This window comes from Akebia trifoliata, chromosome 16 (genome assembly GCF_017979445.1).
Source record: "Akebia trifoliata isolate Shusen 1 chromosome 16, ASM1797944v1, whole genome shotgun sequence".
In the NCBI taxonomy this organism is placed as follows: Eukaryota; Viridiplantae; Streptophyta; class Magnoliopsida; order Ranunculales; family Lardizabalaceae; genus Akebia; species Akebia trifoliata.
In genome coordinates, this window is record NC_141390.1 from 1,484,991 (window position 1) to 1,557,079 (window position 72,089).

The window sequence follows — 72,089 nt, forward strand, 5'->3', positions numbered from 1 at the left end:
GAGTAATGAACTAAGCTTTTTAGAAGTCCTACTCTACCTGCCCAGGGTGAAAGAGTAATGAACTAATTTTTTAGGAGTCATACTCTACCTGCCCAGGGTGAAAGAGTAATGAACTAATTTTTTTTTGGAAAGTTCTACTCTACTCTACCTACTCGGAGTGAAAGAGTAATGAACTAAATTTTTTTTGGGAAGTTCTACTCTTCCTACCCGGAGTGAAAGAGTAATGAACTAAGCTTTTTAGAAGTCCTACTCTACTTACCCAGGGTGAAAGAGTAATGAACTAATTTTTTTGGGAAGTTCTACTCTACCTACTCGGAGTGAAAGAGTAATGAACTAATTTTTTAGGAGTCCTACTCTACCTGCCCAGGGTGAAAGAGTAATGAACTAATTTTTTTTTGGAAAGTTCTACTCTACCTACTCGGAGTGAAAGAGTAATGAACCAAGCTTTTTGAGAGTCCTATTCTACCTGCCCAAGGTGAAAGAGTAATGAACTAATTATTTTGGGAAGTTCTACTCTACCTACTCGGAGTGAAAGAGTAATGAACTAATTGTTTTGGGAATCCTACTCTACCTGCCCAGGGTGAAAGAGTAATGAATTAATTATTTTGGGAAGTTCTACTTACCTACTCGGAGTGAAAGAGTAATGAACTAATTATTTTGGGAGTCCTACTCTACCTGCCCAGGGTGAAAGAGTAATGAACTAATTTTTTTTTGGAAGTTCTACTCTACCTACTCGGAGTGAAAGAGTAATGAACTAATTTTTTTTTGGAAGTTCTACTCTACCTACTCGAAGTGAAAGAGTAATGAACTAATTTTTCTGGGAAGTTCTACTCTACCTACTCGGAGTGAAAGAGTAATGAACTAATTTTTTTCTTTTTTAGGAAGTTCTATTCTACCTGCCTAGGGTGCAAGAATAATGAACTAAGCTTTGAGGGAACAAACGGGGGATTAACCTCGCATTTGACTTTTTTTTTTTAATAAAACGTTGGATTTTATGAAGGTCTGGTAAATATTTTAACTCTCTTTGAATCTGAGGAGTTTTCAAAATTGCTATCAAGAGGGTAACCTTTAATGCAAAGTTAACCTTATCCTTTGGGGTTGAAATTGACCAGGCATCAGAACAAAAATACCCCTAGTTTGACAAGGAACATTGCACTAGGGATAATTGAATATAATTTGAAAATAAATGCCCCTAGTGTAAGGGGGGAAACTGTACTCTTTAGAAAAAAGGAAGTGCCCTTGTTATGAAAGTTTGAAATCTTTTATTACCGCAAGCGCAATAAAGGTTTAACTTTTAATTTTGACTTTTTATATTGAAGATTTTGAGTTAGGCTCAAAGACATTGGAACAAAATATTTCTTTCTGAAATTCATCATAGAATTTGTTCTTTCTCCTCGTCGGTTCGCTTAGGGACATAAAACTCTTCAGATCAATCATAGACGAGATACTTGTATCCACTGAGTCTATATTTGGTTAAAATTGGGTATTGAAACTTGATCATTCGGACTTCTGATATTTCGGCTCGGGCTACCTTTTCAGCTTCTCAACTCAACGGAGATTTTCTTTTATTTTTTGATAGCTCTAAGTTTTGCCTAGATTGCCTATCCAGGTTTTCAATCTAGCGAGTATGCTCTAGCTTTTGCCTAGATCGCCTTTTTAGGTTTTCGATCTAGCAAGCTTACAATTTTTTCTTTTTTCCTTGCTTTGATTGTTGTCAAGGTCATCCTTTCAGATCTTCAACCTTGCGAGCTTACCTTAATTTTTGCCTAAGCCGCCCTTTTTGGGTTTTCAACTTAGCAGATTTTTTTCTTCTTCTTCCCTTCTGAACTTCTGGAGTTGCTGTCTGATCATGCTTTGCTATCTTCCTTGACTTCTCGCACGGTACTTAGGAGGACTTTCATGGGTAAGCTTAGGACTAGGTATAAAAAGAAAGGGATTTTGAGGCTCAAAAACCCAAATGCCCCTTGTGTGACATTTCCTTTTAAATTATTTTCTTTTTCCTTGAATTTTCTTCCCCACTTTGACAATTTTTTCTTTTGAATTTTTTTTTTTAGATTTTTTCTTTGTCGGGGAATCTATTTTTATTTTTTTGATATGGTCGGGCCTGAAGTAACTTCTCAGGTTGCCTACGTACCCCAGAATTTTGGGATTAGACCAAAACGTAGTTCGAAATTTTTCCCTCCCCTAGGTTAGGTGATCAGGCTAAGAAATAAAAGGCACAATTTTTCTCTTTTTGAACAGGCTGCAAAGGGATTGAGAAAGGAGATAAAAGAATTAGGTAATAGGAAAATTGATTCGACCAAAAAATGGCCTCATTAAATGTAGTACCATTTGATTTTGTCAAGGTTGGTTGGTTCTGGCAACTCGATTCCATCATGATCTTGAAGCCTGACAGCTTTTCCTGGTAATATTTCCTTGATGATGTATGGACCTCCCCAATTAGGTTTGAACTTCCCTCTAGGATCAAAAATAAGTACTCAATTCTCTTTGAAATCTGATGGTTAAATCCTTAACTTGTAAGTGGTGAACTTTAACCTTCGTGCGGGTGACTTTTCTCTTATAAGTTTACACGTGGTACAAAACTCTAAGTTGTTCTTCTTCAATCAATTTTAATTCTTCATACCGTTGGCGAACCCAATCTATTTCTAACAATTGACTTTCTTTGAAGACCTTGAGATATGGGATTTCCATTTCTACTGGTAAGATTGCTTTCATATCATACACTAGAAAATAGGGGGTGACTCCAGTGGAAGACTGTATTGAAGTAGATATGCCCCTAGTGTGAATGGTAACTTCTCTGACCAATCCTGGTGTGATTGACATATTTTTCTGATGATTATTTGAGACTCATATTAGCTGCTTGCTTCAACTGTTCCATTAATTTGAGGATGGTAGATGGATGATCTGTGATGCCGGATCTTGAACTTTGTACATAGAATAATGACCTAAGCTTTGAAGTACGAGCCATTATCAGGGATCAGTTCAAATGGTACCCCCATATCGACTGATAATATGTGATTTGCAACTCAAGATGTAGTGAGGATAGCACTGAAACATTTTATAACATCTCTATCGATATTTTCATCTCATCAAGCGAGTATCTATTCCGTGTTGAACAACACCCAAGCTTGCACCTAACACATCCTCATCAGATCACACGAACAAGTCTTTTGAAATTTCTGAGTAAATTCATTATCCCCTTGTGTTCCTTTAGGGATAAGATGATTTCTATTTGAATCTCTTTAGGAATTATTTTTTGTTTCGAGGTCAAAGACCTTTCTTTTCTCGATTAAAGGTTGAGCCCGACTCTTATCTTCTGGTTCAGAAACGAAATCTATCAAATTATTAGTTAATTCGTTAATGCGCGCGAGGTATTTAAAAATTTCCTTTATCCGATCAATTTCAGATGGGGCAACTGACACCTTTATAGGCTCGATGAACTAACTTGACTCAATAGGAAAGAGTAGACTCAATCTAAGGAAGACATGACCTTGCTGGAAAAAATGACTCGAGCTAACCCAAATGACTCATGAAAACTCAAGACAAGTACCCACACGAGTTTGATTAGAACTGAGGACTAAGATATTGCTTATAACTGATAGAATTGAAGCATTATGATCTTCAAAGAACAACTGAACGATGTTGAGAAATTTTGAGATCATTTCTGACTGTTGACTTGATATTAACGTTTACTCTAACTGACCGGATTTACAACCCTAACTAGACGATGGACGATTGAGCTTAGACACAATGATAACCCTATATGACCCCATCAAAGGTAGATTTAGTCAATTTTGGTATTAACCCCTTGATAACATTTTTAAAAATCCTGGGATTTTATTGAATATATCATTTGTAAATCATTTTTCCTTCATTCTCTTTTCTTCTAGAAAATATTTTTTTTTTTGAAAAATCTTGTTCTTATGGAAAACACTTTTTCTGGAAAATATATATATATTTTTTAGAGAACATTTCTTCTAGAAAATACTTTCATTTTGTAAACCATTTCTCTTCTTTAAAAATGGGTTGAAACCCGAATTTAGAAAAGAATTTGATTTCCATTTTGATCTAAATGGCCCGACCCATCATGATTATTGGATCGAGATGGACTGGGTCATTATAAATTATTGCAAAAAATGGATTCTTTATTGGGTCGGTGCACCCATTTTAATTTTCAAAAAGAAAATTTTTTATCCTTGAGGACAACCATACATTCTTGATCTCATCATTCACATCACTCACATACATTCATCAATCACATGCATTCATTCAATAAACAACCCGGGAACACCCACGATAAGTTCGAGTCGTGACCTACTGGGAAGGTTTTTAGACTCTAAGCTTACTATGTGCAATGCATTTTTATTTAGCCACCCTTGCCCAAGCACACCTATATACCTTTCGATACGTGGTGACTTGGTTTGATATACCGTATAGGTGATAATCTAAAACCTCAATTCACTTCTCTGAAGCCAAAAACAGCCAGTTTGATCTCCAGTTGAGAGGTGGCGCACAATGCTGAGCAAGGGCCCACTTAAATACCTCTCGTCTAGAATAGACGTAGTCTATCCCCCTCGTACGGTAGGGTACAGCGGGGCAAGATCTTGCTTAGGCACCGGTTTTGACTAAGAAGTGCAATTGATATACTTAGACTATCTTTTATACCTACGGGTACGAGTCAAGAGTTGTAGTTTTCATAAATGGTTTGGCATCCCACGAGGGGACCGACCACATACTAGTACTACGTTGGCAATCGGGACATGTGATAGGTCAAAGGCTCAGGTCGCTCCAGCCTGGGTGCATCAACATACTTCTCAGAATCACCTGATCGGATGGTATTGATGCCCCCAGTTTGATATACCCTAAGGTACGTGACTGGAGTTGTGGGTTTCATGAATGACGTCGCATCTCCGAAGAGACCGGGCCACGCACTAGTGCCACGTTGGCTAAATGGGACGTGTAAGTGAGTAAAACAGTAAACGTGCATGTGGTGTGTGCAAAACAGGGTGGGGTGTGCCCGGGACCTTTTTCAAACAAATGGGCCATGAATCCAATCAAACCAATCATACATTTAATCAAAATCAAAATCATTCAAACCATATGAATATTCAATTAAGATCACATTATTCCCATCACATAAGCACATTAACATTACAATCAACATCAATCATGTATTTCAAGCAAGATCATGGTAAATTAATCAATAAATATGGCATATGATAATGATCAAACAAACATTGCAATAGGCATAATTTTTATAATTTTTAAGGTCCAATCAATGATCACTTTTGGGTGATCCAAAATAAATCGAGATTCCAATAGGTGTTACATTGATGATAGAATGACAATGGTTGAGATGAGCTCACTCTCAAGAACATTAATTGTGCCAACATTAGATAAATTCAAATTTTCTGTGAATTAGGAAAATACAATCTGAACTTGCATCGATGATATCTAAGGCTCTTGATAACGAAATCGAGTGAACTCAAGTTCTAAATTAATCTACTCGATGAGATCTACATTTTATTAATAGGTGTCCAGACTTAGTTCTCACCAGAATGTTCTGTAAAAACGTTTTAACGTTGCTGTCCCAACTTTCATTCAGAAATAATTTCAGATTTACAGATTGAACTTGCATTGATGATATCTAAGGCTTCCGATAACGAAATTGAGTGAACTCAGATTCTAAATTAATCTACTCGACGAGATCTATGTTTTATTAAAGGCTCCCAGACTTAATTCTCACTAGAATATTCTCTAAAAAAGTTTTAACATTGCTGTCCCAACTTTCATTCAGAAATAATTCCAGATTTATAGATTGAACTTGCATCGATGATATCTAAGGCTTCCGATAACGAAATTGAGTGAACTCAGATTCTAAATTAATCTACTCGACGAGATCTATGTTTTATTAAGAGGCTCCCAGACTTAATTCTCACTAAAATATTTTCTAAAAACGTTTTAATATTTCTGTCCAACCTTCATCATTCCATCATTTTCAAAGGTCAATTGAATCTTTCATTATTTAGGGGTTATCAAAAAGTGATCCTTAATTGGAAAAAAAAAATGCAATACCCAAAATCATCTACAATCAAGATAAAAAATAAATAAAATAAATCCAACTAAATAATAAAAAAAATCTAGGTCATCTTGGCAATGCTCCCATACTTGGGGTTTTTCAAGTTTGATCCTCAATAGTCCCCAGTGGAGTCGCCACTGAAAGCGCCCTCGATCCGCGGGGTGCGCAGATCCGCTTTTGACTCTTGAGGTTTGGGAGTCGCCACCTAGTTATTGTGGTCTATTAACCAAACTGACTCTAACATGGATAAAAAGAACTAATCTACCACAAAAAATCTGAATTCGAGGATCATGTTACGGGGTTGGAAGGTGTTAGGCACCAACCCCGCCCGGCCAAAGCCGGTCTCTACTAACTTCCCAAATATATCACATTGCTAAAAAACCTAGATAAAAATAAAAAAATTACATACCTTTCCGATAGCAAGGATTTTGTTCCCTCAGATCTGACAAAAAGAGCTCCTTGTACTGTACTCCCTTACTTCGTTCTGTCTCCGGATTTGACTTCGGATCTCCTAGATCAAGGTATCTCCTTGTTTTTAGATCTGAACTCTTCAAATTTGTTGCAGATTTGGGAGTGTTTTTGGACGGATTTTAGGTGTTTTCTAGACTAAAATTGAAGGAGGGATGTTAGGTAAGGAGTTGGGGCTCCAAAACTAGGGTTTATGGGGGGCTAGGGGAGCTTTTAGACCTACTTCTCTTAGGGTTTATGATTTTATCCGAAAATAGGGTGTGAGCACCTCTATTTATAGAATTTTTTAAGGTTGATTTGGATAGAGTTAGTGTTTAATTAGAGATCTTTTAATTAGAGTTGTGTTTTAGTTAAAATTATTTTTTAAGTAGAATTGTGTTTTAATTAGAATTGTTTTAGGTTGAATTGTTTTTAAGTTAGAACTCTATTAGATAGAGTTATTATTTAATTAGAATTCTATTATGACTTTTGGTCTTATTTGATTGACTTTTAATGTTTTGACTTTAGTCTTAATTGATTGACTTTTAATATTTTGACTTCAGTCTTGCTTAATTGACTTTAATTTTGACTTTAGTCTCACTTGATTGACTTTAATACTTTGACTACAGTCTTGCTTGATTGACTTTAAATTTTGGAGAACCCCCTTCCATTATTTCTTTAATTCTTTGGACCCCCAAATGGAGGGGTCCTTAAAGAAATATCCCACGAACCCTCAACAATTTTACCCCAAAGTCCGATTGATCGATTTTTTAGGTTCAAAATTTTAAATTAATTTCATTAATATTTCACTTTAATTATTTAATATTTTATTTATTAATTTCGAATTTTTTAATTATGAAAATTGTGAAATTACCGTTTTGCCCCCGAAGAGGACTTTTCACGTTTTAAGTCGGTTTTTAATGTTCTAGGATGTTTTAGAATCGATTTTTCGTAAGGAATTCAATGAGAATGTTGGTTTGTGTCATTTATGAAAAATTTTATGTGAAATGATTGTGAACTTTATGAGGGGCATTTTCGTAATTTTGTTAAATTTTGTTAAAATTGGTGAAATGATTTATTTGGTTCCGATTTGTTATTTTATATGTTTGAGAGAGTTTTCCTAAGCGTAACGTAGGCTCTAGGGTTGTTTTGAGGTTAGGGGTATTTTGGTAATTTGGTAATTTTTTAGTGATTTTTATCGTGAAGTTTCTTTTTGGTCTGCAAGATGATGATTTCTATGTTTCTAGGGTCGTATTTTCCTAGCGTAGCGTGGTTTCTAAGGTTTTGTCAATTCGAGATACCTCATCCGGATTTCTGAAACACATCTGGTAACAAAATAAAGCAATGGAATACACATCCATCATTGGGAATCATTGCAATTGGATTGACGAGTTGATTAATCAGGCGAGTGCAAAAATGGGGTGTCTACACTTATCTCCTATATGAGATCCAAAATACGTTTGTTTGAATCTCAAGGTTTTATCCAAAAGTTTTACGAATTTAAAACCTGAGTTTTTATTTCTTTTGAATCTCAAGAGTTTTTCAAAAAACTGTTATCAAGAGGGTAACCTTATGTTTGGGGTTCTCATTATCTTTTAGGATTAACATTGCTCAAAAACAAAATGCCACTAGTTTGACAATGAATGTGGCATTGAAGATAATTGAACACACCATGCAAAAATTAAAAAAATGCCCCTAGTATAAGGGGGGAAAAGTTACATTAAAGAAGAAAGAAAATGCCCCTTGTATGAACGTTTGAAATATTTGATTACCACCAGCGCAATAAAGATCCAACTTTTAATTTTGATTAATTTTATTGAAGATTTTGAGTCAGGCTCAAGAGAACAAAATTATTTCCTTTTGAGACTCATCATAGAATTCACCCTTATCTCCCTTGGTTCACTTGGGAAAGTAAGAATTTTTAGATCGATCGTAGACAAGATACTTGTGGCTTTTGAGTCTATGCCTGGTTTAAGCTAAGTATTGATCTTGATTATTCGGACTTCTGATGTTTCAGCTCGGACCGCTCTCAGCTTGGGATTTTTTTCTGTTTTTCTTTATTGCTCTAACTTTTGCCTAGATTGTCTTTTTCAGGTTTTCAATCTAGCGAGCTTGCTCTAACTTTTTCCTAGATCGCCTTTTTAGGTTTTCAATTTAGTGAGCTCTTTCTTTTTTCTTGGCTCTGATTGTTGCCAAAGTTGTCCTTTCAGATTTTCAACCTTGCGAGCTTGCCTTAATTTTTTCCTAAGTCACCATTTTCGGGTTTTCAACTTAGTAGACTTTATTATTATTATTATTATTTTTTCTTCCCCTCTGAACTTCTAGAATTTACTGTCTGATCATGCTTTGCTACCCTCCTTGACTTTTCACACGGTACTTATGAGGACTTTTATAGGTAAGCTTGGGACTAGGTATAAAAAGAAAGGGATTTTGAGGCTCAAAAACCCAAATGCCCATTGTGTGGCATTTCTTTTAAAAATTTTCTTGAATTTTCTTCCCATTTTGGATGATATTTCTTTTTCTTTTAAATTTTTTTCTTCATTTTTTATGTGTGGGGAAATATACTTTTTTTTTTATATGGTCGGGCCTGAAGTAACTTCTCAGGTTGCCTACGTACCTCAGAATTTTGGGATCAGACCAAAACGTAGTTCGAATTTCCCTTCCCTAGGTTAGGTGATCGGGCTGAGAAAGAAAAAGGCATAATTTTTATTTTTGAAAAGACTGCAAAGGGGTTGAAAAAGGATATCTTGAACTGGGTGACTAGGTAATATGAGGATTGATTAGGCCAAATATGGCTTCCTTAAATGTAGTACCGTTTAATTTGGTCAAGGTTGGTTGGTTCTGGTAATTCGATTCCATCATGATCCTGAAGCTTGACAGCTTTTCCTGGTAATATTTCCTTGACGATGAACGGACCTCCCCAATTTGGTTTGAACTTCCCTCTAGGGTTAAAAATAGGTGTCCGATTATCTTTGAGTACTAAATCCCCGACTTGTAAGTGACGGGCCTTGATTTTTTTGGCAAACGCACCGGCGACTCTTCTTTGATAAGCTTGCACGTGATACAAAGTTCTTAGTCATTTTTCTTTGATCAAATTCAATTCTTCATACCGTTGGCGAATCCAATCCGCTTCTGACAACTGACTTTCTAATAAGACCCTGAGAGACGGAATTTCCATTTCAACTGGCAAGACTGCTTCCATGCCATACATTAAGGAGTAGGGGGTAGCTCCAGTAGAGGATCGAATTGAAGTTTGATATGCCCATAGTGCAAATGGCAGTTTTTCTGATCAATCTCGATGTGATTGACACAGTTTCCTGAGGATAGTCTTAAGATTCTTGTTAGCTGTTTCGACTGCTTCATTAGTCTGAGGACGATAAGGAGATGATTTATGGTGTGAGATTTTGAACTTTGAACACACTTTAATAACCTCAGCCTTGAAGTGTGACTCGTTATCAGAGATCAACTCCGAAGGTACCCCGTATCGACTGATGATGTTCGTTTGAATAAACTTTGCAACTCGAGACGCAGTGAGGACAGCATAAGAGGCAGTTTCGACCTATTTGGTAAAATAATCGATGGCAACTAGAATGTATTCGTGGCCGTTTGATGCCTTAGGCGATATTTTACCGATAATGTCAATTCCCCAGATTGAGAATGGCCATGGTGAAGTCAGACCCACAAATTGAGATGGTGGTATATGTATAAGGTTTGCATGTATTTGGCATTTATGACAGGTTTTAACCATGTGATGACAATCTGTTTCCATCGTGGGCCAGTAGTATCCTTGTCTCATAATTTTCTTAGCTAGCATTTTCCCACTCATGTGAGGGTCACATTCTCCTGAATGTAGTTCAACCATTATCTGTTCAGCTTGGTCTTCATCAATACATGACAAATGAATCCCATCATAAGACCTTTTGTATAAACTTCCTGCGCACAGGATGAATTGAGATGTTAATCTTAGTAGGATTTGTCGTTCCTTCCTCGATGCTTCTTCCGGGAATTCTTATTTTTTCAACACTCTCTTTATATCTGTATACCATAGCTTTCCATCGGGTAGTCGAGTAGCAATGTTGATCTGATGGCAGTATGCGGATTTGTCTTTGACTCAACAGTGATCGGCCTCAATTCCATGACAGGGGATAAATGGATCATTGAAGATAAAGTTGATAAGGAGTCAACAAATCTGTTATCCTTCCTTGACAAGTGTTGGAACAGGATAGCTTTAAACTTACTGACTAAGTTTAATAAATACTCATGATAAGGTTTCAATTTTTCATCCCTAGTCTTCTATTCTTCCAATGACTGATGTATGACCAAGGCCGAATCCCAAAAAACTTCAATTTCTAAAATACCCAGGTTCAAGCAGCTTCGAGCCCCGCGATGCACGCCTCATATTCAATCGTGTTATTAGTATTCGAAAAGGCTAATTTAATAGCGATAGGAATGTGGCATCCTTCCGGAGAAAATAGGATTGTCCCTATTCCATACCCATTTTGATTAGCGGCTCCATCAAAGTACAACTGCCATGTTTGGTTCTGCGGTTCTTCTTTAACGTGCTCTTCTGAGAGTGAACAAATTTGAGTCCAGAATTTCTCCTAAACGTATGCAAACATCCCAATGTTCCATATTGTTCCTAATCTGTAAAATAAGCATAAAAATCAAATAAAAACATATAAACACATAAAAAGTATAAAATTAACTAAACTTAACTAAAAACAACTAAAAGACTCTAAAATTAACAAAATATTATATTTAAAAGTGGTTAATTTATAGGTATAAAACCTACTTATCACGTGCAAGATATTTTCATCTGGAAATTGATCGACACGCCTTATTCCTTCTACTACAGGGTGATCTGCCAAGTATTCTGTTACAGCTCTCCCTTTGATAGACTTATGTGTAACATACGTGATGTCAAACTTTGATAGCAACATAACTATCGAGCGGTTCTCCCTGTCAACGTCGACTTTTTGAAAAGATACTTGAGAGGATCCATCGAAGATAACAGGATAATTGAATGAGACAGCATATAGTGCCGGAGTCTCTGAGTAGCCCATACTAGTGCTAAGCAAGTTTTTTCAAGGGTCGAATACTTTCGTTCATATTCTAACATCTTTTTACTGATGTAGTATATAGCCCTCTCTTTGCGAGTATCTTTGTCATACTGTGCAAACATGCATCCCATAACTTCTTCTGTGACTGACAGATACAGAAGAAGTGGTTCACCCGGTGTAGGTGGGACCAAAATAGGTGGGTTTAAGAGGTACTCCTTGACTTGGTCAAAAGCCTTTTGACATTGCTCATTCCAAACTGTTGGTTCGTTCTTCTTGAGAAGCTTGAAAATAGGTTCACAGGCGTTAGTGAGTTGAGAAATGAACCTGCTAACATACTGGATTCTGTCCAGAAAACCTCGAATCTGTTTTTCAGTCTCAGGCGATGGCATCTCTTGGATAGCTTTAATCTTCATAGGGTCTACTTCGATCCCTCTTTAACTGACCACAAATCCCAATAGTTTTCTAGAAGTTACTCCAAATACATATTTCTGCGGGTTGAGGCGGAATTGGTATTTTTGGATCCTTGTGAGAAACTTTTCTAACGCAGTAACATGCCCTAGTTGTTCCTTAGATTTGACTATCATATCATCTATATAGACTTCGACTTCCTTGTGTATCATGTCATGTAGTAAAGTCGTTGCTGCTCTTTGATAGGTAGCTTCAGCGTTCTTCAAACCAAAAAACATGACCTTGTAGCAGAAGGTCCCCCATTGTGTGATGAACGAAGTTTTTTGTATATCTCGAGGGTCTATTTTTATCTGATTATATCCCGGAAAACCATCCATGAAGGACAACAAAGCGTGTCCTGCTGTACTGTCCACTAGAACATCTATGTGTAGTAAAGGAAAACTATCCTTTGGACTTGCTTTGTTTAGGTCTCTGAAATCCACACACATTTTAACTTTTTCATCTTTTTTCGGCACTGGGACGACATTAGCAATCCATTCCAGATATTCTACTACTTCCAAAAATCCAGTGTTAATCTACTTCGTAACTTCTTCTTTAATTTTCAGAGTCCATTCTGGCTTTATACGTCGAAGTTTCTTTTTGATTGGTCGAGCATCAGGATATAACAGAATCCGATGTTGAACAATATCTGTGCTTACCCCCGGCATATCCTCGTAAGACCACGCGAATACGTCATTGAACTTTTTGAGCAAGTCTACTATCCCTTTGTGTTCATCGGGAGATAAAGTGACTCCTATCCGAATTTCTTGAGGACTTTCTTTTGTTCCGAGGTTGATAACCTCTACTTCCTCTATTAGAGGTTGAGTCCGACGTTCTTCTTCTTGTTCAAGTAATTTGATTATTTTAGGGGGAGGTTCTTCGTCAGAAGATTCTCTCTCCAAAGTCAGATTATTAGTGAAATTATTATTGCGCTTGGGGTAATCAAAAATTTCTTTCATTTCATTGAAAAGAGATGGGGTAATAGGACTCATTGAAGACTTGACAGACTCACTTGACTCAGCAGGAAAAACAGACTCACTAGAAATAACAGACTCAGCAGAAACAACTAACTTATTTGACTTAACAAAAATAAAGGACTCGACTGGCATGTTAGACTGAACAGGACTAATGAGATCGATAGACCTAGCCTTGACATGCAACACAGGATTAATTACATGATAATTTGAAAGACACCCAACAGCGGGTTTGATTACAGACTGAGGATTTGGGATCCCTTTCTCAACTGTCAATACTAAAACACTATGATCTTCAATGAATAGCTGATCGATGTTGAGAGAGTCCAGATCGAGCTGCTAGTCTTCAACTTTATTCTCTTTAACTTCTGTACTTGCTTCCTTTTCAGGCCATTTCATGCCAAAGAAGATTTCAAATCCCGGTAGACGAGTACCAGTGATGTGATCAATGAACGGTTCTGAGAACCCACAGTAACGGAAGTCTTCTCCTTCTTTCACAAAATAATCATTGAGGGCCTTTCGATAGGACTTCATTTTAATGAGATCCGTAGTGCATCTTTGCCTTTTTGCAATGGTCTTGTCCTGTTTTGTCTTCCAGTATTGGGCCCAATCTTCCTTAGTAGGCTTATATCCTAGTCCGAATGTCCCGATGACCTCTTTAATCACTGATGCCTCTTTAATATCTTGCTGCTTACGACCTAAGCCCATACCAGGGAAAAATCTCATTTTCTTGAATATATTGGCCATATAGCAATTAGAGTTATTTTCCATTGAAAAATATTCTTTCATGGCTTGATCCCATTGGACTGAGCATATATTTTCAAACTCGAACCCCCTGAGCTCTACTCCTTGTTGTTCTGGTTGAATTTCAAGCAACGGTTCATCCTTAGCTTCAGTATTGTTCATAATCCCTACAATTTCAGCATCTCCATAGAGAGTAATTACTAGCCCATCCTTGATAAACTTGACCTTCTGGTGTAACGTAGAAGGGATGGCTTTGATTTGGTGTAACCATGGTCTCCCTAACAGTAAATTGAAAGAAGACTGGATGTCAATAACCTGAAATTCCACAGGAAATTCAGCTATGCCTGTGGATAATCGAAGGTGCAAAATTCCCAGTACATCTCTCTTGGTGTTATCATAGGCCCTAACGCCTTGATTAGTGGGCTTGAGATCTTCAGCCTTAAACCCGAGACAAGTAGTCGTTTTCAGTGGGCAGACGTTCAGTGCATTCCCGTTATCAATCAAAACTAGAGGTACTCTCATCCCGTTAAAGTCAACTGTAATGTGCAACGGCTTGGTGTGGCTTGCCCCTTCTTTTGGGAGATCTGAGTCCGAGAAGGATAGGATATTCTCCGCATAAGTTACCCCTACTATACTGGCCAACTGATCTGGAGAAGTATCAAGGGAGACTTGGGCTGTGTTTAATGCTTTGAGAACAGCCTCCCTATGAGCAGTGGAAGCCATGAGTAAATCCCATACTGAGATATTGGCCCCTGATTTTTTTAACTGCTTGATCACGGAGTTATCCTCTTCGATGCTTTCCTTGGTGGGATCTTCTCTTTCTTTTTTTGCCAGGATTGCAGAATTATCAACATAGAGTTCTTATGGCTTAAAAACACTTCCCCCCCGAGTCATATGTCTAATTTCATCACATGACAGGGAGAAAAGCTCATCTTCTTCAGTCAACAAGTATGGATCTTCGTCTGTCAAAGGTACAGGATTTTTCATATTCATTTGAGCCAACAGGTAACTAGTGAATGCGGGACTATCGTAATGGGGCAGGGATAAACAATATGTATCATCTGAGTGTGGGTGGGTGTGTGTGTGTGTGTGCGCGCTGGGCTGTAGGCATTTGGAATTGTTTTATGGGCTGGGCTGGCTTTAGTAAAAATTTGTTTTTAACAAAATAGCATATACTGACGGACTTAGAAAGTCTGTCGGTATAAGATATATCGACGACAAATAATACTGTCGGTAAAGATTTAAACAACAAATGAAAAAAAAATTTCCGCAAGAAATTTTTCCAGAAAATAATGGATATAGCAACAGAAATTTTATTAATCCATCGCTAAAACAATTACCGACCCTACAAACCCCGACGAGTGCCGACGAAAAAACCTCTCCGTCGGTATATTATTCTGCGACGGATTTAGGTAGATTCACCAACGGATGTATACGTCGGTATAAGTCCCTTTTCTAGTAGTGTAAGGAATCAAGGTACAAAATTTTGGGGTTTTGACAAGGATCTTCTCTGATTTTCTCCATTTCTAATTTTCTCTGTTATATAATATTTATTGATGATTAAATTTGGTAAACGTGATTCCATCCCCTAAATAAATGAGAACTAGATTTTGTAACTCAAATAGTCACCGAGGTGGCATAGCTCCAGTGGTTACTAAGGAAATCAGAAGCTTGCTTAGAATTAGATTCATTCGGGAAGGTATCTACCGGGGATAGCAAACATTATTGTGGTACCAAAGAAGGATGGGAAAGTAAGGGGTTTGCATTGACAATACCATCCCAAATAAAATATATCTCGAAGACAATTTTCCCCTGCCAAGAATCGATTGACAAGTAAAGGTTGTTGTTAATGAATGAACATTTGATATATAACTAGATCTCATTGGCATTATAAAACCAAGAGAAGTTGGCATTTACCAAAGAGCAAGGAATGTTCTACTTTGAGTAATGTCATTCAAATTGAAGAATGCATTAACCACTTAACATAGGATGATGACCAAATTTTTTTAAGATATGCTTGGGACACTATGGAGGTCTATGCCGACGATTTTTGAATTTGAAAAAGGTGTATTATTTGCCCTAAACAGTGTCACTCATGCGTAAGAAACTAAATTTATTTTGCTAGATTTACCATTTTTCTTAGTGTTTTTCTACATAAAAATAGAGGGGTAAAAATGTAATTTTCACACATTTTTGAGCGTCGGAGTGGTGACCCACGTGATCTCCGGTCACCAGTGATAACTCCGGTATCTTTATCTCCGATGAAGGTGGTCGTGGCAACAAGTACGGATAGCTTGAACAGGGTCCTGTACAACATTTTTTAATGAAGATTCTTTTTTTTAAATAAAAAAAAAATGGTGACACACTCAATCGACTTTATAAGTTCAAGAACTGTAGATGCTTTGATTTTAAAATATGAGAGAGAGGACATGCTTCTCAAGGAGTCTGCATCCTTTTTTGTCACAGCATACTTGGCCAAAACTCTTAATTATTTCTTTTGTGTGGTAAAGTGGGCAGAATTCTTTAAGCCTATGTTTTAAAAACCCAATGGATAATCAAACCTAAAAGTTGTTCATATCGTCAAACCAGGGTTTAATACGGTCGGATTGATTTGAAATAATAACTAATTATTAATATATTAAAATTAGAAATAAAATATATATACAGGGTCAGGTTCAAGGGACATATGAGAAAACATATGTAAAAACAATGTGACATTAATAAATTTTCAAAATATGTGTTAGAAGTTTTGGATTGAGGTGATTTTTTGTGAGGATGATATCTATGATGGGAAGATCATCTGAAAAAAAAAAATCAGTCAAATCTGAAACTTCTAACCCCATTAAAAGTGATTTAGAATGTGGACCGTCAATTTTTTTTATCAATTTTTGTCAATAATTTGTTAATCACTTTTGATAGATTTAGAAGTTTCTGATTGAGCTGATTTTTTGTGAGGATGATCTTCTCATCATAGTGACCATCCTTGCAAAAAATCCGCTCAATCCAAAACCTCTAACCCATATTTTGAAAAACCATTGTTTTTTCATATGGCCCTTGAACCGCCCCCACCTATATATATAAAATTTCTAGACTCTTTCATGAATCAATGAAAAAATGCAGAAATATTAAAGATTTTGGTGACACTTTCTATTTTCTTTAAATGTACAAAGTCTTAAATTTCATTTCATGAAGAAGTCCGAATAAAAATATTTTTTTTTTGTAATTTAATAACTGGTGCATGAGGACTGAAGGTTCGTACGGTTGAACCTTTGGCTCATTCCGGTGTATCCGATTTTTTACATTGCTTTAAACTCTTTAGAGCCAACTCACCCAAGTAAACTTTGAAGTAGCCAACCTACTTCAAATTTTGGTGAAATCCTTGTCTTTGATTGACGTGTGCCACGAAATTAATCCTATGCATCTAAATATTTTTGTTAGTAAATATTTAGATTAATGGTAAATTGACTCGCTGAGACGCTCTTAAAGTGGCATATGTGCACATAACCATAGAAAATTGAAGATTATATCTCCTTCAACCTTTAAACATCAAGAAGAAAATATGAATTTTTGTGGAGAAGAATAGATTTTCATAGAAAAATAAACAATGGTTTACAATGCGTTAAAAGATAATTGATTGAAGAAGAGGTTGATTATATAAGTGAAAAACGAGGTACCTGCTTGATGTTAAGTTTGAAAATGACATATTTTCTTGATAGTGACTCCTAGGCCATCTAATCACCTCATCATAGAAAATATCAAGTAAAGTCCCCTAGGGTCCAGTTTTATACATTAGCTCGGTCAAAGAGTCAATGATCTCATCGATACAAATCGAATAATACTCCTTATCTGGCTTCTCAAGATCTACTAGTTTTCCTTTGGCGTAGATCACATTCCTTCTAAAATTCATCAATAACGTGACCACAGTTGTGAACTCAAGGCAACCTTGACCATGGAACTCGTTCAAAACTTAATTCCAAAAATCCAAATATTAATCAATGCAAATTATCATACTAGTTAAGGGTTGCACTAGCTAGCCCATTGGTGATGCACCTCACCATAAACCCCTCCCTTTAAAGTCTAATTCCTAGTAGCATCACCCAAATTATTGGTGAAAGAAACATGAATGATGAATCCTCTATCTTGAGCCATTAGCCTACAATGTACAATTTTTCTAAATCCCTCATAGCTAGCTTGTAAAACTGCCCAGAGAAACACTAGAAAACAAATAAAAGCACTCATTATCAACATTAATAATAGCTCATCAAAATCAAGGAAAAAAATAGATGGATAACAAAAAAAAAAAACAACTAATTCACTTTTTTTAATTAAATTCAACCCTGTACAAGCCCTTTACAGCTATCCAACAAAAGATAAACCTTTCGACCATTAAACACAGATTATAAGCAATGTATCAAATTGAAACTCCAATTCTAGAGACTATTATATAAACCATACAAGCAAATCAAAATTACTAAATATGCTGCAAAACAGCTCTATTAATAACCAAGCATGAATAAAAATTCCACCTCAATAACAGAGGATAATTGTAGAGAGGGGCATTTCAACTTTTCTTGTAAAACCCAAGAAGAGAGGACGCTACCCTCTTATACACCCTTGCAAAATACAAGACATTGACACAACACTACTACTTCTCTACGGTGTCTGTTATTCGGGCATTAAAGAGGAGGCATCCCACTGATTGGACTGAAGGGTGGTACAGTCTACAATTCCAATTGCAACAATTTGATGAAATCATACAGACCAAAAGATAAAAAATCTATTAGACGAAGTCCTCATTTATGACAAACATCGGATCCTCTCTAAGTATCCTAACTGATGGCATTTCCATGTTGAAGGTCTTCTCTAATATTTTTGTAAATCAGAAGAACCCTCTCGTATTTTGAGATTGATGACATGCCTCCCTTGACCTATGACTCTCTTTGAGACTACCATAAATGACCTAAATGCCATCATTTTCAATGTCTAGCTGATTTTCTCCTCAAAACAAGTCATCTTCAACCTCAACATCAAGTTTTTCATTCTCTTCTTCTTCTTTAGGCTGAAACTTAAGATCCCATCTTCTTCAATCTTCAAACCACGAGAACAAGAGTGACTTTTGGAGAAGCGAAAGTTACATGGACTTTTGGGTAAAAAAATCAAGGGTTTCTACAAGATATTGAGAACAAGAAAATTGAAGATTCTATCTCCTTCGAACATCAAGATCAGGATTATGATTTTTGGTGGGAGAAGAATAGATTTCTGTAGAAAAATAAACGATATTTTACAATGCATTAAAAGATAATAGATTGAAGAAGAGGATGAATAAGTTAAAAACAATGCACCTTCTTGGTGTTAAGCTTGAAAATGGCAGATTTTCTAGGTAAAAAGACTTAAGGTTGAAGACAAGGTCATTTACGTCATCTTCTTTTTATCCGTGATACAAGACCAAGGTCAAGGGGAGTGGCAACAATTTGAAAACGTGAGAATTAATATCTAATATTGACAAAAACACAGTGGCATGTCTGAAAGTAACCTCCCCACTCTTTAATTTTTTTTTTTAATATTCTAAATCAAATATAAAATGTAATGTTAGGTTTGTTGAGTGAGCAGGGAGGTTCATAGGACGCGTTAATGACATTTATTAAATAGAAATTTATATAATATACAAAAGAAAGACGACGACTTGACCAAAAGAAAGACAAGAAGAAGAAGACGACTTGCTTCTTGCTTGTTCAACCAAAAGAAAGGCAAGAAGAAGAAGAAGAAGACGACGACTTGCTTGTTCAACCAAAAGAAAGACAAATGGAGAGTCATTCAGGTTTGAATGTAACATCAGATGATCACAATTATTCTTCTCCAATTCCTTTGATTGGCTTATATACAGCTGCGGCCACCTCGGTATGCTTTCTATTTATGATTTTTGATCTGTTATATGGACTGCGTTCTAGGAAGCCATGGATACCATGTCGATTCTTCTCACTTAATTCCCTTACCCTCACACTACTTGCAATAGCTACAAAACTCCCTGTAGATCTCACGACTTCCATGCCTTCTGCTCACGATCAACTATCTAAACTTACTGGCACCGTCTTCATATGCATTTCCATGGGTTTTTTCTTCCCTTCAGTTGGATCCCAGAGTCACTATGAACGTCTTTCCAACATGGCCTCCCTGACCATCTTTGTAATAGCCGTTGTTGTCAATGTTGCTATCCAAATGTCCACTAGGGTCATCTTTGCGTTCATTGTAGAACATGTCATAATCCTGTCTTTTATGGTGCTTTTGCTAATTGCATTATGGGATTCTACTTTTAGACTTCATTTTGGTACTGATATTTACCTTGATGATGTTAAAGAACAACTTGAAAAGGGTGACCCACGAAGTTTGGAGAATGAATGTATGATTAATCGAATGAAACAGTTTTATGTGTCTAGTTATGGAAACAACCCTCAATTGTTTATCTGTGATGCTGCACCTGCTACGACTATGGGCATGATTCCCATACTTTGCACGGGGGTTCTGTCACAAGCTGCAATTAGATCCCTCATTCTTAACAATACGATGGAGTTTGGTTATGGAGTTTCGGATTATAAATGGTCAATATGGATGGTGGTTGTCACTCAAGGTCTTACCATAACGATAGGTTGTATAGCAATTGCCTTTAGATCGCTTACTGTGGTGAGCAACACTAACCCTGAAGCAAAACGTTACGCAAGAGGGCCGAATGGATATTATATCGTTATTATAACAAGGTTAAAAGTCTTGAGGCTGATTGTGAATAAGAAGCTTGGCGTTATTGTTCTGTTATTAGAGACTATCTTTGTAACTCTATTGCCTATATGCGTAACTATGTTGGTAATATGTGTGATGAGAGGCAGTAAAAAATGCTTTAGTAAACAAAGAAATGGTGAAGCCACAGATTTAGTGAGACAAGAAGAACCATATTTGTCTGGAAGCGGATTGATCAGGTGGATACAGAAGAAAAGTGAGGAGGATGTGAACAGGTTGATCGAGAAATATAAAATTGATTCTCCAACTCATTTGTTACAACTCTTTTGCAAAATTACTCCATCTGAAGAGCCACTTACTAACAAGCTTCAAGTTTCATCAGAGAACCGAATATCTTGTCTTTCAGTTGTGCTCCTTGTAAGAATGGCCATTGTTTCACTCCCGGATTCCCTCAGTACTTCTCTAGTTCACACCCTAGATGAAGCCTTCGAAATCATTTATTTCATCGACGAGACAATGAGTGCTGGAAATATCCGTAACAAAGCTAAATGGATGATGGCAAAATATATGTGGAAGAAAAACAAATGCATTAAATCTTCAGTAAAGAAACACTGTTCTGAAGTTGTTATGAGATCTATGGATGGAGGGTTTCAATCTCAATCTGAATTGAAAGTATTAAATGATACACTTGGGACTATTGAAGAAATACCATTGGAACCAGCTATGATAAGTTTTGTTGTAAGTGATGATGTACATGCCATCAATGAATTTATCGTCAAGTGCCGACCGTGCGCATCAATTGACGAGTTATACGGTCACATCGAACAACTATTTGTGGACATGTTGCAGTTTTTCTTCTCTCAACTCTCACATGCCATATTCAAGCATATTGTTGAGAGCCCCAATAAACAAAGCGAAGAAAGAGCAAGTTTTGCCTTGAAATTACTAAGCAAGGTTGCACCATTTGAGGGCAAAGTTCATTGGTCATTTCCTATCGGAACTGGTATCACTAGCTTGTTAACCCCTCATGGTCAATCCAGAGATGCTCACAGTATTGAACAATTGGAAAGCAATGCAGCCACGCATATTGCTCTTCAGGTAGCTGAAGATTGTGAAATTCAAAAGCATGCTTGAACTTCATGGGATTCTAAAGGCAATAAAGGTATATCTTTTTTCTATTTGATTTAGTATCAATTAGAATAATTTCTTCTGGTATAATGTGTCGAATGTATCATATGTACTGGAATGTATAGGTAATATAACGAAATAGTTATATTATAACTTGTAATTTGGAATTGTGGATTATCTCTTTTTTAGGATTCACTACTTACTGACATTTTACGTCAACAGATGAGGAAGAGGTGGAAGCCATGGATTTGGAGTAGAAGATGCAATGATGTGACAAAGACTCTAGTTATATTTCAATATTTTGTGTTTGTAATAGAGGATCTATTGTAGTTTAAAAATCTTGTAATTCTCTATTGTAATGAATGAAAGGCTTGGTATTTAATGCTCAAGAATTGTGTATCACGCCTAATAAACCATGTATTTAGAATCATTCAAGTAACACTACAGGAAAATGTAGATATAGCGACGTTATTTAGCGACGGTAATGCCACTGCAGAGGATTGGGTTAAGATGGTGAATGATTATCAGAATGCTTCTCTATCTAGCTGTCTTGGGATTCCGATGATCTATGGAGTTGATGCGGTTCATGGACACAACAATGTGTACAAAGTGATGGTATTCCCCCACAATCACTACCTCAAAAAAGGTAAAATTCGCTACTTTTACATCATTAATCTCGGCGGCCCAAGTCTCACGTTTATTTGGGCTGGCCCAATAAGTCCAACAAATAAATTCGACAGTCCGAGCCCAACGAACCACCGAAATTTTTATAAATAAATATAAAAAAAAAAACAGACCTTCTTCACCATTTTCATTCTCAGCCTCCTCAGCCATCTCAACGAAGACGAAGTCAGTAGATCGAAACCTCACATCGAAGAAGCTTTTCGTTTATGTCGCCTTTGGGAAGAAAACTTCACATTTAATCGAAGAATTTCTCTTCTCAGTCATTTTTACTGATTTTTGAGTTCGAAGAAGTTTCTTCCATTTCAATCGAAATCAAAAATCCCTCTTGATTTGATTCGAGAACTTTCATAATCAGGATTTGCGATTTCAATCACGATCTCTCAATCTCTCATTTCAACACCGAACGATCTCTCAATCTCCCATTTCAACACACGAACGATCTCTCAATCGCACATTTCAAATCGATAACTCACTTTGACAATGGATTTGTAATCTCTCAGAGCTCAAATCGAAGAAGAAATCAGAGCTCAAGTCGAAAACCCTAAGAACTGAAGCTCACTTATCAGTGCCACCGATCAAACCACTCCAAAGCGCATCTGTAAGTCTATTTCTCTCAAAAATCGAAAAAAAAAACCCTAAAAACCACTCTAGAATGCTAAATTGAACTTTAATGATCATGTTATTCATTTGTTCCTCTGTTCATGTTTGTTCCTCTGTTCATGTGTTGTTTCTTACTATGCTTGCTTGAAAGGTTCATGCATGAATCATGAAAATTCATAGAATTTGGCTAAATAACATCTCTTTTTGCTGAAAAAAAATCCATTATAGAACCTACAGGTTTTTGGATAACTAAGCTTTGACATTGAACTCAATTAGATTTGTGATGAAGTATGATTTTTTAAACTTAGAATGTTACTGTTAAGTTAATTTGTCTGAGTCTACATAAGAAGGAACAATGAAGTATGAACATTACCAGAATTTGGATAAAAACATAAAGGACTGCTTTTAGTAGGCAACAATTTAAGGGTTTGGCAACTAAAAACTTTGGAGTGCAGTCTAATTCAACACTAAGAAGAATTAAGATGTTTAAAACAATAAAAATTTAGGATAAATAGTTGAAAAAATGTCCAAATATTTGATAAGGAAATCTTTTCTATGTTTAGATGGTCTACATCACAATATAGATTGCGCTATTGAGGGTAGTAACCAATGGTTAATATGGAATTTCTATAGGGATTTTCCAATGTCTAGTTCTCCCATGTACAACACCTTATCCTACTATTGAGGCCGACGACTCGAATCCTATTTCACCATTTATGATCTCAGTTTGAGAGGAAAAAAAAAATAGAACTTAGTATGCTGTAACTTTCCCCTGCAAAAAAATTTGGGTTGATTTTAATTAAGTCACTAACTTATTTTTTATTTTTGGGTGTTTACATTTCAGGATGTATCCTAAAAAATAACGTCATTTTCTGATCATGGTCCACGGGCTGTTTGCACTCTTTCGTTGGCTAGCCTCAAAGGTACTCTACCAGTAGCATTCTTTCGTTGTATAATATATTGCCTATTTCATTTAGTCTTTCCTTTAATTTATTTCTTGAATATTGAATTTTGACATCTTGCACGCCTAAGAGCACATTTTACATATCCCAAATGAAGGCTAAAATGCTGTCTAGGAGAACTCCAATCTATACATCCCCAATCATGATGTTGACAGTTAAAAAGCCAAATAATTGATTAGCCATTCAAAATTGGGTACCGAAGCAAGCTTCTAAACTAAGTGCTCTGTACTTCAACCAATGCTACCTTTGATCATTTAAGCAAAACACAATCAATGATTTTTCATTGATTGCATTTTAAGTGTTTCATTCTTTTGATGTTCTTGTTTTTTCCCCTTTTAGATTGCTTTGATTTGGTAAGATTTACACATTGGTCTTCTATAGTTGTTGTCTTGGATCCTCATATATGTTGGGATAATTTCTAGTATGCAGCCAACCATTATAGAGCTATAATAGTGATCTTGTTGATACCCTTGTCTCTTCCCCATCACAGTTTACATATTCCAAATGAAGGCCAAAATGCTGTTTAGTAGAACTTCACTCCACATCCCAAATCCTAATTTTCAACAGTTGAAAAGCCAAATTGTTGATTAGCCATTCAAAATTGGATCAGTTGCATCGAAGCAAGCTTCCAGCATGAGTGCTCTATACTTTAACCAACGGTACCTTGATTATTTTAGCAAGCACAATCAATGGTCTTCTATAGTTGTTGTCTTTGTTACTTTTTTGAATTACAAAACATGTTTTGGTTGTGTGAAGGAATTGTGTTTCTATTATTGCTCTCATCTGAGAAGTTGACATGGGTTTGTTACATAGAGACTTGAATTGCTTTCTCATATATCAGATTAAGAAGATGGAATGTTAATTTGTCAACTTACGAAGAACTTGTTTGAAGAAATCTCTACCGAAATCATACAAAACTCCATTCCATTTATTATATGTTTAGGATGGTTCCATTTGGTAATATTTTGGGTTATTTCTGATTCCAAGTTGGTCCAGTAGTTCATGACAGTCTTAATTAACTTAGATGGAAAATACTTGAGTCATTGAAAAATCGATAATTTTATATGTCAAAACACCAAATTTGGTTGACCTGGCCGAGTTTTCATGAATTGGATTGGTATTTTCTTGATCTTATGATTGATTATGACCATTGGATTCCAATAGACTTGCCAAGAATGCAATTGATGAGGATAATACTTTGGTGGGGTTTTAACTGATTCAATGTTTTGAATCTTTCCTCTTCAAGCTAAAATCATAAATAATAATGGTCCTAAACTAAATGAAGATTTTGAGGGCACTATGATCATTTAATATGATACCAATTTTGCTAGTTTCTATGTTTGGGGTTTAGGAAAATGGAACTCATACAGCATCAACTGTCGCTGGATGACAAGTAAAACAAGCATCCTTATTCGGATATGCTGCAGGTGTTGCCGTTGGAATTGCACCAAAAGCTCGAATTGCAGTTTACAAGATATGTTGGGAAAATGGTTGTGCCGATTCTGATATACTCGCAGGGTTTGACAAGGCAGTAGAAGACGGTGTTGATGTAATTTCACTTTCTGTAGGTTCTGGACCTCTACCATATGATATCGACACAATAGCTATAGGTGCATTTGGTGCAATGGAACGTGGTATTTTTATTTCTGCTTCGGGTGGAAATGAAGGTCTCAGTGAGAAGTCGGTCAGTAATATTGCACCATGGATAACAACAGTCGGTGCTGGCACGATCGACAGGAGTTTTCCTGCTGATGTTATACTTGAAGATGGTTCAGTCGTTGTTGGAACTTCTCTATTTAGTGGCACCCCATTGCAAAATGAAAAGTTTTTTCCTCTTGTTTATGTTGGAAATGTATCGACCGCAGCCTCGAGTGGTGGCGGCGGTGGTGTTGGTGATTTTTATGCAAGTATTTGCATGCCAAAGATGTTGGACCCAGAGCCAAATGGCTATCAAAGTCTCCATACCACAGTGATACCATTCCTCTATGAGAGCATGTTTCGGCTGGAAGTTCAGGTGAGTTTATGACTGCCTTTTATTTCTTCATGTTTATGTCTAATTCCTTACCTACAATTTGCCTCTCTTTGCCAAAATTTTCTATCGATGCTCAATTTTGAACCAACTGTTTGTCTTTTTTTCTTTTTATGCTTTAAAGGTATGATAGTGGGATATATTTTATTTTGGCAGATAAGAACTGAAAAGATGGATCTAATAGCCCAGAGAGGCATTGCTGCTCACTACAGTGGGAGAGTATGTGTTACTGATTTAGTTGGCCAACGGCAATGCTGAAGTTGTTAATACTGTTGAACACCTTAATTGGTACATGTGTAATTCATGGTTTATCTCAGAAGTCTTTTGTCTCTTGAAGTAACTATTCATCTGAGGGGTCACTGCTTCGTTAGCTTTCATAAGTTTTGGGATAACACTTCGATGATGATGATAATGTCTTACCAGGCTCTCTCAAGCAAGTCTGCTTTCCAAAGGCATCAACAGTGGATGCAACATGTAAAGACTCGTAATGCCCGACACAAGATTATGAAAGTAAAGTCTTTCAATCAGGTTTTGGCTTATAATTCTGCCATTGTCTGCTACCGAAATTATGATGGATTCTGTAAATAACTTTGTTGCTGATGTTGAGGATGAGAGTGACTTGGAAGAAGAGTTCCTGGACTCTTCCAAAGAGTTTGAATCCATTTGGAAGAAAATCCTTGTGAACACAAAATTTCCTAATTTGAAGATAGACCATGACGATGCCCTGTAAAGTTGGAATCCCCAAAGTCAATGGGAAACATACCAAGAATGTGCAACATTCGAGTTTGAAGGCCAATGGAAAGCTGTTGTCACAGGGAAATGGTATTGCCCAGTCGATTTATGCTAACATTCCAATGTACAAGGAAGTCTTGCCCGGTTTGGAGAGCTGGCAAGCTAGCAAGGTTGCCTCTTGGCACAACCACGAAGACCTCTCAATCCAGTGGTTCTGTGTTGTATGTATAGATCGTAAAGGTGAACTTCCACTATCATGTGTGATACTAATTATTTGCTTAATTTTGTTATGAGGAAATGTAAGCTACCCTTTGGGTTTTGGCACATGTGCAAGCGCTGGGAGCCTGCATTCAACAGTTCCCAACCTTGGACATGCATAAAAAATTAATTGAAGCATGACTAATCATCCCCTCTCTGGACTGTTCCATATTTTCTTGATCAACCAAAAAATTCTCTAGTTTTATTGGTTAATATTTTACATAGTAAATCTTTGTGGGATTTCTATCAAATGGTGATAATGTTCCTTGTATGTGCACTGAGAGTACCAGATACCATTGGTGCAGTGCTTGGGACCAATGTCTCTTTTGTCGTGAACATTAAACTTCACATATTTCCTGTCTTTTCGGTAACCATCTTAACTGGCTTTCCATTTCAGGCATGTTGGCAGAGGTTACATCAGCATTGACAGCAGAGGAGATCACAATTTGTTCTTGTATAGTGAGTGACGTTCGTAATTCTTGCAGAGTTTTTTTAAATGAAACCCTCTTTGCCTAATGTACATTAACATCATTGAATGAGTAGGCAGAGATCGATAGAAGAAGGGAATGGTGGTAATTTTTTTTCACATTGATGGGAGCCTTGGCAGTCTGGTAAGTAAAACAAGGCCGTCTAAAATGCTCCTTGAATCCTTCTGTACTCACAATGATGTAATAAATTGGTTCTTTCTCAGGTAAATGCCAGCTCGCGTGTGGATCTGATCCTTAGCATCCTGGGTTGGTCTGCTTCTCAGGTCCGCTTTTGTTAGCCGTTGTGAAGCTGAATTCAGCATATTGAAGTTGGAGAGAGAGGAAAGGATTGGTCAGCTTCTCCTGCTGCGGCTGCGGCTGCAGCTCGGCCAACAACAGAGCCTATAGGTGTTGCTCCGCCTACCTCTGGGAAATACGTGCCAAAGTTCCGGCATGAGAAGACCGAGGGCCTTGGAGGAATGGCCCCAACCCCTGAACCTGAACGATGGGGCAGACAGGAAGATCATGGTGACAAGTAGCGCAATGATGAGCTCAAGAGCATCCACCTGGTCATCCAAACGTTGACACACCTATTTTATCTATTATTATTATATTCACCTCGAGCTACTACTAGTCACTGGAGGCAAATCAAACTTCCATATGTAGGATTGAGGCCTTAATGTGTTTTGTAATTGGTTGAAATTAGAGGTGTTACTTTTTGGACTTTCAGATTGGGCGAGTTCTAGTTGAGGACCTAATAATCTTTTTTAAAAACGAATACCCTATAACGACGGTCGGCGCCCGTAGCTAAAGGTTTAATATATATTTTTTTAATAAAATAACCTATAGTGACGGCCAATAGCGGCTGTCGCTATAAGTCTATATACCAGTCGCTATATCCCTAAATTCTATGGTTTTTAACTGCCGAATATGTTTTCAACAAGCCCAAATTCGACAGTCCAATTCGACGGTCGAGACTGTCGAATGATCCCATAATTCGACGGTTTTGAACCGTCGAATTTTGAAAGTTTTCACGTAGTGAATGTTGGGCTTGGATGTACAAGGCAAGCAACTAATTAATACCCCATTACATGAAAATTCTTATTATAGTACAAGTTAGCTTATTTGAATATCTGAATGAAATTTGGATTTCCTATTGTTTCTTTTATCCTACTTTGTAATGGAAAATATATTCCTATTTGCCGGAGCCCATGCAGTGGCTCTAATTTTTTTTTTCTCCGTGGACCCACCGAAAAAGGTTTCTTTTGCCTTCTATATTAATATATCTATAGATATAATGGATACTGAGGGTTATTTTTATCCTCTTATTAGGCAGATCTTATTTTTTCATTTACATCTTTTTCTTGACAGATTTGGATAAGAGACATTTAAAAGCACATCATTGTTTGTAAAACATTGGAAATTATACATGTTATGACTCTTTAGTTTGTCCAACTGTACCCTTGCCATTTGAACATGTACTCGTTCCATTTATTTATTCTTCAACCCCAAAATGGATTGCATTTTCATCACTTCATGTCATATTTTTGTTTTTGTGCCTTTCTGTTTTCAAAGTTACTGATGGTTGTTTTTACGCCATTTTGTCTCTTATGCATTGAAGCTTCTTAAAGATGCACAATTTTTGTCATATGAGGCATATTTGAAAGAACTGAAGATTTTTAAGGTAGCATTGATTACACTTTAGAAGTGCACATGTTCATTTCTGCTGAGGTTCTAACTAGTAGTTTTACTGTTTCGCGCTGAGTAGGTAGTAGTCACATATCTTCTGCTGATATTGTGGTTTTGGAGAGATCCGGTTGCTGCCATAGCTCAGCATCTCTTGCAACCCTTTGGTAATGTATTCTTAACAAGGCTGTTCTGTAAGTGTGAATCACTCTGCTTTCCTATTTGGTTTTCGGAAATTCCAACTTTACAATATTGTTTGTTATCAATTGCCATAATAGCAGTTCCACATCTTTCCATTTGTTGAACTTAGAACAGTTTCTATTCATATTATTAAGTTGAATGACACCAGTCCGCTCAGACATACAAGACCTAGAGAGGTATCAGTAAGGGTTGGAATATATATTGGCTATACATGATGGGGTTGATGTGCTGTCGCTATCTATTGGTACGTACCCAATTGATTATTTGTCCAACCGCGTTGCAAATGGTTGAAGCCATTCACCGGTGGGCCCAGTACTGGCGCTAATGCCAAAATCTCCTCGAGGTTACACGACCCTTTGTATCCAGTAACTAAGGTAAAAGTCTCTTTATTTTATTTATTTTTTTGTTCTGTTTATTAAACTTTTCCTGAATTTTCTCAAAATAACTTTCTTCTGTTTTCTTATGATTTAATAAATACTTATTTTCTCATTTTGATCATTTACGGTTGGCTTTTGTAAATTTACAGTGGGGGGTAGGGTGGGGCTGGGCTGTAGGCATTTGTAAATTTACAGTGTGGTGTGTGTGTGTTGGGCTGTAGGCCTTTGTAAATTTACAGTGGGGGGTGGGTGGGTGTGGGCTGGGCTGTAGGCATTTGGAATTGTTTTTTGGTAAGCTGGTAGAATTGATGTATGGGCTGGGCTAGCTTTAGTAAAAATTTGTTTTTAACAAAATAGCATATACCGACGGACTTAGAAAGTCTGTCGGTATAAGATATATCGACAGCAAATAATACCGTCGGTAAAGATTTAAACAACTAATGAAAACAAAATTTCTGCAAGAAATTTTTTCCAAAAAATAATGGATATAGCGACGGAAATTTTATTAAGCCATCACTAAAACAATTACCGACCCTACAAACCCCGACGAGTGTCGTCGAAAAAACCTCTCCGTCGGTATATTATTCTGCGACGGATTTATGCAGATTTACCGACGGATGTATCCGTCGGTATAAGTCCCTTTTCTAGTAGTGTAAGGAATCAAGGTACAAAAATTTGGGGTTTTGACAAGGATCTTCTTTGATTTTCTCCATTTCTAATTTTCTCTGTTATATAATATTTATTGATGATTAAATTTGGTAAACGTGATTCCATCCCCTCAAAAAAAATGAGAACTAGATTTTGTAACTCAAATAGTCACCGAGGTGGCATAGCTCCAGTGGCTACTAAGGAAATCAGAAGCTTGCTTAGAATCAGATTCATTCGGGAAGGTATCTATCGGGGGATAGCAAACATTATTGTGGTACCAAAGAAGGATGGGAAAGTAAGGGGTTTTCATCGACAATACCATCCCAAATAAAATATATCTGAAAGACAATTTTCCCCTATCAAGAATCGATTGACAAGTAAAGGTTGTTGTTAATGAATGAACATTTGATATATAACTAGATCTCATTGGCATTATAAAACCAAGAGAAGTTGGCATTTACCAAAGAGCAAGGAATGTTCTACTTTGAGTAATGTCATTCAAATTGAAGAATGCATTAACCACTTAACATAGGATGATGACCAAATTTTTTTTAAGATATGCTTGGGACACTATGGAGGTCTATGCCGACGATTTTTTGCATTTGAAAAAGGTGTATTATTTTCCCTAAACAGTGTCACTTACTGGTAAGAAACTAAATTTATTTTGTTAGATTTACCATTTTTCTTAGTGTTTTTCTACATAAAAATAGAGGGGTAAAAATGTAATTTTCACACATTTTTGAGCGACAGAGTGGTGACCCACGTGATCTCCGGTCACTGGTGATAAGTCCGGTATCTTTATCTCCGATGATGGTGGTCGTGGCAACAAGTATGGATAGCTTGAACAGGGTCCTGTACAACATTTTTTAATGAAGATTTTTTTTTTAAGTTCAAGAAGTGTAGATGCTTTGGATTTATAAAAGAAGTATATTTTATTGATTTTAAAATATGAGACATAGGACGTGCTTCTCAAGAGTCTGCATCCTTTTTTTTTTTTGTTGCAACAGACTTGGCCAAAACTCTTGATTATTTCTTTTGTGTGGTAAAGTGGACCGAATTCTTTAAACCAATGTTTTTAAAACCCAATGGATAATCAAACCTAAAAGTTGTTCATATCGTCAAACCAGAGTTCAACCGGGGTTTAATACGGTCGGATTGATTTGAAATAATAACTAATTATTAATATATTAAAATTAGAAATAAAATATATGTATAGGGTCAGGTTCAAGGGACATATGAGAAAACATATGTAAAAACAATGTAACATTAATAAATTTTCAAAATATGGGTTAAAAGTTTTGAATTGAAGTGATTTTTTGTGAGGATGATTTCTATGTTGGGAAGATCATCAAAAAAAAAAAAATCAGTCAAATCTGAAGCTTCTAACCCCATTAAAAGTGATTTAGAATGTGGACCGTCGATTTTTTGTCAATTTTTGTCAATAATTTGTTAATCACTTTTGATAGATTTAGAAGTTTTTGATTGAGCTGATTTTTTGTGAGGATGATATTCTCATCATAGTGACCATCCCTGCAAAAAATCAGCTCAATCCAAAACTACTAACCCATATTTTCAAAAACCATTGTTTTTTCATATGTTTTTACATATGGCCCTTGAACCGCCCCCATATATATATATAGATATATATATATATATAATTTCTAGACTCTTTAATGAATCAATGAAAAAATGCGGAAACATTAAAGATTTTGGTGACATTTTCTATTTTCTTTAAATCTACAAAGTCTTAAATTTCATTTCATGAAGAAGTCCGAATAAAAATATATATATATTTTTTGTAATTTAATAACTGGTTCATGAGGACTGAAGGTTCGTACGGTTGAACCTTTGGCTCATTCCGATGTGTCCGATTTTTTACATTGCTTTAAACTCTTTAGAGCCAACTCACCCAAGTAAACTTTGAAGTAGCCAACCTACTTCAAATTTTGGTGAAATCCTTGTCTTTGATTGATGTGTGTCACGAAATTAATCCTATACATCTAAATATTTTTGTCAGTAAATATTTTGATTAATGATAAATTGACTCGCTAAGACGCTCTTAAAGTGGCATATGTGCACATAACCATAAAAAATTGAAGATTATATCTCCTTAAACCTTTACCCATTAAGAAGAAAATATGAATTTTTGTGGAGAAGAATAGATTTCCATAGAAAAATAAGCAATGGTTTACAATGCGTTAAAAGATAATTGATTGAAGAAGAGGTTGAATATATAAGTGAAAAACGAGGTACCTTCTTGATGTTAAGTTTGAAAATGACATATTTTCTTGATATAACTCCTAGGCCATCTAATCACCTCATCACGGATAATATCAAGTAAAGTTTCCTAGGGTCCAGTTTTATCCATTAGCTCGGCCAAAGAGTCAATGATCTAATCGATACAAATCGAATAATACTCCTTATCTGGCTTCTCAGGATCTACTAATTCTCCTTTGGCGTAGATCACATTCCTTCTAAAATTCATCAATAAGTATACCCTACCATTATTCAATGATGGTAATGGTTCTGATACTATTTCTTTACCTCCTTGCCTATTAGGAACTGTGAAATCTGATGTCGCCTATAAAATAGAATTATTGTTTATAATTAGATACGAAAGTTGAAATCCATCATTTATATAAATTAAATATTAATGAAAAATTAATTAAAGAATCTCCAAAGCTAAAGTATTTTTACATCTTACCTGAGTATAAGTCATATATACAATGGAAATATGATCATAGTCGATATCTTTGTGGGTAAAATTAGGAATTTTTTTTTAATAAGATTGTTTAATTGACCCTACAAAACAACGAAAACATTAAGATGATAAGTAGTTTTTTCAAAAATAAAAATAAAAAATTTGACCAAAAAAATGACATTACTTATGCGGGATTTGGCTAGCTCAGGAGTGAGAGTGCTACCATCACTCCTAATATGACTACCAATGAAAAGTTCTGTCCTTGTGGGTTGTTGACCACCCATTTTATGTTTTTTCTGTTTAGATAAAAAAATAAAAGAAGCCCATTACACCTTAGAACAGAAGTCCCAATCTTAGTAAACTAAACTAGAAAACAAAAGAAAATCAGTAGTGATTGTTTTTTGTAACTTCCCACTCAGCACATTGCCCTTTGATGTCTAAAATATCCCCTACTCCCTAGTTTAGGAATGAGGTAAACATTTCTTTAAGATTTACACAAACATGCTAGTGAGCTTCTTGGCACAATTCAAAGCCCAATTCCCACATGTGACCACAGTTGTGAACTCAAGGCAACCTTGACCATTGAACTCGTTCAAAACTTAATTCCAAAAATCCTAGAATTAAGCAATGCAAATTATCATACTAGTTAAGGGTTGCACTAGCTAGGCCACTGGTAATGCACCTCACCATAAACACTTCCCTTTACTGTCTAATTCCTAGGACCATCACCCAAATTATTGGGGAAGGAAACATGAATCATGAATCCTCTAACTTGAGCCACTAGCCTACAATGTACAATTTTTCTAAATCCCTCATAGCTAGCTTGTAAAACTGCCTAGAGAAACACTATAAAACAAATAAAAGCACTCATTATTAAAATTAATAACAGCTCATAAAAATCAAGGGAAAAAAATAGATGGAGAAAAAAAAAAAAAAAACTAATTCACTCATTTTTATTAAATTCAACCCTGTATAAGCCCTTTACAGCTATCCAACAAAAGATAAACCTTTCGACCATTAAACACAGATTATAAGCAATGTATCAAATTGAAACTCCAATTCTAGAGACTATTATATAAACCACACAAGCAAATCAAAATTACTAAATATACTGCATTACAACTCTATTAATAACCAAAGCATGAATCAAAGTTCCACCTCTATAACAGAGGATAATTCAAATAAGATGTCTTAGCAACCATCTTTGCTTTTTCATTTTGTAAATTTAGATTTGTATTTGTAAGTGTTTGTATCTGCAGCAGCATACTTATTTGCATCGAAGCCTTATCACAAATGCTTATATTTGTCTGCATATGGTCAAGAATGAGGGGTTACAATAATATGATGGCCATTGTTAAGGCTTGAGTTATTTTTATATGTTCTGTTTGTAGTAACTCGGTTCCCTCGCTGCTAGGGTTGTAGACCAAAAGATAAAAAATCTATTAGATGAAGTCCTAATTTGTGACAAACATTGGATCCTCTCTAAGTATCCTAACTGATGGCATGTCCACGTTGAAGGTCTTCTCTAATATTTTTGTAAATCTTTAATACCTGCCTTGACTTATGACTTCTCTTTGAGACTACCATAAATGACCTAAATGCCATCATTTTCAACATCTAGCTGATTTTCTCCCCAAAACCAGTCACCTTCAACCTCAACATGAAGTTTTTCATTCTCTTCTTCTACTTTAGGCTGAAACTTAAGATCCCATCTTTTTCAATATTCAAACCACGCGAAGAAGACTGCCTTTTGGAGAAGCGGAAGTTTAATGGACTTTTGGATAAAAAAATCAAGGGTTTCTACAAGATATTGAGGACAAGAGAATTGAAGATTCTATCTCCTCCAAACGTCAAGAACAAGTTAAATAAATAATAAGAAGATTTTGACGTAAGGTTGAAGACAAGGTCATTTACGTCATCTTCTTTTTGTCCGTGATACAAGATCAAGGTCAAGGGGAATGGCATCAGTTTGAAAACATGAGGATTAATATCTAATATTGACAAAAACGCAGTGGCATGTCTGAAACTAACCTCCCCGCTCTTTAACGCGTCCTATGAACCTTCCTGCCCACTGTTTAATTTTTTTTTTCTTCAAAATCAAATATAAAATGTAATGTTAGGTTGGTTGAGTGAGCAGGAAGGTTCATAGGACGCGTTAATGACATTTATTTAATAGAAATTTATATAATATATACAATTCATATGGACCAAAATACATCCAAAAAATAAACGCAACCAAAAGAAGAAGACGACTTGCTTCTTGCTGTTGGAAAAATCTGCAGTTTTTCCAGATTTTTGTGATCGAGTGGGTCTATTTGAGCTACGATTTAAGTGGGTCCCATTATTTATTTGTGGCGAGACCACTTGGAAACTTATTCTTTTCAACAAAGAGAATAGTTTCATGTATTTAGTTGTCAAAAATCCATTTGGGGTGAATGACAAATCGGCTCCAAACAACCCCTTTTATTCCTATCAGAAAGAACACACCTCTTGATTTTGAAGGGGCACATCCCTTGATTTAGAAAGGGCATATCTCTTGATTTTGAAGGGGCACATCCCTTGATTTAGAAAGGGCATATCTCTTGATTTTGAAGGGGCACACCCCTTAATTCAGAGAGGGACACATCTCTTGATTTCCATGGGTGCATGTTCGTTCTGTAAGGATACATCTATTGATTTTGGGTTGTCTCTTAAGAGACACCTTTCCTTTTCCAAGAGACATTATGTCTCTTAGAAACATCTTTTCCCAAGAGACACCTTGTCTCTTAAAATTCTATAAATAGGTCATTTCAATCTCAGTTTTACTCACTCAAAAATTTTCTCTTCTTCTTCTTTGCTGTTTAAACGTGCAAGCATTCTGTTTTTCATTTGCATTATTTGAGAGTATAAACAGTAGCGTTCGGTTCGCTAGACGTATAGATTGTAGTGCTGCCTCTACACGTGTGATCGTTGTATCTTGGGAGACAATTGTTCATTGATCCGTGTGCACCAAGTTGCGGGAACAAAATTGTCTTAAGGACATTGTGTTCAACACAAGCCTCGGTCAAACTTCTAATTGTTCATTCTCGGGTATCTACCGCTTCAACAATTCATGCAGAAGGCATGTCTATTAGTGAATCCTTTCAAGTGGCATCGGTAATTGAAAAATTACTACCATCTTAGAGAGACTTCAAAAATTATTTAAAGCACAAACGTAAGGAGATGAAGCTCGAGGACTTGATAGTGCGTTTTAGGATTGAGGAAGATAATAGACTAAGGGAGAAAGGGGCAAATAATAACTACTACGAGTCCAAGGCCAATGTAGTGGAAGTTAAACGTCCTAAGTTGAACTCTCACAACAAAAAGAGGAAAATCTCTACTCTGAGTCCTAAAGGTAAGGACTTTAAGAAATTCAAGGGAACATGTTTTGTTTGCAACAAACCAGGACATCGAGCCAAGGACTGTCGCAAATGCAAGGACCAGGATTCATCGAAGAATAAATTGGTTCAAGCCCAATTGTCCGAAGTAGAGAATCTTGTTGCTGTTGTTTCTGACATCAACCTCTCAGTAGTTGTATCTGAAGTAAATTTAGTCGAAAATACTAAAGAATGGTGGGTAGACACAGGGGCTACTCGACACATATGTTCTGACAAAAATTTATTTTCAGAATATAGTAAAATAGAAAATGATGAACAACTCTTTATGGGTAACTCTTCAACTTCAAGAATTGAAGGGCAAGGAAAAGTAGTGCTGAAATTTACTTCGGGAAAGAGTCTTACATTAAATGACGTGTTGCACGTACCAGACATCCGAAAAAATTTAGTATCTTGATCTTTACTAAGTAAGAAGGGTTTCAGATTAGTATTTGAATCTGATAAATTGTACTTTCTAAAAATGGGATGTACGTGGGCAAGGGGTATTTGACCGATGGTCTGTTTAAATTAAATATAATGACAATTGTACCCAAAAATTCAATTATGAATAAAGAGAATTCTTCTATTTATATGCTTGAGTCTTTCAATATGTGGCATGATAGATTAGGTCATGTAAATTTTAATACCTTGCGAAGGTTAATGAATTTAGATTTATTGCCTAAATTTCATATTGATCAAAATCATAAATGTGAAACATGTGTGGAGGCCAAATTAACCAAAACACCTTTTCATTCTGTGGAAATGAATTCAAAACCTTTAGAATTAATTCATAGTGATATCTGTGATTTAAAATTTGTGCAAACAAGAGGTGGGAAAAAGTATTTCATTACTTTTATCGATGATTGCACAAGATATTGTTATGTTTATTTACTAAGGAGTAAAGACGAAGCCTTAGAAATGTTTAAATATTACAAAGATGAAGTTGAAAATCAACTCAATCAAAAGATAAAGATAGTAAGAAGTGATAGAGGAGGTGAATATGAAGCACCCATTGGTGAGTTCTATTTAGAACATGGTATTATTCACCAAACTACCGCTCCTTATTCACCACAATCTAATGGTCTTGCTGAACGCAAAAATCGAACCTTAAAAGAAATGATGAATGCTATGTTAAGAAGTTCTGGTTTATCCCAGAATTTGTGGGGGGAAGCAATACTTTTAGCAAATCATATTCTTAACAAAATACCTCACAAGAAATCAAACCAAACTCCATATGAGTTATGGAAAGGTCGAAAACCATCATATAAATATTTAAAAGTGTGGGGGTGTTTAGCTAAGGTAATGGTTCCTAATCCGAAAAAGGTTAAAATAGGACCAAAAACCATTGATTGTATATTCATTGGTTATGCACATAATAGTAGTGCATATCGATTCCTTGTGCACAAATCTGACATTCTTGACGTTTATGAAAATACGATTATTGAGTCAAGGAATGCTTCATTTTTTGATAATATTTTTCCTTGTAAAAATATACAAATAATAAATTCTCATAAAAGAACTTATGATACTGCAATTACTAGCTCACAAGGAAATATAGACCAAAAGTCTATAGAAACTAAGGATGAACTTAGACGCAGTAAGAGACGTAAAGTGACTAAGTCTTTTGGTCCTGATTTTCTAACTTTTTTGTTAGAAAATGAACCTCAAACCTTTAAGGAAGCTATGTCTACACCTGAAGCACTTTATTGGATAGAGGCTGTAAATAACGAAATTGATTCAATTATGCAGAATCATACTTGGGAATTGGTGGATCTTCCACCAGGCAGCAAACCTATAGGTTGTAAATGGATCTTCAAAAAGAAGATGAAACCCGATGGTTCCATAGACAAGTATAAGGCAAGACTTGTTGCCAAAGGATTCAAACAAAAAGAAGGTTTGGATTATTTTGACACCTATTCACCAGTTACAAGAATAACTTCCATTCGCATGTTGATAGTTATTGCAGCGTTGCATAAGCTAGAAATGCATCAAATGGATGTTAAAACAGCCTTTTTTAAATGGTGAATTAAATGAAGAAATTTATATGGAACAACCAGAAGGTTTTACTGTCAAAGGACAGGAAAGAAGAGTATGCAGACTTGTTAAATCTCTTTATGGATTAAAACAAGCACCTAAACAATGGCATGAAAAATTTGACAATGTAATGATGTCAAATGGTTTCCAAATAAATGAATGTGACAAATGTGTATACGTTAAAAGCATTGAAGATGCTTATGTCATTGTTTGCTTATATGTTGATGATATGTTAATTTTAGGAACTAATAAAAATATCATCAAGTCAACAAAGAAAATGTTGACTAATAAGTTTGAAATGAAAGACTTAGGTGTTGCTGATGTTATACTAGGAATAAAAATTAGTAGAACATCAGAAGGACTTGTATTATCTCAATCACATTATATTGAGAAAATACTTAAGAAATTTAATCAATTTGATTGTAGTCCAGTTAAAACACCAATAGAAGTTAATTTTTATTTGAAGAAAAATACTGGTGAGAGTATCTTTCAATTAGAATATTCTCGTATAATTGGTAGTTTAATGTATCTCATGAACTGCACAAGGCCAGACATTGCTTACTCAGTTGGCAAATTGAGTAGATATACAAGTAATCTAGGATTAATTCACTAGAAGGCATTAGTCAGAGTTTTAAGATACTTAAAATATACTCTAGACTATGGGTTGCACTATACAAGATATCCGGCGGTACTTGAAGGATATTGTGATGCGAATTGGATATCATATTCTGAAGAATCAAAATCCACAAGTGGATATATTTTTACACTTGGAGGTGCAGCCGTTTCTTGAAAATCTTCTAAGCAGACGTGTATAGCCCGATCTACCATGGAATCGGAATTTATAGCGTTAGATAAAGCAGGAGAAGAAGCTGAGTGCCTTCGACATTTTTTAGAAGATATTCCTTTATGGCCAAAACCCGTGCCCGCCATCTGTGTACATTGTGATAATCAAGCAGCGATAGCAAGGGCACAAAATAATATTTATAATGGTAAATCTCGACATATTCGTCGTAGACACAATACTGTTAAGTAGTTGCTCTCAAATGGAGTTATTTCCATTGATTATATAAAGTCTAAGGAAAATCTCGCGGATCCGCTTACCAAAGGTTTAACAAGAGAGCAAATATACTGCACATTGAGGGGAATGGGATTAAAGCCTACACAAAAGAATCATCACAATGGAAACCCAACCTAATTGATTGGAGATCCCAAGATCTTGGTTCAATGGGACAACTAGTTGTGTGTGATTCGCCAGTAGCACTGAAGAGGAAAATCCTCTTATCCACTCCTATGATATAACGGTGCTGCCTGTAACAGTTTTTAGGTTAAGCTTTGCTTTTAATGATGCCTATAACTTGATTTTCAAGTGGGGTACAACAGGGTACTCTTAATAGGAATCACCTATGTGAGTGTGAAGTTGGGCCGCTTCCATGAGAATTTATAAAGGCTAAAATTCTCTATAGCACTCATGAATCCAGGAATGTTCAGGGCCAAAATGAACACAACCGTGAGAACCGACTATGTCAGGAAAGTAACTATGTGAATTCTATTGTCTAGATTTACACTTAAGCTTGAGTAGTTCAAGACATCATGTTCACTGTTTAGCTAGTAAATCCTATAGTTTTTACTAGGGAAGGTTCAAAGCCACAAACTACCTATCCCGATGTAGTATCTTTCCTATTTGTACTCTCTTTGTTTTGTTTTATCGATATTTTATTTGTCGCCATTTTCATTCATGTGGGGGATTGTTGGAAAAATCTGCAGTTTTTCCAAATTTTTGTGATCGAGTGGGTCTATTTGAGCTACGATTTAAGTGGGTCCCATTATTTATTTGTGGCGAGACCACTTGGAAACTTATTCTTTTCAACAAAGAGAATAGTTTCATGTATTTAGTTGTCAAAAATCCATTTGGGGTGAATGACAAATCGACTCCAAACAACCCCTTTTATTCCTATCAGAAAGAACACACCTCTTGATTTTGAAGGGGCACATCTCTTGATTTAGAAAGGGCATATCTCTTGATTTTGAAGGGGCACATCCCTTGATTTAGAAAGGGCATATCTCTTGATTTTGAAGGGGCACACCCCTTAATTCAGAGAGGGACACATCTCTTGATTTCCATGGGTGCCTATTCGTTCTGTAAGGATACATCTTTTGATTTTGGGTTGTCTCTTAAGAGACACCTTTCCTTTTTCAAGAGACATTATGTCTCTTAGAAACATCTTTTCCCAAAAGACACCTTGTCTCTTAAAATTCTATAAATAGGTCATTTCAATCTCAGTTTTACTCACTCAAAAATTTTCTCTTCTTCTTCTTTGCTGTTTAAACGTGCAAGCATTCTGTTTTTCATTTGCATTATTTGAGAGTATAAATAGTAGCGTTCGGTTCGCTAGACGTGTAGATTGTAGTGCTGCCTCTACACGTGTGATCGTTGTATCCTGGGAGACAATTGTTCATTGATCCGTGTGCACCAAGTTGCGGGAACAAAATTGTCTTAAGGACATTGTGTTCAACACAAGCCTCGGTCAAACTTCTAATTGTTCATTCTCGGGTATCTACCGCTTCAACAATTCAACACTTGCTTGTTCAACCAAAAGAAAGGCAAATGGAGAATCATTCAGGTTTGAATGTAACATCTGATGATCACAATTATTCTTCTCCAATTCCTTTGATTGGCTTACATACAGCTGCTGCCACCTCGGTATGTTTTCTATTTATGATTTTTGATCTGTTGTATGGACTGCGTTCTAGGAAGCCATGGATACCATGTCGATTCTTCTCACTCAATTCCCTTACCCTCACACTTCTGTCAATAGCTACAAAACTCCCTGTAGATCTCACCACTTCCATGCCTTCTCCTCACGATCAACTATCTAAACTTACTGGCACTGTCTTCATATGCATCTCCATGGGGTTTTTCTTCCCTTCAGTTGGATCCCAGAGTCACTATGAACGTCTTTCCAACATGGCCTCCCTGACCATCTATGTAATAGCCGTTGTTGTCAATGTTGCCATACAAATGGCTACTAGGGTCATCTTTGCGTTCATTGTAGAACATGTCATAATCCTGTCTTGTTGGTGCTTTTGCTACTTGCATTATGGGATTCTACTTTTAGACTTCATTTTAGTTCTGATATTTACCTTGATGATGTTAAAGAACAACTTGAAAAGGGTGACCCACGAAGTTTGGAGAACGAATGTATGATTAATCGAATGAAATTGTTTTATGTGTCTAGTTATGGACACAACCCTCAATTGTTTATCAGTGATACTGTACCTGCTATGACTATGGGCGTGATTCCCATACTTTGCACGGTGGTTCTGTCACAAGTTGCAATTAGATCCCTCATTCTTAACAATACAATGGATTTTGGTTCTGGAGTTTCGGATTATGAATGGTCAATATGGATGGTGGTTGTCACTCAGGGTCTTACAATAACGATAGGTTGTATAGCAATCGGGTTTAGATGGCTTACTGTGGCAAGCAACACAGACTTTGAAGAAGATCGTGGCGTAAGTGGGCGAAATGAAAATTATATCCTTATTATAGCAAGGTTAAAAGCCTTAAGGCTGATTGTGAATATGAATTTTGGGGTTATTGTTTGGTTATTAGAGACTATATTTGTAGTTCTATTGCCTTTTTGCGTGACTGTGTTGGCCTATTATGTGATGAAAGGCAGTAAAAAATGCTTTACTAAACAAAGAAATGGTGAAGCCACAGATTTAGTGAGACAAGAAGAACTCTATTTGTTTGGAAGCGGATTGATCAGGTGGATACAGAAGAAAAGTGAGGAGGAAGTGAACAGGTTGATAGAGAAATATAAAATTAGTTCCCCCACTCATTTGTTACAACTCTTTTGCAAAATTACTCCATCTGAAGAGTCACTTACTAACAAGCTTCAAGTTTCATCAGAGAACCGAATATCTTGTCTTTCAGTTGTGCTCCTTGTAAGAATGGCCATTGTTTCACTTCCGGATTCCCTCAGTACTTCTCTAATTCACACCCTAGATGAAGCCTTCGAAATCATTTATTTCATCGACGAGACAATGAGTGCTGGAAATCTCCGTAACAAAGCTAAATGGATGATGGCAAAATATATGTGGAAGAAAAACAAATGCATTAAATCTTCAGTAAAGAAACATTGTTCTGAAGTTGTTAGGAGATCTATGGATGGATGGTTTCAATCTCAATCTCAATTGAAAGTATTAAATGATATACTTGGGACTATTGAAGAAATACCATTGGAACCAGATATGATAAATTTTGTTGTACGTGATGATGTACATGCCATCAATGAATTTATCATCAAGTGCCGACCGTGCGCATCAATCGACGAGTTATACGGTCACATCGAACAACTATTTGTGGACATGTTACAGTTTTTCTTCTCTCAACTCTCACATGCCATACTCAAGCATATTGTTGAGAGCCCCAATGCACAAAGCGAAGAAAGAGCAAGTTTTGCCTTGAAATTACTAAGCAATGTTGCACCATTTGAGGACAAAGTTCATTGGTCATTTCCTATCAGAACTGGTATCACTAGCTTGATAACCCCTCATGGTCAATCCAGAGATGCTCACCGAATTGAACAATTGGAGAGCAATGCAGCCACGCATATTGTTCTTCAGGTAGCTGAAGATTGTGAAATTCAAGAGCATGCTTGAATTTCATGGGATTCTAAAGACAATAAAGGTATATCTTTTTTCTATTTGATTTAGTATCAGTTAGAATAATTTCTTCTGGTATAATGTGTCGAATGCATCATATGTACTGGAGTGTATAGGTAATATAACGAAATAATTATATTATAACTTGTAATTTGGAATTTTGGATTATCTCTTGTTTAGGGTTCACTACTTACTGACATTTTACGTCAACAGATGAGGAAGAGGTGGAAGCCTTAGATTTGGAGTAGAAGATGCAATGATGTGACACAGACCCTAGTTATATTTCAATATTTTGTGTTTGTAATAGACGATCTGTTGTCGCTTAAAGATCTTGTAATTCTCTATGGTAATGAATGAAAGGCTTGGTATTTAATGCTCAAGAATTGCGTATCACGCCTAATAAACCATGTATCTAGAATCATTTAAGGAATCAAGGTACAAAAATTTGGGGTTTTAACAAGGATCTTCTCTGATTTTCTCCATTTCTAATTTTCTCTGTTATATAATATTTATTGACGATTAAATTTGGTAAATGTGATTCCATGCTATAAAAAAAATGTAAATGAGATATTGATAATGCATAGCAAGATATAAGTTGTCATTATTTCAATTCAAAGCTATAAGTGCTGATTTTGTAACTCAAATACTCATTGAGGTGGCATAGCTCCAACAGTTACTAAGAAAATCAGAAACTTGCTTAGAATCAGATTCGTTCGGGAAGGTATCTACCAAGGGATTTGCCTTGAGTATATCATCCCAAATAAAATATATCCGAAAGATAATTTTCCCTTACTAAGAACCAACCGACAAGTAAAGATTGTTGTTAATGAATGAGCATTCGATATATATAACTAGATCTCGTTGGTATTATAAAATCAGGAGAAGTCAGCATTTACCAAAGAGCAAGGAATGTTCTACTTCAAGTAATGTCATTAAAATTGAAGAATGCATTAACCACTTAAACGTAGGATGATGACCAAATTTTTTTAAGATATGCTTCGGACACTATGGAGGTCTATGTCGACTATTTTTTCATTTGAAAAAGGTGTATTATTTGCTCAAAACAGTGTCACTCACTGGTAAGAAACTAAATTTATTTTGCTTCATTTACCCTTTTTCTACTAAAAAATAGAGGCAAAAATGTAATTTTCACACATTTTTTAGGGTCGGAGTGGTGATCCACGCGACCTCCGGTATCTTTATCTCCGATGAAGGTGGTCGTGGCAATAAGTAAGGATAGTTTAATTGAGTATCTTTCTGTTAAATAAAACAAAAAATGGTGATAATCTGATTACCTCATTTGGCACACTCAATCGATTTTATAAGTTCAAGAACTGTAGATGCTTTGGATTTATAAAAGAACTATATTTTATTGATTTTAAAATATGAGAGATAGGACGTGCTTCTTAAGGAGTCTGCATCCTTTTTTCTGTTGCAACAGACAAAACTCTTGATTATTTCTTTTGTGTGATAAAGTGGACCGAATTCTTTAAATCGATATTTTAAAAATCTAAAATTTGTTCAAATGGTCAAACCATGGTTCAAACGAGGTTTAATACGGTTGGATCAATTTGAAATAATAACTTTTTTTTTTATAAATAGTATTGTATTCAAATAACAAAACCAAGTCAGTCGAGATGACCAACTTGGATAGTTTTTACATTACAGCATTACTCACGCATAGAGCAACAAATCCTATCCCACTTATACACAAAATCCTCAAAAAACAACCCCCTAAGTTCCTTATACACTTTGGACCAACGAAAGATAAGACCTAAGATAGACATAATCATTTGTGGACAATCCTGTTTTTCTTTGAAAATGTGTATTCCTTTCAAACCACACCCCCCAACAAATTGCAAAGGGAGTAATAGTCCACAACTACCTTTTTGTGCCACTAAACGGGTGTCCAATTGACGACCATCCCATGAAGATGTCCTTAAGTGACTCCAGTAGGCAAGTTGATATCTCAAATAACTTAAGAAAGTGTGTCCAAATGTCATGTGAGAACTTGTAGTGGATTAGAAGATGATCCGATGATTCCCCATTATCCATACAAAGCACACAATAACTCACCCCGCACCATCCTCGCAGCATCAACAAGTCCGTTGTTTGTATCCTTTCTAAAACCGCCGTCCAAGTGAAGAAGGCGACTTTACTTAGTACTTTTGGGCCCCAGATTGAAGCATGGGAAAATATCGAATCCCCATAATTGCACAAGGATTGGTAGAATGAGCGTACCGTAAATCTTCCATCCTTGCTTTCCGACCATATTCTTTCATCTTCCCTTCCCCTACGTAACACGACACTAGATGCGTAGTCCACTAATCTACCAACTTCTTGAAGATCTAAGTCATTAATGGCCCTTCAAAAGCTAAGATCCCATGTACACTTTCCCCCTATAAGTTGACGGACGGAAGTGATTACTTGCCCTTTCTTCGAGGATATGGAATATAAGTTTCGGAAGACCTCCATTAGAGGTCAATTGCCACACCATGTGTCCTCCCAAAACCTCACTCGGTTGCCTATACCCACCCTGAACTTTATTCTCGTGTTGAACAGTGGGATGATCTTCATGATATCCTTCCACAACCCACACCCATGTGGTTGTCTTGTTGATCAGCTTTCCCATCCCATCTAGCTCGTTTTGTATTTGCTTTCTATGACTCGTCTCCATAGGCTACCCCCTTCGTTCCCAAACTTCCACAACCACTTTCCTTTCAAGGCCACATTCATTTCCCCGAGTCTCCTAACACCGAGGCCATCATGCTTCTTAGATGAGCAAACCTGTTTCCAATTGATGAGATGATGTTTTCTATTCCCAACTATGTTATGCCATAGAAAATTACGAAACAGCTTGTCTAACCATAGTTCTATACTTCGAGGCAATGAGAGAAGAGATAGAATATATATTGGAATGCTAGAAATAACACTTTTTATCAAAGTCAATTTACCTCCCTTCGAAAGGTAATTAGCTTTCCACATAGCTAGTTTCCTTTCTACTCTCTCCACTATCGGATCCCAAATCGTCACCCTCCCATAAGGGGCCCATAGAGGCATCCCCAAGTAAGTAGATGGTAAGCTTGCCACCTGCCATCCCAACGATGCTGCCAAGAGACTTACACATCTGACCAAACTGATCGGAAGGACCTTACTTTTCCTCATGTTGACTGGAATACTTGACATCGTTTCGAAGCAACAAAGCAGCCCGCCTAAGCTCCTTATCTGCTCTATGGAGTCATCCAAGAAGACTAAGGTATCATCTGCAAATTGGAAATATGAAATAGCAATCGAGCCTGCCCCTACTGAGAACCCTGAGACAGAATCATTTGCAACCCTTCTTTCCATCATCTTGCCAAAGGCTTCTGCCACTATGATGAATAAGAATGGTGATATAGGATCCCCTTGTCTTAGACCTCTCGTGCCTCTAAAGAATCCGTGAGACGATCCGTTCACCAAAATCGAGTAAGATGGGGAAGTCCCACACGCCATAACCCAAGTGATCCATTTCCTACCAAAGCCCATCCTCCCCAACATATAAGCCAAAAAATTCCAATTGACGTGGTCATGAGCCTTTTCAAAATCCACTTTGTACACCACCCGTGCTTTACCAGATTTCAGTCTAGAATCTATGCACTCGTTTGCTATTAGAACTCTGTCCAGAATCTGTCTCCCTTTGACGAACGCACTCTGACTGCTCCCTATTAGCCCTTGGATGACCCCTTTCAAGTCCTTAATATCCTCAGTCCCTGCCACCTTTGGAATTAGAGCGATGAAAGTACAATTGGAATCGCGATCCAATATGCCATATCTAAAGAATTCCTCTATTAAGGCGGTGAAGTCACACTTAAATACCTCCCAACGAGTTTTGTAGAACTCCACAGGAAAACCATTTGGTCCCGGAGACTTATCACTCTTCATGCTTGAGATAACCTCCCAAACCTCATCTTCTACCACGGGTCTTTCCAGCCATTCGCGTTGTAACTCAGAGATTCTATTAAACTGTAACAAATCCGGTACTAGTCTCTCACCAGCTCTATTTGTATACAGTTTCGAGTAGAAAGCTACTATCTCCTTGGCAACCGCTTCTTCCCTTTCTAGTCACTCCCCATTCACACGCAACCTTGTAATGTGTTTGTTTCTATCTCGGGCATTGGCTATACGTGGAAAAATTTTGTGTTACCGTCCCCTTCTTTAAGCCATCTAATTTTAGATTTATGCTTCCAACTGATCTCTTCCAAAAGAGTCAACCATTAATATTTCTCACGAAGTTCTCTCTCGTTATCCTGTTACTTGTCGTAATCAAACACTCTCTTCCTTACAGTCTTGGTCTTCAATTCTTGAAAGGATATCCTTTCTTTGCGCATCCACCCTACCGAAGGATTCCTTGTTCCATTCTTTCAATGCCTTCTTTAAGACCTTCAACTTCTTTCTAAACACCTCCCCTACTGTTCTTGCAAAATAAAAACTCCTCTACCATTCGGTTACCAACTCCTTGAAGTTCAGGTGCTTCAGCCACATCATTTCAAAATGGAATGGGATGGGGCCTTTGTTGAATGGCCCTGCTACCAACTGAATAGGGCAATGATCAGATACTGGATTCAGAATAGTCGTTTGAGAGACTTGGCAGAAAAGTGATGTCCAATCATCTAAGACAAAAAATATGTCCAGTCTATTAAAGGTGGGTATAGCTTGTTGGTTAGACCAAGTGAGACTTCTACCTTGGAGTGGGATGTCCATTAAATTATTCCGGCTCACGAAGTCACCAAATTTCCTCATTCTAGTTGTTATCCTTGATCCTCATTGTTTCTCGCAAGTAAACCTAATGACGTTAAAATCCCCGCCCAAACACCACGGACGATTCTAGTAACTACCTACGTCATCCAACTCTTCCCAGAACTGCTTTCGCTCCCATTCTCTAATAGGACCGTACACTCTCGAGAACACCCAACTATCTACCTTTATTTTACATCGGCACAATATAGAAACAGAAAAAGCTCCCACTTAGTAGTCTTCCACCTCGATCAATTTCTTTTCCCATACCACCCAAACACCCCTTACTGTCCCATTTGTTGTAATATATTTCCATCCCAAGTTCCTCCTTCCCCAAATATCACGCACTACCTCCATGTCCACCTGGTTCTTGTAATGTTAGAATGTGTGATTTTTGTGCCTTGATTATTGCCTTGACCGACGCCCTTTTGGCCTTACTGTTGAGCCCGCGCACATTCCAAGAGAGAAGTCTAATCGTCATTCGCAACCTTAAGTTTTCTTCCGCTTCTTAAGACTAAGGACGGGCCCACCTTGGCCAAAACTCCTGCCTTGTGCAATTCCTGGACTTCTTTAACTAATCTGACTTTTACCTTCTTTACCTTATTTTCATCTACCATCTCAACTCCTTTCCTTTTACACAAACACCCTTGCTGTCCTGACTTTTCGTGCTCTTCCTCCGTACTAAGAATTACTTCCACCTCATCCCGTATAATAGCTTGTTCCATATCTAACGGATCATCCTCACTGATCACTGTATCATAGCAGTCCCCAATCTCGTTCTGTTTCTTGAGAGCCAGTTCAAACAGGATGCCAGCACCTTCTGTGTGTCCTTCATTAGATATCCCAGCAGCCCAACTAATCTCACTCAAATTGCGAATAATCCAGTCGGCTAGAACTTGCACTATCTGATTCTTCGATTTATTCCTTCCCCAATACCACGAGCTCTCCATTCCTTTTTCCACGGCTAAGGTGGTGGTACCCGTTTTAGATACAGTTTCCACTTGTGATACATCTTCTGTAACAGAACTCAGATGTTCACTTTCAAGAGCCAACTCTCCACTACCGCAACCGTCTCTCCTGAGCTTCGATTTTTCGACAGCCTGTAATAACTGTAAAAAACCTCCTTGAGCCAAAACACTTTGTTCTCCCCACCTCCACTCATCTACCGGTCCCTGTTGCACCACCTCAGGCCCTTCTGACAGAGATCTACCTCTAAATAACTGATTACACCCCATTGTCTCTTCTTGCATCAATACCATAGCTTTCCCAGGAGTTGATATTATCTCTGCCTTATCCCCCTAACAAGCCACCTTATCCGGATCACCAACATCCAGCTTCAACATGTCCTAAATAAGTTCTCCTTCGAGAAATCCATGGCAAACAAATTCCATTCCTACCGACTCACTGGCATTATTGTTGGCCAGATGCTTCTCTGTTAAGTCTACGCAGTTATCTCCTATAATCAAACAAACATCTGGGCCATCTACTTGGGCTAGCTCAAGACCAAACTGAAAACATACCTTTAAGTGTGTTGGTCTGTCTAGGACATGTATTTGGGTCGTCTCACGGCAAGGCATGTGTTCCTCTATTACCGTTGGGCTTGCTTGGGTGGACATTTGGCCTACCTCGTGACTGTGCTATAGATTACCCATTGAATGTAGTGGGCCGTAGAGAATACCCTCATCATTCTCATCACTCTTGGCCTGTGCTACGATTTCATTTTTTGGTGGGCTGCCAGGCCCAACCGAACGGTCCACTGCCCATGAGACTTGTTTGTTCCATGTATTTGAATTACCGCCTAGTCCAACGGTTTTCCCCTCCTTACTCTCGGGCTGTGCATTAAGTCCAAAAGTCAGTGGGCTTTCTGGCCCAATTACTTGATCCAACGGGCATAGAGCCTGGACGCTATTCATGTTCACTTGTGCCGATTCTAAGACTAGACCACCCAACTGGCTCGACTCAACAGCTGCTGCACCTATGATGCTGACCCTTACTTTCTTTGGCAACCCAACATAGGGCTTGTTTGAGGCAGAACTCTTGCTTGGCCCACACTCAAGTACAACCATCTTCCCCTTCCTAGTATCTGACAGGCCTGATTTGATTCCATCTGGGTTGGTCATTGTCACTGTACTATTATCTGAAGGTGCATTAAAACAGTCTGACATTGTTTGTCCTGCTAAACACACACCATTTTTACTAACGCCCGGCATCATCTTCTCCAGCCCATTCTCCCTATCTCCAGACAAATTGATACCCACTGTCAACATTGCATTCCTTGCTGAAATTTTGATCCATCTGGGGATATCCATCGCCCTCCATCTTACCTTGATGCTAGCTATAGTGAGATCTACCAAGGATCGAGTACACTTCTTAACTTCCAAGAGACCCCCTAGCATGCCACCAATGAGAATAAAGGACTTCGCTTCCCACCTATGGAACGGTAGCCCAAAGATGTATACCTATGTTCCAGCCTGTGACCACTTTCCTGTAATGCCATTACAGTTAGCAAACCATGTTCTCAAGCTAACCACAGCACCCTGGACTTTGATATGTTTAAGATTTTTGAAGACGTTGAACTCTTTCCTTCTGAGACACACAAATACTCTCTTATTAGGCCCGCATGATTTCAGTACAAGTTTTCTAGAATTCGAGACTACGGAGTTGACCACCCTCTCCACCTCTTCCCAGCAAATCAATTTCTCCCCTATCTCACAAATGAATGCCCACCTCTATACACCGAACTTTTCTGTTGTGCCAAACTCAGTGTTAATAGTTGGTTGTTTCTTAAGAGCGTTTGTTCTTTAACCAGGCACAAAGCTACCACCTACCTCTCTCCTCCAAGGGCTTTCATCAATTTCCCCCTCTACTCAATGCCTGGCCTAGGTTACCCTAGCCTGTACCTTCATCTCCTTCCGGGATCAAAAGAGAGGGGTACCAACCTTTTCCTGAATATTCCGAGATTTTTAAAAATCGACCATACTCATTTGCATATCCTCTGGCCATCTTACAGTGTCCCATAACCGTCGACTTCTTCCAGAACACTCTGTCTGTTTCCCAACTCTTAGCCTCCTCCAGTGTCTGTGCCAACCATAGCCTTTCTTCATGGCATGCCCTATATATATATAGAATTTCAGAGCTCATTCATGAATCAATGAAAAAATGTAGAAACATTAAAGATTTTTTTGACATTTTCTATTTTCTTTCAATCAACAAAGTCTTAAATTTAATTTCATGAAGAAATCTAAATAAAAATAATTTTTTGTAATTTAATAATTGATTCATGCTCGTACGGTTAAACCATTGGTTCGTTTCGGGTTGTCTGGTTTTTTGCATTGCTTTAAACTCTTTAGAATCAACTCACCCAAGTAAACTTTGAAGTAGCCAACCTAATTCAAATTTTGGTAAAATTCTTGTCTTTGATTGGGGCGTGCCACAAAATTAACCCCATGCCGCTAAATACTTTTGCTAGTAAATATTTAGACTAATGATAACACTACATCACAAACAAGTAAAACCGACTAAATAATGCAGAAAAAATGACGGACTAAAGCTGTTGTTTATATACGACGGGTTTTATTAGTTGTTTAACCCTTAACGACATCTATAATTGTCGATTATAAATAATTAATTTAATCCATCATTAAATAATTAAACGAGTCACTATTGTCGCGCCCACTTTTACTAATGCTATACTGATTGGTGTGGCGTTAAAAAAAATATAGGTGGCAGTATTATTTATATCAATTAATATTCAGACTCAAAGCTTAATAGTCGATTCAAATGTTCTTCTCTAAAAAATCCTAGAATCTCAAATCTTAGACTCAATACGATTTCTTCTCTCACGATTCTAGGGTTTTGATTTTTGATATCCATTCACAATTCCTTCTTTTGAAATTTATAGTTTCAGATTGACAATCTTCTCTTTCTCGATCCCAACCGAGAGTTTTTAGCAAGTTTTCATTCTCATCCAAAGGGGTTACGAAACCAGGCGAGGTCGCACCATCTTCTCCAGCTCGAAGTTTCCAGGTAGTTCTCTCTATCTCTTTCTCTCTCTCTCTCTCTCTCTCTCTCTCTCTCTCTCTCTCTCTCTCTCTCTCTCTCTCTACGTTGTTGTATTTGTAACCCTAGGAAGAGGAAGAGATGATGGGGCTGGTTGGGATTCAGTGCATATGAAATTTTTTTCAAGTTGATTTGATCTAATAAGATCTGTTTCAAGTCGAGACGAATGACATTGAGAATAATTTTAGGATGCTAGAGACGATTGGTTTCATCTCTCTCTTAAGATCTAATCTAATAAGATTTGTTTCAAGTCGAGATATTCCATCTCTCTTTCTTGGTGAAAAATTAGGGTTTGGGCGTGAGGTAGTAGCTACATTTAATTATTGACATTATGTAACGGTGGCGTAAAGGTAAGAATGGTAACAAAGTGTATTTTGGACATCAAGGGGCAATGTGCTGCGTGGGAAGTTACAAAAAACAATCATTGTTGGGTTTATTTTGTTTTCCAGTTTAGTTTCCTGAGATTTGGAGTTCTGTTCTAAAGTGTAATGGGTTTCTTTTATTTTTTATCTAAATAGAAAAAACATAAGACGGGTGGCCGGTAGCCCACAAGGACAGAACTTTTCATCGATAGTCATACGAGGAGTGATGGTAGCGCTCTTTAGAATCAACTCACCCAAGTAAACTTTGAAGTAGCCAACCTACTTCAAATTTTGGTAAAATTCTTGTCTTTGATTGGCGTGTGCCACAAAATTAATCCCATGCTTCTAAATTTTTTTGTTAGTAAATATTTAGACTAATGATAACACTACATCACAAACAAGTAAAAATGACTAAATAATGCAGAAAAAATGACGGACTAAAACCATTGTTTATATACAACGGATTTTATTAGTTGTTTAACCCTTAATGACATCTATAATTGTCGATTATAAACAACTAATTTAATCTGTCATTAAATAATTAAACGAATCACTATTGCTGCACCCACTTTTACTAATGCTACACTGATTGGTGTGACGTTAAAAAAAATATAGGTGGCAGTATTATTTATATCAATTAAAATTCAGACTCAAAGCTTAAGAGTCGATTTAAATGTTTTTCTCTAAAAAATCCTAGAATCTGAAATCTGACTCAATACAATTTCTTCTCTCATGATTCTAGGGTTTTGATTTTCGATCTCCGTCCATAATTCCTTCTTTTTCAATTTATAGTTTCAGACTGAAAATCTTCTCTTTCTCGATCCCAACCAAGAGTTTTCAGCAAGTTTTCGTTCTCATCCAAAGGGGTTACGAAACCAGGCGAGGTCGCACCATCTTCTCCAACACGAACTTTCTAGGTAGTTCTCTCTATCTCTCTCTCCACGCTGTTGTATTTGTAACCCTAGGAAGAGGAAGAGATGATGGGGCTGGTTGGGATTCATTGTATATGAAAAATTTTCAAGTCGATCTGATCTAATAAGATCTGTTTCAAGTCGAGACGAATGACATTGAGAATAATTTTAGATTGCTAGAAACGATTGGTTTCATCTCTCTCTTAAGATCTAATTTAATTAGATTTGTTTCAAGTCGAGACATTCCATCTCTCTTTCTTGGTGAAAAATCAGGGTTTGGGCGTGAGATAGTAGCTACATTTAATTATTGACACTATGTAACGGTGGCGTAAAGGTACGAAACGTAACAAAGTGTATGTTTGAGTTTGAAAGGGATCGCCTTCTGTTATAGATGGTCACTTTTTCTAATTTCAAAGTTTTGTTATAGAATGTTGAGGCTTCTGATTGGAAAATCTTAAATGGATGGTGGGGCGAATTTTGTAGATGGTTTCATATAAATGTCCAAACCTTCAATCTGTAGTAATGTCCAAAAGCTCATTTGCAATTTGAGCAATGGGTTTGTGTCTACTTGTTACAACTATGGCATGGTTAGATATTTCCTCCATATCTGTTGTGATTATTACCTATGGTTGACCTTTAAGGTATGTTCTAGAATCTAGTAATTAGAGTTAGCAGGGTTCACAATTGTTGGTTAAGAACTTTAGATTTTAAATGTCTTCTTAAGCAGAAATTTTGAATCAGAAAGTGGGTGCTAAAGACCCAAAAAAAGAAGAAATAGAGTCAATACATGGGCTCCACATTTCCAAACTGGCCAAGTGGCAGTACTACATTGCTTTAGGGTTAAGGTATAAGTGATTTAAGTCCTCTAGATACCTAGTCTGATAAAATCCTATTTTTTATTGTTTTATCATAACACCTTGTTTCACATTTTATGATCTGCTATGCTACGTTGATGTTTATTGTTTTTATCATCCCCAAAGCCTTATTTCAAAAATATCAAAGCTTTATGCTAATGAAAATTTGGCTTTTATATTAACTCTTTTTTCCTTTCTCTAGATTACCATGATTCTAATTGTCAGTTACACTATTCTCTTCATATCACTTAAATAATTTTATATCATAAGGTTTTGTTTCTGTCTATAGTGCTGCATGTATTAAGTTGGAGGAGTTTTAGACTGCCAAGGCAGCCCCTGAAGCCGGTGCTTCCTTGGCACCTAGTGATTCAAGATTCACCAACTTTATTAGAGAATGTGATGAACGCATTGTAGGTTCGTATTTTCTTGTAATATAAAGTCATCACTTCAGTTATTGGATAAGAATTATTGTCACATTCAGATCACAATATGCTCCACATGTTTTAGAAGTAAGCTGGATATTGTGCCATTTATATTCTTTGTGGTTTGTCTAGTGATAAGGTCCAAATTATTCGATTTTGGACCGTAATTACACTAAGATTATCATCATATAATTGTTAGTTCTCATAAATAATTGCAAAATTAAATTATTTATCCAAATTAATAGAGCTAATGAGATATTATTGCTAAATGCAAATAAATAAAGCGCACGTGAAAGTTGCCAAACGATTAACAAAGTCGGTTACAATGTGCGTGCAAAAGAAAAATGATCGAAAATGAGCTGAAAAGGGTGCCACGTCACCGCACCGTGGTTGGGCTTGGGTGCTCCACGGTGTTCTCGAGGAATTTTTCCTCGAGATTTGCATGAGATGTTCTAGAAGTTTCGGTGGTTGTAACAGAATGGTTCTTTCGAAACAAATCATCCGAAAAATCAACCCAATGACCCGATTACGAATGCTTTAAATTAAACGGTTGATTTCAAAGAAGATGTCTCTCTTAGGTCCCTCTTGACCCTCTTCTTCTCCCTAATTTCTCTGTATTTTCCCTGATTTTTATTTTAGAGAGAGTTTGTGTAGTAGTGAGAGGATCAATTGTTTCTTTTATTTCTTATTGTAACTCTTTTGGAGATCCATTCAAGAAGGAACCAAGTTGCATCTTCATCTTCTTCACCCATCTTCTCTTTTCTTTTATTATCAAAATGCATTTTGATCGGTTGTAGAACTTGCTGTGTAAAATAGAGATTAAAAAATAGACTTTGGGTAAGTCAAATTCGTTCCACAAGGACAATGAAGATTCAAAATCTCATTCGGATAAAAAGGCCAAAACAGAATTAGAAAACAGATTCTTTAAAAACAAAACAGATTTGTTGCACATATAAAATGTAAATTAACTTGCAATTGGAATTAAAACAGAAACTAGAGGTTGAAGATAAAAGAAAGGGAGATTAGAGAGTTTAATGTAGCCTTCACAAACCATCCATAATGTAGATTAATTCTGAATTTAACTCAATCCATGTAGCAAGTCATTGTTCATGGATCGAAAAGTGGAGCCGTTTAATCATTGAATGTAACCAAAGATCATTCATGAAAATACTGATTTAATTAAGATTGCTTAACCTACATTTCAATTCTTCACAGAGCGTAGCCATTCTTGAACTTATCTAAATAATGACTATCAAAGCTTGAATCATAAACATAAGCTAAGGGATCTAATCAAAGGAGAATTTATAGAATGATTAACAAGACAAGCAAGAATAATGAATTTAAACTACTGTAGACACCCCATTTTTGCATCTGCCTAATTCGATAATTCATCATCTGGTTACCGTGAATTCCTAATGATGATCACAAAGAATTCAAAGGCTTGTAAGTACTGTCCCTGATTCCTTCCGTTCCCACTATTTTCATCTCCCCTACTCGTTACGACTAGACATAGAAATTCACTCACGCTTAGGATCGCTACACGTTACACCCGATTTAATAAGCATGTACGCTTAGGTTCACTACACAGTTCGATAACTTAGAGACCTCGCCACACTAGGAAAATACGACTTTAAAACATAGAAATAATCACGTTGGGATTAAAAAAATCTCACGTCAGAATTCGTAAAAATCCGCAAAAATTGACAAAATGACGAAAATACCCCTCATAAATTTTGGACCTCCGAAAGACCTCGAAAGTACCTCCATTGCACTCAAAACATGATTTCGAGTCTAACAGGACCCAATCAACGAAAATAGAGAAATTTAAGAAAATCATAACAATGACCGAAACGCCCCTCAACACCCAAATTCAACTTAGAGATCCTGATCTTTAGGAAAATGTAATAAAATTGAAATCCAATTAAAAATCCAATCTTATTAAAAATAAAATTCAAATTAAAAATTAAATAACTCAAAGTCAAACAATTCAAATTAAAATCCAACAATTCAAATTAAAATCAAATAATTCAAACGAAAAAAAAAGAACAAAAAGTTAAACAATTTAAACAAAAAAAATCCAAACAATTAAAACCAAACGATTTAAACAATTGAAACTAAACAATTCAAACGAAAAAATCTAAACAATTAAAATCCAATTAAAAAAATTTTCAAATAAAAAATTGATCAACCAATAAAATCAAAAGAAAATTTTTCATTAATCAACCAATAAAAAAATTTCAGTTAATTAATCAACCAAAAATAATAATATATCTATCAACGAATAAAACCAAAATTAAACAAGTTAAAAATCGATCAAACAATAAAATTCAAAATAAATTTTTAAAGTTAAAATCGACCAATCACTATTTGCCAATAAGGGACTACTAACGTGGTACGAGTAGCGTAGGATCATCACCTCCATTCTCTTAAAAGAAAAAAAATTAGAAAATTTGTCTAATAAAAGAAGAAGACGTGTTCTTCTTTTGGGGCTTCTTCTTCTCTTCGTTTTTGGCTGAAGACTCTCGTCTCTCTCTCTATCGGTGCAACACAGCATTGCTGCTGCAATAAGGCTCTTTCAGCTCTCTTCTCTCTTGGAAGTTCAAACCCACTGCCCAACTCTGATCTACTGCTTCTTCTTCCTTCACATCACTCTCTCAGCGTCCTTGGACAGGAATAATCGGCAGTCTCTGTTGGACAGCAAGGAAAAGAGAAGGGAAGAAAGGAAAAAGAAGGAAAGAAAGAGAAAGGAAGGACTACAGAGAAGGGTACTAGCTGAACGTGCTCCTTCTTTGCTGTACTTCATCCTCTCCACTGTAATACAACCATCACTGTAAAAGCGTAGCTGCTGCAGCCACTTCTTTCCATTCTCTTCTCTCCTTCAACGTCTTCTTCTCTCAGGTCTTATTACCCAGCCAACATCCTCCCCTCTCTCACATTTTCAACCCACTACTGAACGCCTCATCCCTTGCTACTCCATCTCCATTGTATGCTCCACTGCCCCATTACAACTCGTCTCGCAGCCCTCATCCCTAACGCCCCAATAGACTCCTCTCTCTGATCTTTCCACCATGTTTTTCAGCCAATAAACCTATTCTCTCCGTTTTCCATGTGTTTCAGCCATTAAACTTGTTCTCTCCCTGCTGTGTTCATGTCCTAACAGCCCTTTGCTACCCATTTTTCTCCTTCCCAATTAAGCCTGCAACGTAGCCAAAACGTCCTCCTTGCTGCTCAATCTTTCTGCACGCCACTATAACATTTCAATCGCTGCCGTCGTCTCCCACGTCCTCACAGCAGCGAATACTCGCAAGTTTTTGAATTATACCTGAAGGAATCGACTCCTGATAGTTCTCTTTATAGGTAAGTTCATTGTTAGATTTTTATTTATTTTTATCTTTGTTCTTCTTTTACTCTTCATCTTTACGACATTTTTTTCATGTATTGATAGAATTAGGGAAACGTAAATTTATGCGATCTTTGTTTATCTTCATTTGTTCTTGCATCGAATAGGATTTGATAGTTTTTTTTTTTTTTGTAGTTTTAATGTATTCTTATATTTTTATAGAGGTAGGACTAGGAGGTTTTTTATTTAATTTTATTTATATTTTTTTTGCATATTCATAGGTTAGAAAAATATTTTTAGGCCTCATCTTGCTTATTTTTATTTATTAGTCTTCATTGTATTTTGTTTTTTTATTTTCGCATGTTAGTAGGATTATATGATTTTTTTTATCATGGTTATTATGATCGAGTTGGATTTACATAACTTATAATGATGTTCGAGATCCTCGCATTATTTCAAGGCTATTCCATGTGGTTAGAGTATTCCTTGATTTGATAAGCATACATGTCTTGATTGATAATTGTTTCGGAAAAATTGAAAAGCATGTTGTTGCGTGATAGTTGTTTTGAAAAAACTGAAGGAAACATATGTTTGCCCGTTTGGATCGATTTAAGAGTCATTTGAAATTAAAAATTTTATATACATTGGTGTTTGTCGATCTCCAATTTGGTAAGCATGATGATGCGAAACTTTTCATTGCTATTTTGATAATTTCCAATTTGGTAATTTATCATAAATTCACAATTTTCTAATTCGAAAACTCTTATTTATGATTTTGTTTTGAAAATTTATATTTGAAAATCTTCTAATAGGAGGTTGCATAATTTTCTATTTTGGGAAAAACATATATTTATAAATTTCCATTTTATGAATTTCATATTTTAGCAATTTCTCAATTTAGAAGATTCTGCATCTTTATATCTAGGAGGTTCACATAGATGGGGAGTTGAGAGTTTTTAATTTGAAAATTTACATTTTTTGAAATTTTCTATTTTGAAAAATGTATTTTTTGAAATTTCTAATTTAGGAATTCAGCGCATATTTTTAAATTTCTAATTTGAAAAATTTTAGATTCCCAATTTGAAAATTCTTTGAGTTCCAATTTGATAGTTTTTATTTTAGACAGTTTGAGAAATACTTGCAGGTGGAATTTCTTAATTTATTTCAGGTCATGGAGCTAATTAGGATTTTTTCAAACCCTTCCATATTTTGTGGAATTCAAAGAATGATCATGTAACAGTTGGGACAATTTGGTCATAGGATTTGTTTGGAAAATCCAACATAAATTGATGATGATGATTGGACTGTGACCTTGATCGTAGTTTTTTTTATGTTGACCATAGGATGGTTTTGGATTGTAGTAGAAATCGTTCATCTTGATCGGACGGGTTCGGTGCCTAACACTTTTTGAAACCCGTAATCTAACCCCTTACCCATATCTTTGATCTGTGGACCGACCCATATCCGTTTGGAGTTAATTTTGGTTCATAGACCTAAACTAGGTGACGACTCCAATATTTCAAAATCTCCAATTTAATAAATCGAACCCCTATCCACTATTTAATGAAGAAGGGTCGAGGCAATTTCAGTGGCGTCTCCATTGGAGACTTTAGGGTCAAACTTGACCCGATCGAAGACTATCCTTAGGTTGACCTTTGGCTCAAGTCAACCCTAGTTGACTCAATGAAATTCTCAGATTAGGTTAGATTTTGTCCTTTTTTTCATTAGTTTGTGATTGGATGTAATTAATTATTGTATTCATTGTGATTGATTTGATGATGGGATGAATGTGATTTGTATGATTAGATATTCTCGAAAACGCCTCGGGCGCACTTTGTTCCTTTGCACACACTCACGAGCATGCATATTCATATTTGCATCATAACATGTTCCTCCAAATCCCGTAGTCGAATCCAAGCTATCATGATCCTTCGAGACACAGGGGATGACAGTGAACGCTACAACTTCAGTACAGTACCTTCGGGTATATCAAACTGGAGCACCACGTACTGTTTGACCAAGTAAAATTAGGATAGTATATCGGTGTTTCGGCTGAAGTGACCTAAACTTTTTCCTAACCTAGTCTCAATCATATAGTAAGCTTAGAACCTTAAACTTAAGTGCGGTCCTACTGGGCCACGACTCGAATTGACTAAGAGTGTTTCCGGGTTGCTTTACTTAATTTAACTAATAGGTAAGAGGATGGACCGGTCCACACCGTTCAAATTGAACCCGCAATACCGGTCCAACCCAATAAATGTAACTGATGAAACATGCCGATCAATGTCAAGTTAAACTAGTTTGCCCAATTGGTAAATGGATCTTATGGATCAACACATAGATCGGTCGAACTAATTGACTTAAAAATAATGGATGAAATGATTCAAGAAGAATATTCGAATCCATTAGGTCGAACTGGCCCAAATTCCATTGGGTACATAGCCCCAATCACTTTTTATTGGCAAATTTAATTCAATGGATTGAATATTTTTATAATCAACAAGATCGAGATTAGTAAAAAGTCATATTAAGGGATATATCGATTAGTACAAACTAAATCTTATTTTTTGAAGGTCGTGCAATCCTTAATTATGATTCAATTTGTTTTTAGATTCTTGATCAATCAGCAAATCTTCTTCATGTAATTCCTTGCTCGGAATGTTTCATCCGTTAGAGACTTTGAATCTAGGGATTTAATTTAATAAACGCTATCAAGAGGGACTTTTAGTTCTAATTGTTAAAACCTGTCCTCAGACATGTTACAAATGATCCACTATTGATGGGGTTTCAGGATATCATTGCTCCTAAGCTTAAGTTTCCACTACCTAGTTGGAATCGAGAGTCAGGTCGTTTGGGACGGACATCTGCACCAAGTGAACCATCAGAAATGGCCTTTGAATTTGAACTTGCAGAAATTCTTAAGATATTGACCATCTTTACAATGGATATAAACAACATCAAAAGTAAGGTAGAAGTGCTAGAACAGATCTCTGAATCGATAAGAAATCTCCCTGATAATCCAAGGGGCAAAGGACCAGAAGGAAGCACTGCTAGAAATTTAAAAGATGTCTACGATCACGATGAAAATGAAGAACACTTCAATAAAAATTCAGTGCTGGCTAATAGAATGACTCAGTTAGAAACAACTTTAAAAAATATAAAAGGGATTGATGAAATCGCAACAGGAATCGAAACATTAAATTAAATCCCTAGGATCCATTTGCCTGAGAAGTTCATAATGCTAGAAATGGAAAAATTCAATGGGGTAAGTTGCGCGAGAACGCACCTCAAAGTATATCTCACTAACATGCGCACTCTGGGCCTAAGTGATGAACATATGACATTATTATTTCAACGTACCCTATCGAGATCAAGCTACGATGGCTGATGTCTCAAAATCCGCCTACAATCGAGACATGAAAGAATATGTCAAAGTTTTTTTGGCACCAATACAAGTATAGTACTGAGATTGAAACCTCTTAAAGGGATTTAGAGTCAACTAAGCAAAAGAACGGGAAAACATTTACTGACTTCATTGGTCATTGGAGGGCCAAAGCTGCACAAATGTGGGATAGACCATCAGAAAAAGAACAAGTAGCGATCATATTAAAAAATCTTTCACAAGGGTATGCTCAACATTTAGTCGTCCAATACCTCCCCACATTCGAGTCCCTGTTACAAGTCGGTAGCCAAATAGAGGATGCCTTCGCTTCCGGGGTCCTTTCCAACCCTTCTGACAATAAGTTCAAAAAGTCCTTCCCCAATTCCAAGCCTAGTACTAATCATGCCTATGTAGCCAATACATCTGCTATACCCATCCATTCTACTACCTCACCTATTAACCGGGCTAATTCTAGTCAACCTCGACCGCATAGGAAATTCACTAATCTTGAGATGTCTTTGAGTGTGGTCTTTCAGAAATTATTAAGTAAAGGGCTCATTACACCTCTTCAATCTCGACCTTTACCAAGTCCACTCCCCGCTTCTCACAATCCCAACTCATTTTGTGAGTTTCACCAAAATCTTGGTCACCTTACTGATCATTGTGTTGCCCTTCGTCATACTGTGCAACACCTTATCGATGCCAAAAAAGTTACCGTCTCCACCCCTGTGCAGCCAAATGTTACTGCCAATCCTTTACTTACGTACCAACCTCCCTAGACCTTGAACATGGTATCCAATACCCATCTCCCATTCAACCCAGTCATCCTCATCCACCCAGTCAATCCTAAATCACCTAGCCCTCCGCTTATTGGAATGATAGTCCCCAAGAAAGTTCTCACCACTGGCTGTGAACCATTTAACTTAACTTCAGATGGAATATATTGCTTGTCTCCACCTCATTATGATAGTTCTACTCTCATCACTCTAATGAACTTGGAAGAATCTAGTTTCTTAAAAGATGAAAATCCTTACTTATTGGATCAAGAATACGAACCTTTCTCCCTCTATTGCAATGAATATGAATATGTGACTCGGGAAGAAAGAACTTTCAAAATATCTGAACTCGATACGACCTTGGCCAAGGGAGAATAATCAAGTCTGAATAAGAAAATGTCGAAAAAGGACAAAGAATCTGAAGAAGAAGTTCAAGACTGGCAAATTACCACAGAGTCTCTTAACATTGCCTAGTTGTTTCTTGAAGATTACCATGTTTCAGTCCTACCGGTTGAAAGCGATGTTTTGAGTCTTCAGTTTGTAATTAAATCCATTGTGGGTACTTGTCTTTAATTTTTCATGAGTCATATTATTTACTTTGGGTCTTATTTTTATTATTATTTATTTTTGCAATGTCTTATTCTTGTTAGATCGAGTCTAGCCTTTTATTATTGTTGAGTCAAGTCAGTTTGTCGAGTCTGCAATGGTGTCTGTCGTCCCATCTGAATTTAATTGAGTAAAAAGAATTTCTGAATACCTCGAGCGCATTAACAAGTTAACTAATAATCTTGCTTTAGGAGAGGATCCTCTAACAAGGAATCCCCTCCCGAATCAATCAAATTATTTAAAAAAGAAGACAAAGGTCAGGTTCAACCTCTAATCAAGGAAGTAAAGGTCATTGACCTCGGAATTAAAAAAATAAGTTTCAAAAAAATTCAGATCGAAACTGAGTTACCCCCAAAGGAACACGAGGAGATGATGAATTTATTCAGAAAACTCGAAAGACTTGTTCACATGGGCCTATGAGGATATGTTGGGTAAGCTTCGGTGTTGTTCAACAAGAAATGGGTACCTGTCCTACGAACTAGAGCGGAATCATATAATCAGAGGACGAGTCACATCATTGCTGAATTTCTCAAAAATGAAAAGGAATCTAAAGTGGAGTACTGTTAAGGCAGTTAATAAGAATCTAGAAACTTCTATCACAAATGTGTTAGACACATTGAGATTGACAAGAGAAATCATAGTTCACGCCTTCAACATGTCAAACTTCGACTCAATTTTCTATACGGACTACTCAGGGTGTTATGTTATGTGGCATGAAAGGAAATTTGAAATGGAAAGTTCGTTTCTTAAAATACGAATAAAATACCTATCGTTAGAAGTGAATTTGATTTATCGTCATGAATCATTTGTATTTTGATACGAAAGCGGAAATGTGGGACATGCAAGTTGAAGATTGAGCCTTTAAAGAAAATCGCAAATCCAACAAGGAAGGTCATCCCGTCACCAAGACAAGACTATCTGGAAAAGCTGCCAGACTTCAAAGATCATCACGACGCCAAAATGCTAGAATCAATCAACGTTGACCAGATCAAACGGTACTGCATTTAAGGAGGCCATGTTTGGCCGAACCAAATTTCTTGTTACCTAGTTAAATATCTCCATTCTCAGCCCATCGCAGCCCTTTTCAAAAAAAATATAAATAAAAATCTTACCTTTTTCTTTCTCAGCCCAATCATCCAACTTAGGGGAGGGAAAAATTCGAACTACGTTTTGGTCTGATCCCAAAATTCTGGGGTACGTAGACAATATGAGAAGTTACTTCACGCTCGACCACATCAAAATAAAAAAATAGATTCTCCCACAAAGAAAAAATCTAAAAAGGATATTGTCAAAATGGGGAAGAAAATTCAAAGAAAAAGAAAAAAAAAAAGAGAAATGCCACACAAAGGGCATTTGGGTTTTGAGCCTCAAAATTCCTTTCTTCTATGCGTAATCCTAAGTTTAAAGCCTGAAAGGGCGACTTAGGTAAAAATCAAGGCAAGCTCGCAAGGTTGAAAATCTGAAAGGACCGCCTTGACAACAATTAAAGCAAAGAGAAAAAAATAAAAGAAAAATGTAAGCTCGCTAGATTGAAAACCTAAAAGGGCAATCTAGGCAAAAATCAAAGCAATCAAGGAAAAATCTCATTCTAGATGACAATCTAAAAGGCGGTCCAAACCAAAACATCGAAAGTTCGAAGGACTAAGCTGCATCGACTTCGGGGTGAACAATTGATCATTGTACAATCAATACCCAATTCAAACCAAATATAGACTCAATGGATATAAGTGTCTCGTCTACGATTAATCAGAAGAGCTTTATGTCCCTAAGTGAATCGATGGGGAGAAAGAACAGCTTCTGTGATGAATTTCAAAAATAAATATTTTGTTCCAATTTCTTCAGGCCTGACTCGAAATCTTCAATATAAAAAGTTAAAATTAAAAGTTAAAACTTTATTGCGCTTACGGTAATCAAAGATTTCAAACTTTTATAACAAGGGCATTTTTCTTTTCTAAAGAGTGCAGTTTCCCCCTTACACAAGGGGCATTTTTTGTTCTCAAACCATGTTTAGTTATCCCCAATGCAACATTCCCTATCAAACTAGGGGCATTCTGTTCTGAAGCCTGATCAATTTCGATTCCAAAGGATAAGGTTGACTTTGAATTGAAAGTTACCCTCTTGATAACAATTTTTTAAAACCCCCGAGGTTCAAAAAAAATTAAAATGTTGACCGGACCTTCATAAAATCCTACTTTTTCAAAAAAGTGTTGTGAATCTCCTAATTGTTTTGCCCAGATAAGCAGTTTATTACTCTTTCACCCCTCGTAGGTAGAATAAGACTTCCCAGAAAAATCGTTCATTACTCTTCCACCCTGAGTAGGTAGAGTAGGACTCTCAGACAACAGTTCATTACTCTTTCACACTGAGTAGGTAGAGTAAAACTCCCAGACAATAGTTCATTACTCTTTCACCCCGAGTAGGTAAAGTAGAATACGTAGAAAATCGTTCATTACTCTTTCACCCCGAGTAGGTAGAGTAGGACTCCCAGAAAAAGGTTCATTACTCTTTCACCCCGAGTAGGTAGAGTAAAACACGCAGACAACAATTCACTACTCTTTCACCCTGAGTAGGTAGAGTAGAACTCCCAGAAAATAATTCATTATTCTTTCACCCCGAATAGGTAGAGTAGAACTCTCAGAAAATTGTTCATTACTCTTTTACCTCGAGTAGGTAGAATAGAACTCCCAGAAAAAGGTTCATTACTCTTTCACCCTGAGTAAGTAGAATAGTACTCCGAGACAACATTTCATTACTCTTCCACCCTGAGTAGGTAGAGTAGGACTCCCAGACAAACAATTCATTACTCTTTCACCCCGAGTAGGTAGAGTAGAACTTTTAAAAAATCGTTTATTACTCTTCCACCCCGAGTAGGTAGAGTAGGACTCCCAGACAACAGTTCATTACTCTTTCACCCTGAGTAGGTAGAGTAGAACTCCCAGAAAAGGTTCATTACTCCTTCACCCCAAGTAGGTAGAGTAGAACTCTCAGAAAAAGTTCATTATTCTTTCACCCTGAGTAGGTAGAGTAGAACTCTCAGAAAAATGGTTCATTACTCTTTCACCCTGAGTAGGTAGAGTAGAGTTCCCAGAAAAATAGTTCATTACTCTTTCACCCTGAGTAGGTAGAGTTGGACTTCCCAAAAAATAGTTCATTACTCTTTCACCACGAGCAGGTAGAGTAAGACATTCAACTTTCGCTCAGACCTTATGTTCAGTTATGCTCAGTGTATACTCATATTTTATTCAGTTTTACTCAATTTTTAATTCATAATTTCCTCATATTTTATTACGCAGTTTTTCATCAATAAGTTTGTTATCCTCTCATCATGAATGCGTTGAATGGAGATGCACCTTTTCAAAATCATCACTACACAATTGCACACACACGCACTCGCAATGTATTTGCATCAGTCAAGGAGAATTTTCCAACATTCAAGGATTTAACATTTTTAGTCCAAGGAGAGGTTATCCTCAAGGATCTGGACATTTAGACAAATTGCTGAATCAAGCTGCAAATGAGCTATCACTGGTTTTGGCATTCGGATGTTGCACTATCTATCACAATAGATTGGCCATCTAGTTTGCTTCTACCCTCTGCCAAAGATGGACATCTATAGACACCCCATTTTTGCATCTGCCTAATTCGATAATTCGTCACCCGATTACCGTGAATTCCTAATGATGATCACAAAGAATTCAAAGGCTTGTGAGTACTTTCCCTGATTCCTTCCGTTCTCACTCTTTTCATCTTTCCTACTCGTTACGACTCGACATAGAAATTCACGCACGCTTAGGATCGCCACACGTTACACCCGATTTAACAAGCACGTACGCTTAGGTTCGCTACACAGTTCGATAACCTAGAGACCTCGTCACGCTAGGAAAATACGACTTTGAACCATAGAAATAATCACGTTGAGACTAAAAAAACCTAACGTCAGAATTCGTAAAAATCCACAAAAATTGACAAAATGACGAAAATACCCTTCATAAATTTTGGACCTCCGAAAGACCTCGAAAGTACCTCCATAGCATTCAGAACATGATTTCGAGTCCAACAGGACCCAAACCAACAAAAACAGAGAAATTTAAGAAAATCATAACAATAATCGGAACGCCCCTCAACACCCAAATTCAACTTAGAGATCCTGATCTTTAGGAAAATGTAATAAAATTGAAATCCAATTAAAAATCCAATCTAATTAAAAATAAAATTCAAATTAAAAATTAAACAACTCAAAGTCAAACAATTAAAATTAAAATCCAACAATTCAAATTAAAATCAAATAATTCAAATTAAAAAAAAAAAGTTAAACAATTCAAACAAAAAAAATCCAAACAATTAAAACCAAACGATTTAAACAATTGAAACTAAAAAATTCAAACGAAAAAAATCCAAACAATTAAAATCCAATTAAAAAAAATTTCAAATTAAAAATCGATCAACCAATAAAATCAAAAGAAAATTTTTCATTAATCAACCAATAAAAAAATTTCAGTTAATTAATCAACCAAAAAAATAATATATTCGTCAACGAATAAAACCAAAATTAAACAAATTAAAAATCGATCAAACAATAAAATTCAAAATAAAATTTTAAAGTTAAAATCGACCAATCACTATTGGCCAATAAGGGACTACTAACGTGGTACGAGTAGTATAGGATCATCACCTCCATTCTCTTAAAAGAAGAAGGTAGAAAACGTGTAAAAAATAGAAAAAGAAATAAAAGAATTAGAAAGAAAAAAAAAATTACAAAGTTTGTCTAATAAAAGAACAAGACATCTTCTTCTTTTGGGGCTCCTTCTTCTCTTCGATTTGGCTGAGGACTCTCGTCTCTCTCTCTATCAGTGCAACACAGCATTGATGCTGCAACAAGGTTCTTTCAGTTCTCTTTTCTCTTGGAAGTTCAGACCCACTGCCCAACTCTGATCTACTGCTTCTTCTTCCTTCACATCACTCTCTCAACGTCCTTGGACAACAATAATCGACAGTCTCTGTTGGACAGCAAGGAAAAGAGAAGGGAAGAAAGGAAAGAGAAGGAAATAAAGAAAAGGAAAGACTACAGAGAAGGGTACTGGCTGAACGTGCTCCTCCTTTGCTGTACTTCATCCTCTCCACTGTAATACAGCCATTACTATAAAAACGTAGCTACTGCAGCTACTTCTTTCCATTCTCTTCTCTCCTTCAACGTCTTCTTCTCTCAGGTCTTATTATGTGGTGCCCCGCCGAACGCTAACACAATTTCCCATGTCAGATCTCGAGGTAGTAGGTGGCACCTCGAAATTTCGGCATGGTCTCCTCTGTTTATGTTAGCATTCCAAGGCGTTCAACATGCACCTGATAGTCGACATACAATCCTGCATATAAACAAATGAAATATAATACTAGCGGAAACTTACATACGTCTAATAACGTACGAAAGATCAGAGTGCGGAAGAATAATTAGAATATAGGATTATACAAAATTTTCTCACTCTAACATGAGTCCTAACGCTAAATACAAATCTATAATACTCCTAGACAAATCGACCCACTAAGGGGTGTAGCCCCAATACTCACCAGGTGATGAACTCTGGTTGTCTATTTGACCGACCAGATGATCTTCACTCGTGCTCTATACCTGCCTCGCCAAGCTCTGAACCTGAGACTAAAAAATAGAGAAGGAAATGGTGAGTAACAATGGTTACCTAGTAGGGAAACAAACAATTTCTATCAATAACCCCTCCTAGCATGAACGAATAAGCATACTGAATCACTTTAAAATAATCAAAGTTTTACATAATAAACTACGATTAACTGGTACATATAGCCAGGGATGAACAACTAAACATTTTAAAACTGACATTACATCAATCAATGGTACTCACTATACCATTTTCTTTATGTACAAATCTAATTGATCAAATGGAAACATTAAACATGTATTTCATTTTATATATCAAAGTAAAGCAGCAGATACATAATACACAATGGTGGAGTATTAGAATTAGAGAGTTGGGATTCACGACTGGATCGCTCCCAGTCGAGACATGATGTTACAATTCTTCTCTGGCTTTTAGTTCCTGATTTTGTGGCTGGTCGCTGTTTACCACGCTTGGTTGACCATTTATCCGGTTCAGGCTGGCCGTTTGACGTGACCGTAAGCAATGGGTCTCTTTTCGATGTGTCAGAACGTTCGACTACTATAGATTGTTAGTGATCACTGACTAATCATCTTCGTCTATACCTATTAGGCGTGCATGTGATTCCCAAATATACAAACCATTCGTATACGACCACCTTTACATTACAAGTTCACTGGTAAAGATAGAAAGGAATAAACCCGGATTCCAGTTGTGACTCCACTCTCATACGCGTCCCATACCACGTATGAACTTGGTGGTCCCTACCGTACATCCCAGGATAGTACACCACTCCGGATGATATGACGCACTATCCCTTCAGGCATTCATAAACTCTTTAACAGCTCACAAAATAGTTATATATATATATATATATATATATATATATATATATATATATATATATATATTATTTTCATTTGAAAATAAAAGAGAAATTAACAATACAAGGTTGAGAATAGATATCCAGTTTCCTACCATGCAAGTGTGGCCACCCGGCCAAAAATAAATAACAAACGGAAACGTAAACAGCGCCTCGTGCTAACAGGAAGTAAATAAACATGCAACCAGTAATATTATCCCTGGATATCTGTTCACCAACCTGCACACAACACAACAATGTAAAATGCAGACATCACCCCTCGGGTGTGACTTTGACATTGTACCGTTTCATACCCTTTTTCCCTTTTTTTGATTTTTACAGTTTTCAATCTCTTCATAAAATATCCATTTTCTAATATTCATCAACTCAATATGAGTTCATTGAATATTAAATCACATTTTCCAACTATAGAATTTATTTCTATCAATAATATTGGAAAACAATACAAATTTCATATCAAAACAGGGTCCGAGCAATGCACAAGACCCAATTTATGGAAATAACCGTTAAAATACCTTGCCCACGTATAATTTGTTAAAAATACAATTAAACATATCAATCATGCAATTTCTGGCGTGAATTTTTGAAATAACAAAACAATTCTACATTTCAAAAATACATCCAAATTTTTTCAATAAAGTCCTAAATGCAATTTTCACAATCTACGATTACTAATAGAAATTGAGAGTTCCTTACAATCTCTAGGCGAAAGGATCGAAGCGTGTATACGAAAATCGAGGCGATCGGGCAGAAATCGAGACGGACCGAACTTCAAAGCGGCTGATTTTTGAAATCGGCCCAATGGTTTTGAAGATCTCGATGTACTCGTCCCTTCTCCTTTCTGCGGCGAAGGACGGTTTGACCCCGAAACGGATGAAATCCGAGGTCGAAGTTACGAAGTCTCTGTATATACGTACGACTGATTTTCGACGATATCGGGTGAAAAAAGAGATGAAATGAATGGATCTTGGGTGGGTTTGGTAGATGTCGAAGCTGCGGATCTTTTTCTCTTTTGCGGCGATCGTCGAAGGTGGACCGTTTGCGACGAATCGACGTTGGAAGAACGAGAGAAAAACAAATTTTTTTTATAAAAAAAATGTGGCTGATTTTGACGCGTTAGGGAAGATGAATAGTAAGAAAATAAAAATAAAAATTTATTTATATAAGGTCTCGGGACGAAATCGGTATTTTGACTATTGTTTTGATCGATGATAACTTGATCATCCGGACTTCAAAACTGACAAATGAATACTCTATTTCGCCTAATTTTTTGTTCTGGATCTAATAGTGCCGTCAATTTCTACAAATTATGTCTCTATCAAAAATTTACATTTTTGACCTGAGGTGACCCCTAAACTTGATGTCGTTTTCATTTTTGACGATAATTCAACTTTCTGGTCTCCAAAAATGACAAATAAGTAGTCCATGTTGAATAATTTTTTGTTATGAACCTAATGGTATGATCGAATTTTAAAAATTATTACTCTAACAAAACGTCACTGTTTTAGCCTGGTCCGACCCGGTAATCGAGGATTTTGCAACTTTTATATTCGGACTCACATTTAAACGTGCTTACAGGCTAAAGTATGTTTTTTGATTATTTGGAATCCAATGGTGAGGTCAAATTTTATTAAAAATGATCAGAAACATCATAAAAGTTTACCCCTAAGTCCCATTTTCAAAATTTTCTTAAAATTTCACTATTTATTTTTTTCCTCGAGATACGAATTAAAAATTCGGGGTGTTACATATTACCCAACCAACATCCTCCCCTCTCTCACGTTTTCAACCCACTGCTGAATGCCTCATCCCTTGCTGCTCCATCTCCATTGTACGTTCCACAACCCCATTACAACTCGTCTCTCAGCCGTCATCCCTAACGCCCTAACAGACTCTTCTCTCTGATCTTTCCACCATGTTTTTCAGCCAATAAACCTAGTCTCTCCATTTCCCATGTGTTTCAGCCATTAAACTTGTTCTCTCCCTACTGTGTTCATGTCCTAACAGCCCTTTGCTGCCCCTTTTTCTCCTTCCCAATTAAGCCTGCAGCGTAGCCAAAACGTCCTCCTTACTGCCTAATCTTTCTGCGCGCCACTACAACATTTCTCTCGCTGCCCTCGTCTCCCATGTCTTCATAGCAGCGAATACTTGCAAGTTTTTGAATTATACTTGAAGGAATCGACTCCTGATAGTTCTCTTTATAGGTAAGTTCATTGTTAGATTTTTATTTATTTTTATCTTTGTTCTTCTTTTACTCTTCGTCTTTACGACATTTTTTAAATGTATTGATAGAATTAGGGAAACATAAATTTATGTGATCTTTGTTTATCTTTATTTGTTCTTGCATCGACTAGGATTTGATAGTTTTTTTTTTTGTAGTTTTAATGTGTTCTTATATTTTTATAGAGGTAGGACTAGGAGGTTTATTTTATTTGTATTTTTTTTTTGCATATTAATAGGTTAGGAAAATATTTTTAGGCCTCATCTTGCTTATTTTTATTTGTTAGTCTTCATTGTATTTTATTTTTTTTTATTTTCACATGTTAGTAGGATTTTAGGATTTTTTTTTTATCATGGTTATTATGATCGAGTTGGATTTACATGACTTATAATGATGTTCGAGATCCTCGCATTATTTCAAGGCTATTCCATGTGGTTAGAGTATTCCTTGACTTGATAAGCATACATGTCTTGATTGATAATTGTTTCGGAAAGATTGAAAGACATGTTGTTGTGTGATAGTTTCTTTGAAAAAACTGAAGGACACATATGTTTGCCCGTTTGGATCGATTTAAGAGTCATTTGAAATTAAAAATTTTATATACATTGGTGTTTGTCAATCTCCAATTTGATAAGCATGATGATGCGGAACTTTTCATTGCTATTTTGATAATTTCCAATTTGGTAATTTGTCATAAATTCACAATTTTCTAATTCGGAAACTCTTATTCATGATTTTATTTTGAAAATTCATATTTGAAAATCTTTTAATAGGAGGTTGCATAATTTTCTATTTTGGGAAAGACATATATTTATAAATTTCCATTTTA

General features: G+C 36.5%; 1 protein-coding gene across 3 annotated transcripts; it reads left to right on the forward strand.

The window, feature by feature from the left end:
- Positions 1-22,482: 22,482 nt before the first annotated feature.
- Positions 22,483-28,163, forward strand: LOC147382180 (putative GTP diphosphokinase RSH1, chloroplastic). 3 transcript variants are annotated; one of them, XM_086428971.1, is made up of 7 exons: positions 22,483-22,890; positions 23,737-23,815; positions 25,206-25,868; positions 26,040-26,855; positions 27,271-27,332; positions 27,417-27,484; positions 27,565-28,163. In XM_086428971.1, exons 4-6 carry the CDS (start codon positions 26,597-26,599, stop codon positions 27,447-27,449), a joined length of 354 nt encoding a protein of 117 aa, XP_086285097.1. In that variant the 5' UTR covers positions 22,483-22,890; positions 23,737-23,815; positions 25,206-25,868; positions 26,040-26,596; the 3' UTR covers positions 27,450-27,484; positions 27,565-28,163. The 3 variants fall into 3 exon arrangements, with proteins under 3 accessions (XP_086285097.1, XP_086285095.1, XP_086285096.1); XM_086428969.1 differs by having other exon boundaries at positions 22,633-22,890; positions 27,565-28,107; XM_086428970.1 differs by having other exon boundaries at positions 22,633-22,890; positions 27,421-27,484; positions 27,565-28,107.
- The last annotated feature ends 43,926 nt before the right edge of the window (positions 28,164-72,089 follow it).

Coding starts and splice junctions, on each gene's coding strand:
- LOC147382180 (XM_086428969.1), top strand. CDS start 25,479: ATGGAACGTGGTATTTTTATTTCTGCTTCGGGTGGAAATGAAGGTCTC. Junction 25,869..26,039: donor TGTTTCGGCTGGAAGTTCAG/GTGAGTTTATGA, acceptor TTATTTTGGCAG/ATAAGAACTGAAAAGATGGA.